General features: G+C 36.9%; 1 protein-coding gene across 1 annotated transcript; it reads left to right on the plus strand.

The window, feature by feature from the left end:
* Positions 1-2956: 2956 nt before the first annotated feature.
* PLPPR4 (phospholipid phosphatase related 4) lies at positions 2957-45099 on the plus strand. The gene is made up of 7 exons (XM_053592332.1): positions 2957-3417; positions 26353-26538; positions 32619-32748; positions 35108-35303; positions 36921-36978; positions 37733-37906; positions 41179-45099. Exons 1-7 carry the CDS (start codon positions 3004-3006, stop codon positions 42499-42501), a joined length of 2481 nt encoding a protein of 826 aa, XP_053448307.1. The 5' UTR covers positions 2957-3003; the 3' UTR covers positions 42502-45099.
* Positions 45100-72089: the final 26990 nt, after the last annotated feature.

Raw genomic sequence — 72089 nt, forward strand, 5'->3', positions numbered from 1 at the left:
TCTCTGAGACCTCTCTATTTTTATTTATTTATTTTTGAGATAGAGTCTTTCTCTGTCACCCAGGTTAGAGTGCCAGGGCATCAGCCTAGCTCACAACAATCTCAAACCCCTGAGGTCAAGTCATCCTCCTGCCTCAGCCTTCCGAGTAGCAGAGACTGCAGGCACCTGCCACAATGTCAGGCTAATTTTTTTTATTTTTTTTACTTTTAGAGACAAGGTCTTGCTGTTGCTCAGGCTGGTCTCAAACTCCTGAGCTCATGTGATCCTCCAGCTTTGGCCTCCCAGAGTGCTAGGATTACAGGAGTGAGCCAACACACCTGGCCTTTATTTGATTTTTTTAATAAAATAGGGAAATCATTTGCCCTGTTCACTTCATTGTGTTTTTGAGTATCTACAGTTAAAGTGGGTAATGTATATTAAACTGTTGCCTCAATGCAAGGCAATATTTACTGTGCTTAGTTTAGTATTTATGGGCTTCTATAAGGTAGCTTACTTATTTTGTGAAATTATACAAATTGGAAAAATAGTATCTTAAAAGAAAGGTAAGAGAAGGAAGGAGAACCTGGACTAAGAAGAGATAAAGGAACTCCAATAGGAATTGGCTTTGAATTCTGAAGCATTTCCTGGTCCCTGACAATATGGGTAGGTCAGCCTGGGCAGACCCACTGGGGAGAGAAGGAGAGTGTCTTTCTGATATTTCAACCATTTCCTAGATTGTTAAAGTATAATTAGCCCACATCACTGATATTCTATAGCATACTTACAGTTTTTTGCTATTGAAATTAGGGAGTATAATTTTAGTTTTATATTTCACATCTTCTTATGTAGAAACTCTGAGCTTCCAGGATGAGAAATTCTAACGTGTTTCAAATGTTCTTACTTATTTTTTACTTCTACCAAAAATTATTCCATTGAGGTACCAAGAAGGTTGAAGAAAGAAGACCATTCTGCTAAAAACCACACACACAAAGTAACTTTGGTGGTGATGAGAAGTATAGTTACTGATTAGTAGTGAATAGTCAACCAATATTTATTGAACATATACTATGTGGAAGTAACTATGCTATAATGTTATATATGCATTATTTAATTTAATGGATCCATTTACTTCTTCAATATTTACTAACTACCTACCCTTTGTCAGGCACACTTTCAGTTATATGAATAATGAAAAGGTGTTTGATCTTATGGGTTTATGTTATAGGGGGTAAGGAAAGCAATGAAAAAAGTCACAAATTAATACTTAATAAACTATCAAATAGTGATGTTTTCTATGAGAAAAAATAAAATAGAAGAACAAAGGGTAATGGAGGCCTGAGATTATAATGCTACTTGGTATGTCAAAGACAGTTTTCTTGGGGATTAAAATTTCAGCAGAGAAGTGAATTAAGTCAGGTAAGCCATGCAATGTTGGCAGAACAGAATTCTTAGACAAAGGAACAGCTTGGGTCAAGTTCTTGACACAGTGAAAAGTGACATTGAAGTGTCAGACCATTGAAGCCCAAAGTGATAGGAATTAGGCCCAAGAACCTGCAGAGCCATAAAGTAGGATTTCAAGGAAGAGATGGGAAGTTTGGATTTTCTGCTGAATATAGAGGAAAGCTCTTGGCAGGCTTGGGCAGGGGAATGACATAACTGGATTTACTTTTCAAAAGGTCATTCCAGCTGCTGTGTGGGGAATGGTTTGGCAAGGGCAAAAGCTGGTAGAAGTGTAGGAGGCTATAATGCCGGTTCAGGCAAGAGACGGAGGTGGTCTTGGAGGTAGGGCAAGTAGTCAGCTTTGGAAGATGACACAGTTCTCTTTGGATTATTTCTATTCTGGGTGAAATAACAGTTGAAATCATTATCTGAGAATAAGGACATTTGAGAAGTGGGTAAGCAGGAATGGAAAAGTGGCCAGACTATGAGAAAATACTGGGATTACGGAACATACTGTAATTTGTGGGCAGGAGTCTACCGTGAGGCCAGTTCATCTGGCTGTGTGATTTTTCACCAGCCACTTTCAATTGTTCTGCTAAGGGCAAAGAATTTGTTTTAAATGGGACTGGGGTTTCACCCTGTGAGTGAATTGGTAGGGGGAGAGAAGTGATTAGACTGCTGGCCTCTGGAACCCAAGCCTAGCAGAGGACAGTGAGGGCAGGAGCGGCAGAGGCAGGGACAGGTGTGAGATAGTGGACTGGACGTCCCCTCGCTGCCAATGTCCTACTGGAGTGGCAGGTGTGGAACCCAGCGGGGAAGTGAGTTGGGGAACTGCGACCACATGCTTGGATTGGAGACTTCAGAGCTTTTGGAAATGGCGTGGGACGTGTGATCTTGTTAGGGGGTCATCTTTATTAATATAGTACAGTGTTTCTTGCTTGCTCGGCGTTTCCCTCCTCTGTTATCACTTAATAACGCCTGGTTGCCGGAGCAATTACAGAGTTGAGACCAGCCAGGTCCAGTGCCAACAGGTGAAGGACTTTTAGACGTTGAATGGCTGAAGACATACTTCCTTGGAGTTATGACTGTCATGCCGACGTGTGGCGGTGTGAGGGTGAGATTAGAACACGCCCCAACCTTGGGGTTCAGGGCAGATGCCCACTACCTGCGCGTGCACTGTCTGCCTGGATGCGGGGAACTCTCGCCATCCCCAGAGAGCCGACGGTCTTTACCGTGGGCGCTCCAGGGTCGCAGGACGCCAAGGGGTTAGAGCCCTAGGGAAGGGCTGTCGTGCCGGGGCGGCCACCGGCTCTCCCTGGGTTCCTACCATGGCCTTCTTTTTCAGATGGGATCCAAGTTTTCATGTCGCTGGAGGAGAGGTTAATTTCCTTGCTCTAGGTCAGCGCTGCAGCTCGGCTGCCGATCTCCAGCAGTCCGGAAGTTAGTGTTCCTGGAGTGACTCGGGAGCGTTCTCGGGAGGAGTAGTTGCCTTAGCCGCTCAGCTTCGGTACTGCAAAAACCAGGGGTGCGTCCCTCTTTTGCGATTCTTGACGTCAAGCTCCTCCGACAGCCCCGAAGCTTCGCATGGGCGGTAGAGGGCTGGGGGAGGGTGGCAACCAGGGGAAGCCATTGCAGCAACAGCTTGGAGGAGGGAGCTGGACCTCTTCTCCAGCAGAACAGGCAGCGGGAGCCAGAGCAGGGGAGGAAGGGGACCTGCGGGCGGTGGGAGTCGCTGGGTTGCAGCATAGAGGAGCGGGGAGGAGGCGGGGGCGCTGCATGCAGCGCGCTGGCTCCAGCGGTGCCCGCGGGGAATGTGACATCAGCGGCGCCCGGCGCTTGCGGCTGAAGGAGGCAGCTCGGCTGGGCTGCGCTGTGGACACCTCGCCCGGGGGAGCGCGCAGACCCGGGCAGACGGCAGGGATGTCGGCGAAGGAGAGGCCAAAGGGCAAAGTGATCAAGGACAGCGTCACCCTCCTGCCCTGCTTTTATTTCGTCGAGGTGAGTTGGCCCAGCGCCTTGGCGTAATGCAGATCCTCCGGGCAGCTCCGGGAGGATTCGGGAGCAAATCGGTCCTGGGCAGTGTTGGAAGCGTGGAGACCGAGACCGTGCCAGGGTGGCTTCTGTCCCCAAATGCCCGACCGTCCTTCTCCCCCAAGATTTCACAGGGGGTCCCCCCAGAGTGCCTGTTAAGACCTGTCAGCCCGGGGTGACTCCACCTGAGGCGCCACTGTGCTGGGGGCTTGCGGGGAAGGGATACCTGTGTGAGTGAGTGCGGGTCTAGTTCCTCGGCCCTCCTGTTGTGCCTGGGTGCACAACATCCCCCAGTGCCTCAGAGGGGCCATGATGCTCCTATTTTCGGATCTGTGTGTTCAATCTGCCAAGTATTTATCTGAAACTCTGTGAGCTTTGGGTGATAATTCAGGTACACACTGCTGTGCCCGGGGAATATAAGGGCTGGAGGTGTTTACATAGTGTAAGGATTATTGATTGCTTTTATTACCCTTGTCAAAAAAAATTCTTCTATTATATTTACTATGGTGCTTACATCAAATTGAGTCTGCATCCCTAGGCATCAATCATCAATCTCCTGGCCCTTTTCCATGGTGAATATTATAGCTGGATACAGCTATGTGCACATACATATCTATATATAATATTGTTAAATACATGACATCATCTGATGTTACAGGGTATCTGGGCATGTACTCTGTGCTGAACAGCATCACAGATAAGCAATTAACATGCAGATGTAGTCGTAATAAGCCTCTAACTTACCAAAATGCAGTATTGGAGGGGGGAACAATTCATGGGAGAGTTATCAAGATTGACAGACACGGTGATTCCATGCACAGTGATCCAATGCATGAGGAAGACATTTGTAAGCAGGAGGGTTATTAAATCATAGGTAGAAAAAGCATGAATTGTAGAGGTTTAGAGACATTGAATGGTTTTGGGCATAAAACTCTGTTCTGTGGAATTAGAGACTGTATTGCATAGAGAATTATAAGACTGTTGCTGAATTATAAATATCCTTCCTTGGCTGTCTTTTCAGACAAATATGGAGGTTTAGCACTTCCAAGTACAGAGAGTAGATTCTGTATTTGAAGATTGTGAGGCTTATCTGTGTTGAGGAATAGTCACTGCCTGCACCTTGAGGGAGGGGATATTGTCAGACTGTTTTTATAGGTAACAGTATAGTTGGAAGTTTCTTATAGGCGTTGTAAATTGTTTAAATGATTTAATTTTTAAGAAAGATGTATGTGAGTTGAATAATTCTCAGAGAAATGGTGGGTGACCCCTTCAACCATGACCCATAAAAAAGGAGAGGAAAATGATTTTACTTCTATAAAAATAATTAATTGATTCGTTTATTGTCCTTTCTCTTTTCATAAGGTAATTTTAGACCATGGTTCAGGTAGTTTTTGTTGAAAGATAAAATAGAGATTTCTGAAGAAAAAATGTGGGCAACAGAAGATTTAATGATGAAAAAAGTGAAGGAATAGAGAGATAAGATACCTGCCTTTCAGTTCAATCCATCAAGCCACTTGTCAAATTGCTAATCCATGCGATTTTGTACTAAAGCCCTTTTATTTGTGTGTGGATCCAGTGCATCTGTCTGCTGGGTTCTGTCTCTAGGAAGGAACATACCTGAGGTCAGCTAGAAGCTGACTCCATGTCCAATGCAAATGTATGGCTTCAAGGAAAATACTTCCATGGAAGAGGATGCAAACCAGAGAATTAAGGGTGTAGTATTTACAGAATGTATGTGAGCAGTTTTGAGATACTTTTAACAGGAGTGCATATCCCTTAACCTAGAATTTTTAAAGTGTAAGTGGCTCATCCTTCATTTGAATTGTGTCTTTAGGAACAGACATCTCACAATTATTATTACTTTCCATGAGTGGAAATATCCACATTTATTACTTTCATTTTGAGCCATTAAGATACTCTCTATGAATTACTTAGCAGGGCAAGCTATAGAACTTGAAGACAATTCATGGAGGTTGATGAACATTGATGACACTGTATCTTGAAGGAACAGACTTCAAAGACAGAGCTACAAAATTGAATTCCAAAAATCTCTCTGACAGTTAAATGCCTAATGGACAACCAAAGATCTTTCAGAAAATGGGATAAGGCCATTTTCACCACATATTTGAGAGTTTGACCATAAGCACTACCTAGCACCTATGCAATGACTCATTTTGAAGCCTACAACAATGAGCTCTACATCTCCTTTGGAGGATGAGTAAGCATAGCTGAATTAACACGTTAGTAAAACGCTATAGGGGAATGACCCTTCACTTCACAGCATAGTTTCCCAAGACTGTAGAAATTAAGATGGAAAAGCAGAGCCTGAGTGAATCTCCTTCCATCACATATCAATTCAAAGCACATCTTTTAAGCCTTCTCTTTTACTTAGGACCATAATTAAGTTAACAAAAAAATGGCTAAAATATCAGATCTTAGGAGAAAACTAAGTCTCCAGGTCTCAAGTCAGTGATACTATGGCAAATTTAGACCTTGTCTTTCTTCAAGGAGTTCAGTTTTAAATTGCTATTCATGACACATATGAAATATGGAAAAACTTTAACTGGGAAAAATGAGGGTGAAGATACTTTCACTTGAACCAGAGGGGGCTGAAATCAAGTCAGGCTGACTTATAGCAGAAAAGGCATCATGGCTTAGGCAAAACCTGGGCCTTGGAGACAGATTAACTTGGTTCACACACCAACTTTGCCGCATACTACATGAATAATTCTGGCAAAGCTATTTCTCTTGTTCTTAGTTTCTTCATATATAATAGAAATTATCATATCTATCTCTTAGAATATATACACATATTATAAGGTTAAACCATCATGCCTGAGATATGGCCAGCACTCATGATGTTTTTTCCTTCTTCGCTTATAATTGCCTTTGACCTGAAATGGATTATTTTATATCTAGTCTGGACTTTAGGGATCAAGTCCAGACAACATGTAGGTTAGGAATTCCCATCTCCTCCCCAGTTTGTAGGAGTGATTCAGGTTCCAGAGCGTTCCTGAAATTGACCCGTATTAACAGATGTAAAAGGTGGGAATGTGATGCTATATGCTGTTTACGTAATAATAATGTCAATCATTACTAAAGCACTTACAATATACTAGGAATAAGGCTAAATGCTTTATGTGACTATCTTGTTCAATCTTCAAAGTTTCTCTTTACAAAAGAGGCCATTATTATCCACTTTTTGAAGAAGAGATTGAAACTCATCTAATTAAACAACTTGCCCAAGTTTACAAAGCAAAATCAGAGGAAGAGCTGGGCATTAACTCAGAGTTCATGTTCTTCACAACTGCAATAACTGTCTCTTTCAACTTGGTGAAAGAATGCTTATATGGACAAAGTTATGTCCTGTGTTTTCTCACTGGTAAAAAATGGAAAATGTAATAAGACCAAATATGTAAAAGCACATTGACAAAAGTGATAGTTTTATCTGGCAGCAGACCACCTCAGTTCCTCCTTACAGGGAGCATCTAAGCATAGAGGGTTGGTGGACAGTGTATCTGCCCTCCACTGGCTCACTAGGTCTTTGGTCACTCGGGCATCTTCAACAGGTGCCCATGGCAAGGCCCAAGGAGATAGTGAAGACATTGGCAACCCATTTGCAGTGGGTCAGGGTAGCTCTAATTATATCCCTAAAGACAGTGGGCTGAGGTGTTCACCCACTAAAATCAAGTAATCTTGTCGTATTTCACCACCAAACTTAATGTAAGCACACATTAAGTTAATGAATGTAATTATTTTTTCTTGTTCTCTATGCTACTGTTTGCTGATAAAGGAGTTTATGGCTGATAGTAACATTAGAAGGTGATTTGAAAAACACACAATGATTTCCAGCACAGCACATCACTTTATAAACAAGTCTGAGAATTGACTTTTGCATTGTTCAACATGGGAAGACAAAGGTTAAGTTATGAAAGGAACTCTCAGACAAGGATATGTAGGTCTTATTAGATTGGACAGAAAAACAGGCAGAAAAGAATGTTCCACCGAAGAAAAAGTTTCTTTAAAGTTCCAAAGCATTCTCCAAGTGGTAGCTATGTCCCTTACAGTGGTAATTACAGCCAGAAGCACACCTAGAATTAGTAGAAGGTCTTTCAAGATTAATAGCTCAATACTACACATGACAAAGCTGTTCGTCTGGGTGCCAAGTGCATTTCCCTCATGCAAAGGATTACAAGGTCCCTCCTGTGTTCAGACTCCAATTTTGTCGTCATTAGTCAACCTATTCAAGGATCAATTCAGTATGTAATGTAAACAAATCATAAATTACTTTTTATGCCAAAAGGATATAAATTTTTAACATAAAGTAAATGAGAAAAAGATTCTTTTCGTTTAAACATTCTAGTTTATGACATAACATTTTTATTACATTCCTTACATTAACTTTATGAAGGGAGGGAGTTATGTTTGACTATATGCCAAGATATTTTCACAGGGCTATAGATACAGATAGGAGTTTAAAATATCTTGTTTTACATATAATAGAACACACCAATACTTATGTAGACATGCATACCCCTCTGCATATAAGCAAGTACAAATACAGATAGACTGAGATTACCTCTCTCCACTCTGCACAAAATTACACTATCAGAAGCATTAAAGATTCAGAATATTATAAACTCAAAAGAATTAAAATTACATGGAAAGCTTTCCTTCCTTTGAGCTATACTTAATAGTAGGTATGTTGCAGGACTTAAATACAGTTTAATTGCTACACGAGAGGTAACTTGATGGTGTGCTCAGGAGTAGAAGCCATTGCATGTTTTCATCCTACTGGATAAGTTCCCAACACCTTTGAATAAAGTCACCTGGTTCATTCAGTCTGAATGCATGTCTTGACATTGTGTTGCCTTAGCCAAACTTTAATGCAATTTTTGTTTTCTTCCCATTGGTGAGCGTTCACAGATTCTTAGTTGTAGTAAACATTAATTCACAAGATTTGTGTTCTATCTCATGTTCCGTGTGAAAATTATATAACTCATTTGATCTTTCCGCCGGGAAATATAGCTGGCTTATTTTCTCTTACCTAAACCTTAGCATACGTAGGAAATGCAAAATCACAACATTTATACATTGCATATATCAAAATAGTAGCTGTAATTTTTTTTTCCTTTTCTAGATGATTTGGAAGAATAGTGTGCTCAAAGAAGCACTCCAAACCCTGCCAAATGAGATGAGTTGGCAACTCTTTCCTCCTCTTTTAGAGTCACAAAGTCTGATGCAAAAGCAAAAGTAAATAGAGAAAATAACAGATTCCCAAGTTTCGGAGATAGAGTTAAATAAGGACATTTCTACAAATACAAAGTATTGAACATAGAACCTGCTATTAGGGAATCCTCTTTAATTCCTAGGCACGCATCCTCATGGTCTTACTTTGCCTCCATGGCCAAGTCACTAAGAATATTCTTTGTCCAATTTTTCCCTAACAGGAAAGAAAACAGTTAGCTTCTGCCAGCTTCAAAGGGCTTTTAATTAGTAAGAAGATAAAGTAATAATAATAATAATAAAACCAATTCCAAGTCTCCTCTATATGATAGATCTTGTGGATGCATTAACTTTAGCCCTGAAAACTACCCTCGAGAAGATAGTATTATCCTTAATTTTTAAACCAACAAATTGTAGCTCATAGAATGATCTTTGCCAGGGACACACAGCAACGAAGTGAGGAGCCAGGATCTGAGTGCCTGTCCATCCCTTGCATTATGATTATCTGATGCTGTTTCACACACGCTTCCAATGACAGTGCTAAGCCTAGTGAGGAAGGACAGTGGAGTGAATTACCTCTGCCGTGACGGGGCTGGAGTCCAGGTGTCTGGGTGCCTGTAGCTCTGTTGAAGGTGTAGAATAGAGTTTTTCCCCACATTCAGCTACATTCCCTAATAATCTTGGCTTGGATAGTGCTATTTCCTACTCAAAGGTAACTGATTTAATTTTTGACATGGACATTTTGAAGGCATAAGGACTTTCCAACTAAAAAGAAGCTTCCTTTGGACAAGCATAAATGGTCCCTGAGCCTCCCAGGGAGATTAATGAAGAACTGTGAGGGGGGTCAGAGCAAAGACATAACAACAAATGAAGTTAGAGAAGTGGGATCTACAGGTCTATGGGAGGGTAAAACATGGCATAGAGAATCACAACACGCTCACAGAAAGAGAGAGAGGCCAGGCCAAGCAGATTAGGAGAAAAACCATGAGAAAACTGAAGGCTGGGGTGAAGTGCATGTGAGGGTAACAGAGCTCTAACCTGTAAGCCAACCAGGGAAACCCCTTTAGACGTTTGGTTGTTTAAGCTGACTTATTAAATAGAAAGCATTTAAGACGTGATTATTGCTGTTTATGTTGGAAATGTATTAACAGTATTACTCTTGGCAAGCAGACACCCTCTCAACACATGTAATGTAGGATGGGCTATTTCTCAAGCAACCTCTCTTTTTAAAAACGTGAGGACATGTCTTGTTACAGAATTTAAAAGTTTTGTTACAGGAAATTAAGTCCGATAAAATTATGTAATCCAAGAGCATCCGGTCTGTTTCTTCCATCACGTGTAAGAAACTTGTGGCTTGAAAAGGTCAAAGCACGTAAAGACACACTATGGCTGTTACAGGCCCGGGAACAGACATTAGGTCTCCTGATTCCTGTTCCAGTGTTCTATCCTAATTACTGCTATTTCTAGACCTCCTTATATTAGAAAGCTTCCCTCTGGATTGAAACATTTAAAATACAGGTCACTCTAATTCTGTATGTGAACAAATCGTGCTAGCTGTTTGTCATGGCACCACATGGTATTAGACATATTAGAGCAATTACAGACGACTCTTCTACTTTTTCAAATTTTTAGATCCTTTGAAAAGGATGGTTACAGCTAAAAGTCAGAATATTGAAAATTACATCTATTTTTCTTCATTACCTAATTGCTCACCTATAATTTCACGATAATTCCCTTGACATCAGATCTTTAATGGTAAAGAAACAGGAAACATTAGAAGAAGTAAGAACGTAATTTACATCATCAGATACCAGAAAAACAACTTTGAATTTTTGTTATAGTTTAGTGTAAAATTTGCACATACATTATCTCATCTGATCCTTTAAATGCAATCACCAGCAAGTAGATATTAACTCTGTTTTACAAACTGAGCAACTGAGACTTGGAACTCTAAGTCCAAGAACTTGCCTAAAACCCAAGTAATACTCTTCTCCCATCTTGGTGATAAGAAAAAAAACAAACAAACAAACAGATTTTGTACTTCAACTGTGAAATGTCTAATTAGGAGCATTATGAATATTCATCATTTTATGATTTCTTCTAGAATGAATTATCTGTGAAATGTACTTCTAGATAAATACTGAATGGAGTAATTTCCTCATGGTCAATGAAATGTGAATGCCAAGGATAGAAATAATAATTTTGACATAATTAATGTTGAGGTGTTTTTCCTGTCAAAGTAATTAGACTCTGAACCAGTTGCCACTTAGGTCCATTACTATTGGCTTGGTTTTTAATCACAAAACAAAATCAGTCAACATGGTAATTACTGATAATTGCTTTTTATTCACTGCAACAAGATGGTTTCTGTCTGTTTTTTCTAAAACTGACATTAGACCACTTACATTTAAAGAGAAGGAGAAAAGTTGGAGGTTGCTGTGAGCTGTGTGAGGCCACGGCACTTTACCGAGGGCCATAAAGTGAGACTCTGTCTCTACAAAAAAAAAAAAAAGAGAGAAGGAGAAATATGGGTAAAGTCCACATATTTTGTGGAAAAGGTAATCAAGGAATAAATACATTTAATGGAAGAGCGATGTTTGGAAGTTGGAGCAATAGAAATAGATGTGACTATATTGTCTACAATCTAATACTCTCATCAAAAGCCTGAGTGCTATGGGATTTCTTGGGATTGCTTAGAGGTAAATTGCCATTTTATAAGGTTCTAGGTGCTTCAGAAACTGAGTGCTCATGGACAGAGTCCAAAAGAGACCACTCTTATATTAAGTGTTCTCCAATAAAGGACACTAAAATGGAATTCCAGGATATAATCTGTTTTATGTTTTCATAATTATTTATTTATTCATTCAATATATATGTATTATTGCATGTAATGCGTGTTTTGGTTAAATTGCTAGAAACAATATGGAACCATTGCTGGCATACTTTCTAGTTTATATTTGAATTTCAACAAATTTTACTGCATGAATAGAATAAAACTGAACTATTCTCATCAAACTGTTCAACGTAGCCTTTATGGAGAATATTTCAGATTGTATATGAAACCAGCATACTGTACCCCTTGATTGCACTAATGTACACAGCTATGATTTAACAATAAATAAATAAATAAAAGAATAAAACTGAACTAACAGTATACATAAATTTTTCTTTAACTGTCTTTTTTATCAACTGGTAGAGGCATTTTTTATCTGTAAAGTAAATGATGATGAATGCTCATCACATTGCTCTTTTTCAGGGATTATTAAACAATTGAAAAGTAAATCAATCTCCAAATTGTGTGTGGGCCCTAATCTCTTAATTATAGTTATGCTTAATTTCTGATCTGGAGCATAGGTATGGATTGTTTGGGATTTGAGACATCAAAGAATGGCACAATTGAAGCAAAAATCTTATAGTTTTCATTTTCATAGAAAGCTGTTTTAATTACATAAAGCACAAATGTCAGTAGACAATTTTTTGTACCTGTGCTAGAACAAGCTATTAGATACATATTTTTTACTTTTACAAAGGAATAGGTTTTTTTGCTGTTTATTTAGTTTACTTATTAGCTTTGTAATCTTAAACAAGTGACTTACTTCCTCCAAGCCTCATTTTCTTATTTTAAAATATTATGGTCAGATTAGAGTTTTTAATGACTTTTTAACTATTTAAAGATTATATAATATGGCCAAGAATTTCCAAAGCAAAGTCAGTGCCTAGAAAATGAGTTTTCTCTTTCCCATTTACTGACACTCCATCCCTTCATCTTGTCTAAAGTAAACTTTTTCTGTGGCTTCCAATATTAACAGATTTCACTGAAACGGATTTGTTGTTTGATTTTCTTTTGTCAGTATCACACATTTGTATATGTTTTATATAATGAGAATACAGTTACAGAGTGATGTGTTATAATGTAAAATACATTAACAACAAATCCATATTGAAATTCCTGCTCATATTTATTTCTTTTTTTAATTTTTTTATTGTTGGGGATTCATTGAGGGTACAAGAAACCAGGTTACACTGATTGCATTTTTTTGTTTTGTTTCTTATTGTTGGGGATTCATTGAGGGTACAATAAGCCAGGTTACACTGATTGCATTTGTTAGGTAAAATTCCTCTTGCAATCATGTCTTGCCCCCAGAAGGTGTGGCGCACACCAAGGCCCCACCCCTCTCCCTCCTTCCCTCTCTCTGTAAGTAAAGATCCTCTCACAATCATGTCTTGCCCTCAAAAGGTGTGGCACACACCTAGAGACCCACACACACAGAGTTGGAAAATGGAGACCCCCTGCCTTAAGTACTCTTATCTTCACCTGGTTAGTGGGCAATAATTTTAATTGGCTGAGCACCTTCCCTATTCAGTACTTGTTGGATACTCTACTGAAAGTAATCCCTCCGGGGTTATTGGTAGGGCCATACTCTGTGAGATATTTCTATTCCCATCTTTCTAGAGTTCTATGGCACCATCTACAAATTGATCAGCATCAGGGTCTGTGTAGCACAAATTAAATATCTTCCCATGCTTCAATTTAGCCATCTGTGATATAAATAATATTATCCTTTTCAAAAATTTATAGAATAATCAAATGATAATCCAATCTTTGGGAATACATGATATCATTTAAGATATTAGCTCAAGATTCATTGAACTGTTTTTTTCTAAGGCAATTGAATACACCCAAAGGGATCCATCGGTTTTTTACCACTTGGGTGGTAATCTGGAAATGTTTGTATTATAGCAACTGAGATTCCTGTCAGTAAAACGTGAATAACATTCAACTGTGAAGACTGGACATAAATAATAAGTCCTCTTCACAGGAAAACCTTATTAAAAAGATGATCGGCAATGTCTTGTCAACTATATATTACAGAGAGATGATCTTTTGAAAACTCTTTTGCTGTAAGACTTCATTTGGTTTCTAGTGCCTAATTGAATTTGATGTGTAAGAAGAAAAGTTATTCGATGACAGTGTATTTTTTTATATTTAAGTATCAGACTATAAGGTTGTTTCGCAGACAATATTGGTTCTTGTGAGATTTTAGATGGCTGGACCAAGAGATAATAAAGGAAGAATTCTTCTTAGTATTTATTTGTTAACTCCATCCTCTAGAGCAGTATGCATAACAGAGAGCAGATCCATAATATCTCAATAAATTTGTCATGCATTGATTGTGTTTGAGAAGAAAGTTAACAACTTAATGAAAACAGGGATGTGGCACTTGTACTGAACCTCAGCTTTATAATTGACCTTGTCCTCCTTGTCCTCTGGCTGACCCTGAAGCCTAGTGTTCCTTTCAGGTTTGTTTAGAAACTGGTAAGATTTCAATGCCCAAAAGTATGTTCCAACATGATTAGGACAGCACCCCTGAGAAGATGCTCCCTCTGTGGAGCTATAAAAAGCATCAATAACCTCTAGGTTCAGAGGGCCCAGCCCACCAGATTCAAAGGGCTCTTCTCCTTCCTCCACCACTACCCCTTCACCTTCCTAAGATTTCTGAAAGGTTCTGGACTCAAAGATAAAAATCATTCCGAGGTGCGAGGCGAAAGGAAGGCAGAGATCCAATTCGTGCAAAGTGGCTTTTATTCCACCTGAAGTGCAGGTGGAGTGAGATTCCTGACTAGGGAGAAATCCACATGTGGCCTGTGGTGGACAGGGATTTAAATGGTTAGGGCAGCCAGGATTGGTCTGTCCATAGCTTTCCCTGGGCAGGTTGGTGGGACAAGGATAGGAAGGCCTGGATTAATCCCTTCACTATTTCCTGGGAGGGACATGCTTTCCAGGAAAGGGTTCCTTCCCAGGTGGGTCGGTGACTTGATTCTATCCATTTCAAAGGTCAGAGTAGGGAAAGAGGAGCAGTAGATGTCACACAGGACATAACCCAAGAAACACAAGGACCTTGGTGAGCTGTGCCTCTGTTCCACATTCTTTCCTATGGTGTGTCTTCATTTCACAGGCCATGTTAAAAAATCATAGAGATGACAGTAATGTCCAATCTAAGCTGAAGCTGCTAGTATAACAGAGGGGCAGAGGCTGCACTTGGGCAGCGAGGCAGGAACTTCCCTTCTGTCAGAACTATATGGGGCTGGGTTTCCAAAATCAGAGGCTGCTTAAAGCTTAACATAAAAGCAGGGGTTGAATGAATCTCTAATAGATAGCTATTCCTTGAAGTGGGGGTGGAGGTTGGTTAGAAAACTTCATTGTTCACAACCCTGCTTAAACGTTCTTCCAGCTTAGGGACCTTTCCATGCTATTAGGCTACCAGCGATAATCTGTGCTTCATACCAGGTAAAGCTCTCAATTTCCCAAAGGGTTTCAAATATATGTACATACATACACAGATACGCACACTTGTGGTATACGTAATATAATATAAAGGTGTCCATAAAGTTTGTATATTGGCTATTTTAAATTGCATATGAACTTTATGGCCACCCTGTATAAAATTATATGCGTATATTTAATCTCAATTTATATACATTCTATATAGGTATGTGTGTATGTGTGTGTGTATAAAATCGCAATTTACTCTTGTTTCAAACCACTCACCTTTTCAAGTTATTGTGCTGGTCAAGCAATCCAACTGTACCTAGATTTATACATTTAAGTCTTAAATAATAAAAGGTGTTTCTTTGCCAGATGTACAAGTATCTTATATTATACTGCATTTTGTTTATGTATATAGTGTTCATCTGACTTTTTGATGCATCTCACAGTGATATACGTAACACAATCCTAATTAATTAATTTAATCACACCATTAAGATGTTAAAAAATAAAATAGAAGTTATTAGTGTCCCACATTTATATCTCAACTTCATTATCTCTTTCATGTGCTTTGATTCCTTTCAAAGATAGCATTTTAAAAAATAAGGCCTTTGGGGCGGCACCTGTGGCTCAGTCGGTAAGGGGCCAGCCCCATATACCGAGGGTGACGGGTTCAAACCCGGCCCTGGCCAAACTGCAACCAAAAAATAGCTGGGCATTGTGGCGGGCGCCTGTAGTCCCAGCTACTCGGGAGGCTGAGGCAGGAGAATCGCTTAAGCCCAGGAGTTGGAGGCTGCTGTGAGCTGTGTGAGGCCACGGCACTCTATCGAGGGCCATAAAGTGAGACTCTGTCTCTACAAAAAAAATAAAATAAAAAAATAAGGCCTTTGACAGCATTGGAAAAGTTTAATTTAGGACTCATGACGAGCAACTAAGTGTGAATCAAACTAGGTGGGAGATAAGCTTAGAGGGAAAGAGAGGTTCATCATAGCTGTTAGGTTCTCATCTCTGAAATTGGATTAGAAATCCCTTCTCCGAGTAATTAAGAGATCAAATAAAATATATCAACCACATCATAAATACCCCCCGAATATTTATTAAATAAATTGAATGATTATTATATTATGGAAATATACTCTTTCATTGTGTTTAAGTAAAATGACTTAATGATAAATTTGATACTTTATTTTAGCAAATAATATAAAAATATAATTTCAAAACACTAACATAACGGTCTTACATTCATTCTTCTGCGTATGACACTTCAGATCTCAAAATCAGAAATTTGCTGCTTTTATACCGCATCTCAAATACAGAATTTTTAGTTACCTTTCATTTACCTGATATTATTGCAACAGCAACTTTTTCCCCTGAACTTCCATTTTGTTTGACACTAAGAAATATGTGTTGAACCTCAAAGGTACTGTGTAATTTGTCAAATTGTCTACATGAATACCTACATACTTTCCGTACGAATAAAACTATCTCACTAATAGTGTAAACCCTATTTGAGTACATTAACATCTTCCTTTTAAAAAAGACATCAAAAAACACATGCATAATACAACTCACTGCAGAAATTGTGGGGTAGTATTCACAATTGTATAAAGAGAAAACATTCTCTCTCTTTCTCTTCTTCTTCTTCTTCTTTTTTTTTTTTTGCTATTGCTTAATGTCTTTGATAAGGCTTAGTGGAAATTTAGAGGAAGAAAGTATATACAATAATCACAAACATGGGCCCAGGAGCCAGATTTCTTGAGTTGTAATCCAGCTAACACGTGGTATGACTTTGCACAAATCATGTAATCTCAAGCAACCTCAGTTCCTTCATCTGAAAGGTAGCAATAATAGTAGTACCATCATCAAAAAATTATGTGAAGATTACGTGACTTCGGACATGAAAAGTATTTTAAATGGTTCCTGGCAAATATAAGTAGCATTAAATTACTATCAGTACCCACTTTTTTTTTTAAGTCAGTGCTGTGTCATAAAGGAAAAGAAATTATAGCTGGAAGAAGGAATGTAAAAGAAATTACTTTTAACAATTGAAATACAAGTCCTCGGCCTCGGGTCTTAGTCTCTGATTTGGTATAAAGGACAAAATGCTTTCCAATGCAATGCACAACTTCAGTGTCTGTGTAAGAGGAACGAATCTTCAGAACCTGAGGTTAAGGCTGCTGCTTATAAAGCATACTACCCCAAGCCTAACGCTAGATCAATATTCAGGTAATAAAACAGTCACTTACTATTTTAGACTTTACAGTTAGACCACTGAGTGATTGTTATTAGTGCTTTTATAACTGTAATGACGTATTTCATTTTCAAGTACAAAAGCTTAATAGAACCTATCTTCCCCATTATACCTAATATATATATATACACACACATAATAATAATGTGCATACATACACATTAGTATCTATTAGTAGCTATTATATTATTATACTATAGTACTATTATTATAATATGGTAGCTATGTAGGACTTATTATAGATCTAGTAGCTATTCTCTATTAATTACCATTGCTATTTGGAATACTAAATTTAAGTTCTGCATATTTTTTTGATGCCAACAAAATCATTAGAATTCCAGAAATTTAAATTCAGAAACATTTTCTTGTAGAAGTAAATGAGAATCTTTTAACCAGGGACTTTTTAAACTACACTACAGGACAATACTTCTAACTGAGGGAATTTTTCAACTCTGCTGCAGGAACTATCTAAACCTTTGGCATCTCTCCACATCATCCATGTATGTATTACTATATTCTATACAGAGCACTGAGGACATTTAGGATGTCAGGGATAAAGAGGGGAGTAAGAAAGTTTCTCGGCTCTCAGAGGTCTTGTGGCCAAAAGGAGAGAATGTGAAGAAACAACTGTCATCTCACATGACAAGTGCTATAACCAGGACATTCACCAGGGTCTTCCTAGCGGTCAGAGAAAGCAATCAAAGGCCTAAGAGCAGGAGAACATCCGGAGCTTTAAGTATACCTATTTTCTTATATTATGTATTGGAAATCATTTATCAGAGAAGACAGAAAAGAAAAGCAGATCGTATTCAAAATACAATTAAAGGCTCTTAAGATATGATCAAAAACAAAATAATAAAAATGACATTAGAAAAACTGCCCAAGAACCTTGCAGACCTTAGAACACCATTAACTGTTCGTACAAAGAGTATGATTTGAGTACCTGCCACCCTTTCACTCTTAGAGCCACTTAAACCCTCACACACACATGGCCATCTCTCTCCTTCTGTCCTTTAAGCCGGCAATTTTCATCAGAGCCTGGGGCTATCCTTTCCTGAAAAGCACTAGACTAGTGCCAGATGGTGACATGTGGCAGAATGGCAGCAAGGCACGTGGGTACACATGCTTCCAGGAATTTAACAGGCCTAGTTTCAGCTGCAGGCTTAGAAGTCAGGCATGCTGTGTCACTAATCTGGGGCATGGTCTTTATCTTAAAATTCATCTGTAAATTCTCTGTAAAAGGTTGTTTAAATTAGATAATCAAAGTCTAATTAAAAATTCAATAAATATCCTTTTCTTAATAGATCTGAATAAAGGCCTGATACATTTTACTGAAAGTGAAATGAGCTCTAGAAAGGATAGATCTTAGATTTGAACAACAAACAGAAAAGCAATTTTTGTGCTTGAGTGAGAAGGAAGAATTGAGTGGACAAAAGTTAAAGGATACTACTGTATTTAATAATTAGGAGCAACAGACCGGCCTTTTACAAAATGCACCTTTCCCCTGCACCACTTGAAAATTGCAACTTGTGTAGCAGTGTTGAAAGACACAACAGGTTAAGACCCATGAACAAAGCAGGTTAGCACACTTTTTCTCCCCTTAGGCACCTGCATAGGAATCTGGATGCTCCTGCCTACCGGCTTGGGATGACTGTGCAATTTATGTAACCTGTCTTTGCTTCAGTTTTCTCCTGTGTAACTTGGGGACAGATACTAGCTTCTTTATATTGTATAGATTGCATGTTGCAATCTATTAAATTTAGCACAGTACCTGGCACCTATCCTCAAAATGTGTGATGTATTGTTAAGAAATTGCCCCTGGTTTTTGTTCCTTTAACAGTAATTTCCTGATTTCTTTGACTTAAATTGAGCAAATATTAACTGGACACCTAAAACATTGAATACACTATGTCAATTTCACAGGTCTCACTTTTAAGTACTTAGCCTTAGGACAAGAGCAGTCATGTGTCACTAACTACAATTAAAAGTAGATGAGCAGGTATTTCAATAAAGTTATATATGAAGTGCCTGATTGGAGCACATGGAGAAGGTTTTAGGGAGAAAAAAATTATGATTTTGACCTGAAAGAATAAGTATAATATTTACGAAAAATAATAGAACATGTCTTTTTGAGATATAACGGGAACATAGACCATGTTTCTGAGTCAGGAGAATGGAGAGTAGGTAGAAAAATAATTAGCCAAGAAAGGCTGATTGAGGCCATATTATAAAAAGTCATAAAGGTCATTCTAAAAAAGTTGCACTTTATTGTTTTGTTAGAGGGGCATTACTAAATACATGACCAGATGTGAATTCTGGGAGAATTAGTCTGGACGTATGATGGAGGATGAAACAAATTGTGGAGAGAATAAAGATTTTATAAAATGCAGTGCCTTATGTAGGTCAGTGACAGTATGAAAGAAATGAAAGGATGATGCTTAAATCATGACAGTACAGGGCTGGGTGCAGAGGCTCACACCTGTAATCCTAGCACTCTGGGAGGCCAAGGCAGGTGGATTGTGGGAACTCATGGGTTCGAGACCAACCCTGAGCAAAGAGTGAGACCCCGTCTCTAAAAATAGCCAGGCATTGTGGCAGGCACCTGTAGTCCCAGTTACAAGGGAGGCTAAGGCAAGGGGATCACTTGAGCCCAGGAGTTTATTAAGACTTTGAGGTTGCCGTGAGCTATGACACCATGGCACTCTACCAAGGGCAACAAAGTAACACTCTGTCTCAAAAAAAAAAAAAAAAACAACTCATGATAGTACATGGAACATTCTAGAATTAGATGACAATCTAAGAAACTTCTCATTTGACTGAGGCCCAAAAAGGTTGCCCAAATCTGGCAGAATAAATGAGGTGAGAAACTGGTTTCTCTTGATTCCAAAGCCACCATTGGTTTCCCTTAATCACACTGCCCTGTTTCAATTTGAATGTACACATGTCATAGAAGCGACATCCATTTTATGTTTGAAAACTAGTTTAGATTTCTAGACCTGGAATAATGTTACAGGCTCATTCTGACCAGTTCTTTCCCCCTAATGACACAGTGTATTTTTATAGTCCGTATTTTTGAAAGTTTTTGTAGCTAGTCTGGATATGCTACAATTAGGGGGAGAATAGTTTTATAAATCATAAAGCTTTATACTATATCATTAGTTGTTATTATTCTCAATATTTGAAGGAAATATTAATCTGTATCAGCTACAAGGAAAAAAATACTACAGAGAGTTATTGAAGATTGTACTATAGGATGGAGAAAATCCCCTCATTGTCCTGTGACACCTGTGGCGGTCTTCTTCAAGCTACAGGCTTTAAGAAAAGTATTTTGATCTGCTAATATTTTTTCCAGTTTAAATTTCCTTTCAATATACTGTATCAATATTTTAAATTTCACATTTTATATAATCTGAGGATATTTGTAGATTGGTTCCCAGCCTCCCATGTTAAATTGTTATTCATATAAAAAGTGTTCCTTTTTCTCTTAGATTATCTGTTGTATACAAGTGGTGTGGATATAAACAATTCTTTTCTTTGACTTCTTGTAACATTTCTTCTATCAAACCCAAAGTAACTTAACTTCGAAATTTCTTGCGCAAATGTTCTTCAGAAGTGAAGATGTTACTGCTTAAATCATCTTGCGCCATTGACTTCCAGCTTCATTACCTCCAGCCTTGAACTTGCCCTTTATCCCGAGACTGGCATCTTACTCGCTCCTTGACAGTTACACTTTAATAACTAAAAGACATTTTAGTCAATTTTAATAGAAATTTAGATTTATCTTATCCAAGTTTCTTTCCACAGCAGGAAATGACACCTCAGGCCCAATTGCACAAATTCCAAATCCTCAAAATCAACCTTTATTGTTTTTTCTTCTTCATTGATCAACCCATAAACAAACCCTGTCATTTCTGTCTCCAAATCCCTAGCAGGAATTTGCCAGTGTCTGTATATTTCTAGTACTACATGCTAGTACAAACTGGCTTCATCTCTTGCCTAGATTTCTGCAATTGCCATGCATCCACTAAAATGTAAGCTCCTGAGTGCAGGGAGTTTTCTTTCATTTTCTGCTATATTCTTCACACAGAGAAGTAATTCACACCTACAGGTTACTCAATAAATATTTGTTGAGTTTTAAAGAGCTTTCTGAATTACCAACCTGTTTCTACATTTGACCCACTCAGATCATTCTCAATCCAATAATCAGAGTGATCTTTGTAAAATACATTTCAAATCATGTCACACATCCGCTTAACCCTCCAAATTATCTTGAACATACTCTGAAAAAAATCCAAACTCCAACCGTCGACTTCCATTGTCTGCAAACTCTGGTCCCAAATCTACCTCTCTGTCTTCATCTTGTATCACTTCCTCCACATGATTATGTTTTTTTCCTGTTGTTTTTTTTTATATGTTTAGTTCTTTCTTGCCCATTCAAGTGTCTGCTTAAATGACATCTAATACGATAGGTCTCCCTTGATCTAAAACAAAAATAAGACACTTAACTCAGCACAGCCCACCATGTCTTCTTTCTGATATTACTTTTTACTTTGTATTTGTCTTCCTCAGGTAGCATGAGATATTCATAAAAACAAGGACTTTCCTTTATCTCAGCTCTATTTCCAGGACTAGTAGGCTCTCGACAGACATTTATTGAGTGAATAAGTCAATGAATGAGCCAAAATATTTTCGACAGTAATTCCCAGAGTTACAAATATCTGACTTAACAATTCGCACTTACAAAGGCTATTACAGTAAGAGCCCAAATTACAAAATCCAACTAATGTCAATTTGGACTTAGGAACAGAGGCTACTACAGGTGATAAGTAAATGTACCGGTTCCAAGTTACATACAAATTGAACTTAAGAATAAATCTACAAAATCTATCCCCTTCATAACCTGGTGACTGCCTGTATATGAACTGGCCCTTTGTGACTATGTTCCCCACTAGCTCAAGAGGATTTTTCAGGATTCTGAATTTACTTTGGCCACGAAAGAGGCAAATAATGGAATTGCTCTGTATCTTTATAGGCTGAGAGCAAAATGAACTCTCCCAAATAAAAAGAAAAATTTGTCCTTATTATCACCATGCTAAAAGCAAATAAGCTATGTGACCTAGAGAAAGTGTCATGATAGATTCCATAAAATGTTTCACTAAATGAAGGTGAATGCTACAGATTTGTCTTCCTAAAATTAGGATCAGAAAAATCAATATTATTAATATCTAGCCAAAGTGATAGATCATTTGCTCTATTCTCTAGAATAGTTATAATTTTCTTTCTAAAATTGCTGAACTGTTTTCACTCACAAGTTTCTGAACAGATGGTAATTATAAGAATCAATCTTTTGTTTTTAAAAACCGCTTTCCTAATCTTCAGGTAATTTCCAGCCTCTGTATTGCTATATAAAAATAGCTTGATTTATACTTTTGTCTTGGCTACATCATAACTAGAGAATAAAATTCGTAATGCCTGCCTACATAGAGCTTTTAAAAATATCTTTTTAAATCTTATTTGCTAAATCTCACTTTAAATACAATAAAGCCTATGTAATTTTATTACATGTAGATTGATTCTATATGTATGCCAGAATTGGTACATGACATCTGTGAAATTTCCTACACTCCAAAGAAATTTCTGTTGTTAAGCACTTCAAAAAATAAAAGATACCTTGGGGAAAAATATGTTAGAAATAAATATTTATGCATAGGTAGTAAGATGCAGAATAGAATATGAACACAAGATATAAAATTACTTAATTTCTAAATATTACAAATATTTTGTTCAAATAACTTTCTTAAATAAAAAATTGATATAGAAAAAGAGTAAAAGATACTTCTTACAAAATCAGAGAAATAAATACAGAAAGGGAAGAAAATTATTCCTATTTTAACAAATGAAGGTTTTGAAATGCACTTCTCCAGAAATATAGAAGATATTAACAGATCAATAAAAAATGTTACACCAGAAACATTGTCAGTTTGAAGACAGCTACCTTCTGAAAGGACTAAGATGTATAATATTAGTGATAGAAATTGTTTTCACTCATATTTCAATTTATTACATATAAACATACATATGTAATATAACATATATTCTTGGACACAATATAAAAATGAGTTACGATTAGACTCCTGTCTTAAGGAGATTTTAGTTTGGATGACATAGAAAAAGGCTAGACCTGATTTTTGGGAGACAATAAAAAGTAGTTTATAAAAATTTCCTGAAAAGAAATACTAGGAAATTAAATTCCTAGTATTCTACAAAACTATCATTGAGAAAGGTCTTACGTGGTCTCTCTTTTGAGAAAGGTCTTACGTGGTAAGTGTACTGATGAGCATACTATTTGATGAGTATATTGTTGCTAATAGTTAATAACAATACTTTCTAACATTTATAAACTACTCTTTTTTCCATATATTGTTCAATTTTATTTGGAATACCTCATTTTCTACTTTCAACTGTCCTGTAACAATGGGTATTATCAAATGTCCCTACTTCATACATAAGAAAACAGGTTTAAGAAAAACATCTCCGTGGTCACACTGGTATTAACAAGTGAAAGAACTGGTAAGTAGTTTTAGAAACCTGAACTTGCCTTTAAAAAATATGACACATTGGGTGTGCTACATTTGAAAAGTTCTGTGTCATGCCCTATTTGTACACACGCATACATGGACACACACACGTGCACAAAGAGCACAGTTGGCTGACTCCTAGGCGGCATCGTTAAGCAGATTATAAAGTCATCATGCACAAAATTCAGCAATTAAAATTTTACTCACTTTCTGCATAATACATCAAATTCACTTTACCGGGGCATCAGCATTTAAAAATAAAATGATCAGGTGTTAGTTGAGTGGATATTAAAAATCACAAATCAGGTTCCATTTGCAAAATCCATGCAGAAGACTCAAAAAGGCATCCAAGAAACAGGAAAGAAAGTGAGTCATAAAATTGATCTAAAAATAAAATGTTTTATATTAACAGTAATAGAGGAGACCCTTCTGAGTTACAGAAACCATGCATTTAAGACACTATCTACTTATATGAAGTGATATGATTTTTTTTGCATTTTATTTATTTTTTTATTTCAATTTAATACGAGGGTACAAATGTTTAGTTTACATTGCTTTCATTTCTAAGGTAAATTCAAGTAGCAGTTGAGTCCCTCCTCCAGGGCCTATGCAGTATACTCTTACGGTGTGCACTTTAGGGGAGAACTTGCCAATCCTCCTGCCCCTTCCCCTCAAAGTGATCAAATGATTGTGAACAAGAAAAATATGTTTTTGATGTACTTTTTGTTCTCTGAAAAGCATCCATCTGAAAAACAGAAAGGCGATGCCAGATTAATTACCATATGTTACCAATTTTCCCAATAAACCTAACTCTTACCTCATTACAAAAAAGACCTCTTGGGAGTAGAAGGCATAATGCTGTACTGTAAAATTAGTTTTTTTAAACCAAACAACCAGAAATCATTGGTGGTTAATAACATCTTTATAAAAGCCTTTCCCATTTGCTTAAATAAATATTGTGTCTTTCGTAAGTAACAAAGATTTACATTGAACAATACTTTCAGTGTTATATAAGTTTAAATTTTCAGGCTTTGAAAGGTCTGGCATTGGGCAAATGTCAGCAATATTTTCTCTTTAGCTAAGGCTGAGTCTTTCATTAAGCTTTATTTATTTATTTATTTATTTATTTATTTTGAGACAGAGTCTTACTCTGTTGCCCATGCTAGAGTGCCATGTCATCATAGCACACAGTAACCTCTAACTCTTAGGCTCAAGTGATGGTCTTGTCTCAGCCTCCCCAGTAGCTGGAACTACAGGCATCTGCCACAACACCTGGCTAGTTTTTCTACTTTACTTAGTAGAGATGGGTCTTGCTCTTGCTTAGGCTGGTCTCAAACTCCTGAGCTAAAGCAATCCACCCACCTCAGGCTCCCAGAATGCTAGGATTACAGATGTGAGCCACTACGCCCAGCTAGTTTTTATATTTTTAGTAGAGACAAGATCTCACTGTTGCTCAGGCTGGTCTTGAACACCTGAATTCAGGCAATCATCCAGCATAGGATTACAGAGTGCTAGGATTACAGGCATGAACCACTGCGCCCAGTCTCAAGCTTATGTTCCTTGATGGCCAAGCCTATGTCATGCTTACTGTATTTTAGCTAGCACCTACATCATGCCTTGGCATATTATAGGTTGAATGAATGAATACTTGAATCCACAAAGTCACTAAATCTAGTCTACACTAAATATTTCTACATTTTCTAATGTAGAAAGTACATTGTGCTCAGTGTAGAGTGACCAAACAAATAACACCCAGTGAAGTAAGAATTTTGGACAATGAACAATTTTTACTATAAATATCTTCCAAACGTTGCATGGAAGATACACTAAAAATATTCATTACTGTCTCGAATTTTCATTTCACTGAGTGAGCTGTATTTTTATTGACTAAATTTGGATAATTCTAGTCTAGTTATTATAATAAATTAAGGATTATTCAACAAGTATTCATTGCTTCATTAAATTATGAAATGACATAGTGCATGCCTACCACATGCCAGGAACAATTCTATGCAGTGAGGACTTTCACTTGGGGAGCATATATTTCAGTGGGAGATTAGCACAGAGATTAAAAATAAATAAATAAAGTAGTAAATTGGCAAAGTAACTTCAGTTCATGATAAACAACATTAAAAAGTCAAGGAAGATGATGAAGTAGAGAACAAAGGATGGATCAAGGGCTACCTTCGATATTGGGTGCAAGAAGGTATCGATAAAAGACAAAAAGAAGGCAGTCGTGTAAATAACCAGGGAAAGAACATAAAAGGAAGAAAGAACAGCAAATACAGAGGATCCTAGGCAAAGATGAACTGTATCATTAGTAGAAAAGAGTGAAGACCAAGTGGAAAGTTAAGGAGTGCTAAGAATGTGGTTCAAGAAGAAAAAGCAACCAAAGCAGAAACAGCCAAAGCATACAGAAGGCTGCACCGATGGCGTGGCATTTAGATTTTATTCTAATACAATAGGAAGCACTAGCGTGGTCGAGGTAGGTGGTGGTATGATCCGAAATACTTTTATAAAGCCCCTGATCCAGGACTGTGTATAAGAATGACTTGACCTTCTGTGTTCTTCATTCTCAGTTGCCTATATTGGCATCGTCAGTAGTTAGCCTCTATTTCCTTGAACTCACCGATGTCTTCAAACCTGTACACTCTGGATTCAGCTGCTATGACCGGAGTCTTAGCATGCCGTACATCGAGCCGACCCAGGAGGCCATTCCATTCCTCATGCTGCTCAGCTTGGCTTTTGCTGGACCGGCAATCACGGTAAGAATTGCCCCTCAAATTGCACTAGCTAGTCTCAGGAAATGACAAGTCGCCACACTTTTATAATAAATGGGTTAAAAGCAAAAACAGTAGTCAACTCTTAAGTCTTGAATCAGGAAGATGATGTCTTTGAGATATTTTGACAGCATAGGTGAAAAGAGTTAATAGCTTAAAATCACAGACATTAAAACTTAAAGATTATATGATTTCAAAATTGATCCCTCGTATTTACTTTCGTAAATTATTATGAAAAGTTGTATAACTGTATAATTTTCCTTGAATGGCTTTTATGATGTTTCTTATGCACTTCTTAATTAACATATTTCTCATATATGTGTTTGGTATCTGAAGCCTGGAGAACGGGGGTGGGCGGGGGGAATATATATTGTTAGAATGATGTAGCTAATAAACTGCTCAAAAAATCCATTTAAATATCACTCAGTTTCATTTTTTACTTGATTCTCACTTTCTATTAGTTGTAAGTAGTGACTATCAAGTGTAAAAAGTTAAAACTCACATTGTAGCCATGTGTGCGTGTACAAACACACACACTCAAAGAATAAAGTGATTTAGTTTTAATACTTAAATACTAACATTAAATATTTAAGGTACTAGATACCCCAGTTATTCTGATTTGCATTAGATAGGATTATCAAATTATAATGTTTATCCCCGAATTATGTATGTCTGTTATGTATCAATTTAAAAATCTAAAATAAATAAATTAAATGTGTACATAAGAAAATGTCTTAGTCTACTGGAACAGACTTAAAACCATCATTGTGTTCTGTATTAATACACATAGTGAATAATACACTTTTAAATAAATCTGTTGATAGATAAGACCAGCCAACCCTTTCCCCCATCTCATCTGCCCCTGGACCACTTCCCAAAGAACAAGAAACATGTTTCAAGGTTAATAATGTTTATTTTGCCAGCAAGAACTCTTGTTTTGCTTTTATTATGCTCATGAATGTCAAAGAAAATGGTTACTAAATTAAACATATATTTCAATGGCGTTTTTATAAGATATTGTGATGAACTGGCCTATTTTGGTTCAGTTTCAAAAAAGCCTCTGAGTAGATCTTCTAAACTCCGTACTTTTATATAGCTCTAGACTTTAAAAAAACATTTCCCCTCCCTTATATTAAATAAGCATAGTGTGCTATTTACACCATAAATAAATTATATAAAATATTCTCAGAAGATAAAATTGGAATTTAATTTCCCATAGAACTTTATTATATTTAAAAGGTCTCAGAACACTTTGTAAATTAATGAGTTATTCTGCAGTGAATCCCAGATGATTAGAACTATTAATGATGTACTCGGAAGTAGATGAGGCCCTGAGACGAATAAAACATTTTAAAGCACAATATCGCTCAGAAGAACAGCATTTTCCTGTCATTTTTTCTAAAGATTTTTGACAAGAATCCATACCATCCCGTTACTTGACCAGAGCAGAAAGAACATAGGCTTTAAATCTATCGCACCAGAAAGTATTTATCGTAATTGGGGGACGTGCCCAAAATTATTGTAATTGCTATATTCAAAATAAAATCCATAAAAACTATGATACAAATATTCATGATTGCCGAAAAGACTGTGTTGATATTTAATCATGTATTTAAATAATTTGCTCTTTATATATCAAGAAGTTTTCCTTCCCGAGGATATTTTATGAAGTTACCAGGAAAGCAAGTTGAACTGTGGCACTCCCCACCAGCACTACGTTATTGCAGGGTGCTTGCTTCCTTTGCTGGCACTGTTACACGTCCTGGGGACAATGACCTTTGCCTCATCACTGTATTACTGCTTCTGTTGACTCCCCCACTTACCATAATACATTCTCAATGTGCAGTGTAGGGATGCTTTCTAGAGGATTTGGAATTGAAGCTTTTTTTTTTCTCCAGCCCTGAAAAATGAAAAAGAGAAATCCTCCTGGGCTCCCTTCTACAGAGTTGACCTGGGAAGCTCCATGGCAGCTCCTACAGTAGAGCCCTGCTCCATGCGCAGGTCGCCACAGGGCTTCCACAGCTGCTCCATACATCTTCATCACAGGACAGGCAAACTAGGGAACTATTTATACCTTAGAGTCCTTAGTTTCCCCATATCACACCAGGATATTCTGGATGTTAGCAATTTTTTTCTGCCACACTAGTTCCATAGGTCTTGGGCAAATAATTCAATGGTCAGACAAATCTAGTCTTTGCTGACATTAAATAATGTCTTTTTATACCTTTTTTTTTCTCTAAAAATATACTCCACTTCTTCTAGTTTTGGGTCTAATTTTATTTTTCCCTATTTTTTAATGGCTTCTCCCAATATATACATTTTCTCAACAGTGATCCTATGTCTGTTGTCATGTTGTTCTGGAACTATAATTCTGTGTCTGATCTTACCACACATATTACCCATCTAACTTCTTTTCCACCTCTTCCTAAAGGTGAAAATAACAGACTTAATCTCTAACTTTCAACGATGTCATTTTCTTTTTTTATCTTTATGGTGGAACAAATCCATTCCAAAAATAGAGTGGTAAAGGGAGATAGGGAAGCAAAAAGAATCAGCATCTTTTTTTTTTTTTTTTGGCCGGGGCTGGGCTTGAGCCCACCACCTCTGTCATATGCGGCCGGTGCCCTACTCCTTTGAGCCACAGGCGCCACAAAACAGCATTTTTTTCATATATATTGGGGGGGAGAGAGAGTCTAATTGTGTCACCCTGAGTAGAGTGCCTTGGCATCAAGCTTACAGCAGCCTCAAACTCCTGGGTTCCAGTAATCCTCTTGCCTCATCCTCCTGAGTAGCTGAGACACAGGGGCCTGCCACAATGCCCAGTGGACTTGTTAATAGGGGCTTCCTGTTTGTTACAGATAAAGCAAAACAAAAGATCTCACAATCAGTAATATTCTCCAAAAGGGCCTGCACGTGAATAAAAGGAAGAACCACTTATTTTTTATGTAGGCCTTTAAACGTGAATCATTTAATGTTTGCTTCTCAGATATTTTTCTGCTCTGAGAGATGTTTAAAAATAGCTTGTCTTCATGATGCTGTACATGAAACTGGAAAAATGCCTTTCAATATGTGCAAGGAATATTCTTATTTCTCTGAAATTGCCCTTAAATTCTAATATTTCTTCCTTAATATTCAGTTGTCATTTACTTTAGTGTGGTAATACAAGCATTTTGCTTCGGTCCTTTGGCGATCACTTCTCAGAGAAAAAGCACACAATACATATGTTTATCATAAATCTTCATAATGTCTATGTGAACAGAAAAAAATATGTTTTTTCTTCTCTGGAAATAAAATGTTATTGTATATTTGTATTAAAGGATGAATACACCAAATCGTATAGGAGAATTCTATCAGAATTTAATTATAGTTCCTAGCGAGTAGCCTTAGCTTTAGGAGACTACACCATCAACATTAAGAACATTAAATGTTAGGGCTTCCAAAATTCATTGGAAATTTAAAGGTTGAGGATGCTGTGATGAATGTTATAATGTTTTTGTTTTGTTTTATTTTATAAGAAGGGCGTTTTGAATTGTAAATTCTGCCTGTGTTGACTATTCTAAAAGCAAGCTATTTCCTCTCAACAGTTGCCCTGAAACAAAGTCATTAAATTATCTCTTCCCCAAACCCACCCCTTATTTTAGACACACACATACACACACACACACTGTCAAAAAGATATTGTGTCTTTTCAAGGTTGGATACAACAGCAAACAGAGACTCGTCCTAAACTATTTTCTATTTACAAATGACAACAGCAACAAATAATTTTATTGTTAAAACCTAAACCTTGGCAGCATATTGCAATACAGCACTGTGCCTTTCAGAAGAGGAAATAAGTGGGAACATTTAGAAATACATCAGGAAGCATCACCCCCTTACCCCAAGGAGAATTCTATCTGTAAGACAAAGTCAATCATTTTGAAAATTCATGCAATGACATATAAATTGAGGTTAAGTGAAAAGAAGTATAAGGAGAAAAATGAATGGGCTCCTTAGTGGGAGGGAGAGTTGAGTGATGTCAAAATAATGGCAAAAAATTTATATCCGTGCTACGTAATCAAGCCAAATAGTGTTGATACACACATTTGAATTTTAAGCATATTAAAATAACCAAAATGAAATTCCTGAAATGTCAAGGTCATTTGAGATAATGAGTGTGGTGTTGTATGACACATTTCTCTAATAAATAAGTTGTACAAATAAATTGTTATATAATTTAACACTCATGGGCAAGATGTAGATTTTAACCATATAATTGAAAAGATAAAAACAAAATTATTCACAGAATTATGCAGAAGTGAAGATGAATTCACTCTCTTTTGGCTCTACAACAATGCATTTCAGGAATAAGTGGTTAACTTTCTAGAAATAATTAATCTGAAATAGCCGTTATATTGTTCTGGGGGGAGTGTTGTATTGTCACATTGATCTACACATGGTATAGCATCTTTTATATTTCCAAATCTAACTTGAAGTGCTAAGTGTGGGATGATATTTTTCAAATACAAAAGGTTAACTCAATGTTCAGTGATTTGAAATAAATTTCTTTTGATTATTTCTATAATGATCAATCTTACAAGAGTTTATCATGCCACACACTTTTCACATGAACAGGTAGAGTCCATTAGGATAATTATTTTTTAAATTTCTATACAGATTAATATTCTTTATCATGGTACATACACCATATTATCTACTGAACTAAATATAGCAAGTTCAATATTCAAAGCAGAAGACCACATGCTTAGTGTCATTCGTTTTTTAGAAACATCACGCTATAATTTGAACCCTTCATAAGATACATGTTAAGATAGTAATGAGAGCTGGAAGGTTTCCCTTAGAAAATCTCTTTTAGTCCTTGCCATGCTTATAATCTTTACAGTCACATAATCCCCTACATCTGAGGGGCTGTTAGGATCTCATGGAGCCCTACTTTTCTCAGCCCCATAAATTTATACAAACAAATACCAATTTTACAATAGTCTTGTAGGTACAACAATCTGATATATTTGCAAGATATTTGCATAAATAAAATGTATAATTTTAAATCTTACTTTTACACATATTGCAGAGCCAAACAGACAACCCGAATGCCTAATTAGTTAGCAAATTTGAATTCCCGCAGTAAAGGTCAAAAACACAAACCCCATCATGCCCAGAATGGTGCTACATGGTAAGGATAAAAGGTAAATACATGATAGTTCTTCTTTCAGAGGGTCCTGGTCTAGTGATAGACAATCAAGTAAACAATTGAATAAAGCTATGCTGGAGGGAAGGACAGGAAGCCCCATGGAAGGAGACATGATTCAAGTCAGGGTACAGTAAGAAGGCTCAATGAGAATTGACTGAGAAAATGATGCCTAATAAATACTGAGTTCCTTCACTGATCTCATGTGTCCTAAAATCCTTCAGCAAAGTGCACTGTTCCTTAAAATGGTCCTTCTGATGGTACAGTACGGTTGTTTGTGGTGAACACATTGGCTCCCTGTCTATACCTAGGAAATACTGCACTGCTGACCTAAATTCTCTTGTAATCTGCCTTCTCCAATAAGACAGCCACTAATCACATGGGCCTACTTCATTTTAAATTTAATTTTATTTAATTTTTAAATAATTAGGACAATGAAATAAGATTAAAAACTCAGCTCCTCATTTGTAGTAGCTTCATTTCAAGTGCTCGGTAGTGGCTGCCACACTGGACAGTGCAAAACATAGTCCCATTATCACAGAAAGGTTTATGGGGAGGCTGTGCTCTAGATAGCACCTTCTTAAACTCAAACCTGCTTTCCATGGATCGATCCTTCTATTCAATCCACAATTGGTTTATGGACCTAATTAACCAATACATAGTAGTCCAGAAGATCCAGCTAAATCAATGCCTTGATCAATCACTTCTCACACCTTGCTCCAAGATTCAAGAGAAATGGCTTACCCCCTAAACCATTTTAAAATAATTCGTCTTCCTTGATTGATGATCTGTTACGAGATGACATATGATTCTTTTGTACCTGTTGATAGAGTGGATATACAAAGAGTTTTGCCTGAACACCCTTTTGTCTTTGCAGATTATGGTAGGAGAAGGAATTCTCTACTGTTGTCTGTCCAAAAGAAGAAATGGAGTTGGACTGGAGCCAAACATTAATGCGGGAGGCTGCAACTTCAACTCTTTCCTTCGGAGAGCTGTCAGATTTGTTGGTAGGTGTGGGAAACCGCAAAGAAAGGAAATGTTGCTTCAAATAGAACTGTTATATTAATTACAGATATTAGGTCTCTAAAGCTGCAATTTAGATGTATAATTTCAGTACATGAGTTTCACATTACACAAGAAAATGGTTAAAAGACCAAATCTGAGCTTTGTATGTGAAATGTGCTATTTACAGATATGGTCCTTGTTTTGAGGGTTAACATGCCATGAGTTTCAGTGTACACACACACACATATATATATAAATATATATCTGGTTGAGATATGAATTTACTTTGAAATGGTTTCACTGGATCTGTGTTCAGCTTTTTAAAATGGAGAATAAATATTAAAAGGTAAATATGAATATATAACTTTTAAAAAATTACTTTAGGCACATTAATAATTCCATTGTCCTAGAGCAGTGGTTCTCAACCTTCCTAATGCCGTGACCCTTTAATACAGTTCCTGTGGGTCGCTACCCACAGGTTTAGAATTGCTGTCCTGGAGTATTCTCGTCCAAAAGTTATGCACATAGAAATGTCACCATTTTGCCAGTGGCTATTTTCCCTTGATTATGGCCTCTAACTTTACCTCCTATTTTTTGTGAGCTCTAAAGAAAACCCATAGGCCTGGCTAAACAGCATCGGAATCAGATCAGTTTCTGAAAATTCACCTCTTCTGATTAACATGTAACTATCTTTATGTTGTTTGAGTCACAAGCCTTTTCTTTTCACTGAGTTGAATAGTCACCCACAATACATCACACCAACCTGAATGTTTTATATTTATCCCCAAGAAGTCACTATAAAATTATTTTTACCTAAAACATGTCACCTTAGAAAAATAGGCAGCTTCATTAAATACCTAGTAGATAATTATATATTACCTAATTATATAAACATATATAGTGAGCAGACAGCTAGACCCCAAGGATAAGGCCAACTTTCTCTCTAACGAGAGGAAAAATTAAATCAAAATCATGCCCCAGACTCTGCTTCACCAGCATTTTTTTATCATCATAATAGGCCACTTAGTTGGATCACAAACTGAAGCAAGGAAATAAAACTCCAGAATATAAAAAAAATGAAAAATAAAAAAGCTCCAGAATATGTAGCTAATCTCAGAGAAAGTTTCCCCTCATGTAATAAAATGCTGTTGACAAAGGGGAATATACCCTCTCTGAAATACCTCATGCCTGGAAGAATTATCTATCCTACTCTAGAGAACAACGTTCCAGAGTCAGCTGTCTATAACCCCATCTTCTGTAGGGCCAGAGATTCTCATTTTCCAGGGGTAAAAGTAGGTGGCTTTCCCTTTTTATTCAAAGTCTTCTCCAAGACCTCACATGCTTCTAGGGATAAGGATATACAAATAAAGTTTTTATGCCATGAATCACGGGTGTGATGGAGAAAGAATTGGGGGAGTGGTGTTTAGGTGACAGCAGACAGAGGAGAAAAATGCAGAACAGTAACGCACGCCAACCCCAACTCTGGGTCTTCAGGCGTCTATTACAGAACTACCCAGGTGCCTCTCATAATTATTTCTATGTGCAAAACATGACTCAGAATCCAGGCCATCTAGTCAGAATGAATCCAGGGTGTCAAGAGGAGTGGGCAGGCAAGTTCCAGACGACGTGAGCCAAGACCTAGACTGTCAATGGTAAGGCCAACCTAGCAACTTCTAGCAGACCTGGAGTTCATGTGCACAAATGTATATCCAGAGTTGTGACTTTATAGATGCAAAAGAAAAAAAGAATTTGAATCAAGGGTAATAAGAACATCTCCCAATTCCAAGCTCATAGGCAGGCTCCCAGGATATGACTGCTGTTTCCATAACAGGCTCTGCCTACCCTCCTGTCTGTCTTAATTAGCATTCCTAATATGACTGACTTCAGTTTGTGGGGAATTAAAATAGATTCTGTAGACTTTGGCAATTGTGGCTAAAGTTAGAGATCATCGAGGAGAGAGAGCCCTGACAACTTAAACATGTTAAGCAATTTAAAGTCACTTTAAATTCAGCCTCATTCCCCATATTTAATCCCTCTCAAATCACATAGTTGGTCACTGAAAATACTCCCAGTGTCCAACAAGTGACCTGTACTTATAACGTTAAGAATTGGCCTTATTTAACCAAACTGACAAAAGAGCCTCCAAATTACTACCATAGAGATACTCATTAACCTTATTTTGGCTCTAAGTACCTGTTTAGAAGTTTAGTAATTTTCTATACTATCTTCCCAAAATGAACTTAGAAAACATGATCACAATAAATTTTAAGATTGTTATGTTAACATGTAATAAACACATTTGCTGTTGACATCAGCATTAACCATCCACGTGGTAACAAATTTCATCCATTCTGTTTGTAGGTGTTCACGTATTTGGACTCTGCTCTACAGCTCTCATTACAGACATCATACAACTGTCCACAGGATATCAGGCACCATACTTTCTGACTGTGTGCAAACCAAACTACACCTCTCTGAATGTATCGTGCAAAGAAAATTCCTACATTGTGGAAGATATTTGCTCAGGATCTGACCTTACTGTTATCAACAGCGGCAGGTTAGAAACTGAGATCTAAAAACATTCCAGCTCAGTGTTTTCCTTATTCAGTAATTGCTTGGGGTACCCTCTGATGTATGCCTTTTCAGTCATAATTTTGGTTTTATTTTTCCTTTCAATTCAGAAATCTCTTCCGTGACTGTACCATAGAAGCCTATCGGTGGCTCATTCCAAAATCTTCTTTCTGTCTCTAAATTTCAGCCTCACAATCTTGCTACTCATCCTCATATCACCAGAATCCACTCATATTTTGCAATCTACTCTATACTAATGGTGATTTTAGGTTACTATACTTGATTTATTTTAGTATATTCATAACCGGTCATGACTGACAGTCAATATACAAGTATATTTTGTACTGGCTTAAGTGGGAGACTAAGCATCTATGATAGTTTTATCTCTACTACTTATATTTTATCAAAAGAACCATGTGAATTTTCCTTCTGGTAGAATTCGAGAAGGGGTAACATCTAGGACTACATATGTTTTCTTTGAATGAACATGAAAGATCTATAGAGCTTCTGACCTTACATTTCAGCAAATAAAATAAATTCAAGAAACTATCAATGTCATAAATGTTTTGAATCAATCAAGTAAAAATAAATTTGCATGAAAAAGATTGCATTTTAAAATCTCAAAAGGAATAAATTACAGATGGATAAGGGCCCACAAGTCATTATTATAAAAATTGGATATGCCATTCAATAGGTTCCCAAATATTGATTAAAGAGCAAAAAATAAGAGCTACACCTGAAAAACCAGAGCCTGATATTATGTGATTAGGCACAGACAAGTTCTCGCAAACCATTCATTCATTTTGGAACTACATTCCAGAAGCGTGTCCTCTATTCTTTCTCAATCCTGTTATCTTTGCTGAATGGCGATCTTCTTTATTGGGTACCAGAAAATTGGGAGATCACTAATATAAGTGAATTTTACTTTTCCTATTTTTTTAATCGAGAGAAGGAAATCACTGTTCTTCTTCTGACCGTCCCTCCACCATCCTGCATTCCACCTCTTCTTCCTGCATCTTAAATTGTTTAAACAAAATTGTCTGTGATTCTTAAGATGACAATTATTGTAAAGTAGAATATACAAAGAAACATTTTGATTAAAATTGGGCTTTTCTTATGCTTTCTAGAATATTAAAAAAAAAACACATTTAGAGCCACTACTGTGAGAAAATAATTCACCTTTTAAATTTTTCATGCAAAAAAAAATATGTTTAGCAGCATAGAAAAAGTTTAAAGCCTCTAAATCCTAGGTATTATAAACTTTTGCTTTGAGCTGACAATACATGACTCAATGGAAGAACAAGGGAAATGGTTTCTACTTTCACCCCTCATTCCAAAAGTGTATAGTGGCGGTCCCTTGCCAAGCTGGCAGTTATTTCTACTGGAACACACATCACTATTATGTATTTGTTAATATTAATGGTGACTAGCAGTGTTTATTTCACCACTTGGGCCTTCCCCAGAAAACTAAACAGAAATTAAAGTTATTGCTTATTACTTCGTGGCTTCTGTGTTGAATGTTTTAACCAGCCAGTGTTCTTGAGATGATTGCTAGAGGTGTATCTGAACTTAAAGGCATAATTTCACTGTCTTCTTTTGGCAGAAAGTCATTCCCTTCTCAACATGCAACTCTCGCTGCCTTTGCAGCTGTGTATGTTTCGGTAAGTAACCCATTCTTCTTCATTGAGCTATGTCCTACAGAATAGCAGAGGAGTCAGTGTTGTCTCTAAGTGACTAATCTAGATCTGTGTAATAACAGAATGGTAAACTTCAGCACTGCAGCCCTTTAACACAGTGGGATTCAAAACAGAAATCATATACTACCATGAAAGTAGTACGGTGAAAGGATTTTTTTATTCATCATATTCAATCGTAAGAATATTTATTTAGCCAGCTAGCCCTTGAAAGTAACATTATACTTTCCGGGAAGGTATTGTGAACGGTGAGAATGCTACTAAAACCGAAAGAATGGTATTATGCCCACACTCTCACACACACACTCTCAGTATTTATGTAACAATGATAAACTCCAGGTCAGTGTAAATTTGATAAATGTTACAGAATGAATAGTCATTGTGTCTAATTATACAGTGGTCCATGAAGTCTTTAGAGAGAAAGACGTACTGAAATTATGTGACGAGTTAAATGGAGATTAAAGAGTTAACTGACTAATTCTACTGCTTCATTTTTTAAAATTTGCATGTAATTAAATGAGAGATACGTTATTTATCTGATGATTTTTTAATGCATTTCCTTCTATGGCAGATAGAGAATACAGCCATAGCAGGGAAATGGAGCAGGAAAATTGATGTCAAGTGTGCCAGTTAGAACTTTGAGCTTAAGGTTTTATTTGATTATAATTTACTAATAAAATGGCCTTTCTAACGTACTTAACCCACTTCTTTCATTTTTAAGATGTACTTCAATTCCACATTAACGGATTCCTCTAAGCTTCTGAAACCTCTCTTGGTCTTCACATTCATCATCTGTGGAATCATCTGTGGGCTAACACGGATAACTCAGTATAAGAACCACCCCGTTGATGTCTATTGTGGCTTTTTAATAGGAGGAGGAATTGCACTGTACTTGGTAAATAATTTATTATTATTATTTGATGAACCCCAGTTTAAAATGGCAAATATGTGTAGACTATTTTGCACTATAATAACTTACTTGAAATTTTATATTCATGCAACAATCTCTGGCTGCAGCTCCATTCTAAGACAAAACACATATCCCACTTTCAATAAAATAGTTTACTGAACTTTTACTATGGGCCAGAAATTGTGATTTCAGAAGGACTGTTGCTTTTTATCTTATACCACCAAATGAAACAGAGCGGGTATTACTAATTATAATCATACAAAAGAAGCTGAATATTAGTGAAAATAAGGTTAGTGAAAGCAAAGCTTTAATGAAAGGTTATATAACTCTCTCAGCAACACACATTCAGCACATTAATGTAACTATGATCCAACTAATACTGAATTCTTTAACAGTCCTCTATTCTCAAATCTGATCTTCCTCTGAGGGAAATAATCCCCAACATAAGGAAACTGAGATTGTCTATTTAATTCAATTATACATTCATTCATTCATTCATTTTACATTTACTCAATCTCTAATCTGTGACAGGCACTACACTGAACATTAAAACTGTGAGAAAAAAATATATTCGTTAGAAGTTTAAAATGTAAACATGACACAAATATAAATGGTTTCAGTGTGTTACATGATCTCACAGGGTAGGAACAAAGTGCATTAAGAACAGCAAACCACCTAAGGAAGTTAGAAAAGCCTTCACGAAGTGATGTGTTTTTTAAAAAACTGAGAGTTTCTTAAGGCAAGGAAAAGAGCAAGGGCCTTCAAGATAAAGAAACTGCAAAGAGATGGACATGTAAGAGAGCAAATATTAGTGGCAGATGAGAGAGCAGGAAGAGTGAGAGACAGTGGGCAGCTTTCTAGCTTGGCAGAATGGACAGATGTTGACTTCAGTAGCAGACCAGGTCAAGGTCAAAAGCAGCAAGTTGGTGCAGAGGGAAGGGAGTTGAGGAACTCAACTGAACAGATAAGCAGTAAAATGTGTGTGTCTGGATTTCAAAAGAGCAATCAGTACTGGAGAAATAAGTTTGGAGGTCATGGGCATTATGGCGGAAGTATCATTGTAGTTCTGTAGGGTCTAGAAAATTGTCAGATCACAAGAATAAAAAGGAGCCACAAAATACTAACATACAAGTGACATGCAGAGGAAAAGGTAATAATGAGGAAAACTGAGAGGAGCAGACAGAGAAATCAAAATTGATTAGCTATAACCATTTTCTTGTAATACCTTTCCCAAATGCCCCACGTTCTCAATTGTCATTGTGGGGCATTTGGGAAAGGTATTACAAGAAAATGATAACAAAAATTTAGTGAAAGTACTTACGGGTGCCACGATTTTATAAATTTTTTCATTTTCGTGAACTAGCATAGTCAGAATTGTCGCTTTAAATCTCATTCTTAATTGCCTGCTTTTGTTAGTGGAAGAGAAAGGGATCAAATTAAAATGAGTGTGCCAGGAATCGTCCATAAGCCCATGTTGCTCATGGGTGTGACAATCGACAACACGTGTTACAGAAGTAAAGACTGAGAACTGCCTGTCTCTCATCCAGGCACTGTCTTTGCACATGTGTCATATAGTATCTTAGAGTTCACATAAGCTTTATAGTTCAAAGGATTGGGGATTGAAACTGAAATTTCCTGCCATTTGGTCCAGTTACATAGGCTCCCTAAAGCACATTTCTTCACCTATAAGATAAGGACAACTGCATGCCTCAGATCATATAAGCATTAAACAACTACAGTCACACATGGCATAATGACGTTTCAGTCGATGAGGGGTCACACATATGATGATGGTCTCATAAGGTCATACTGTAAGTTTTCTGTGTTTAGACATACAAACATCATTGTGTTACAATTGCCTACATATTCAGTACAGTAACCTGCTGTACAGGTTTGTAGCCCAGGAGCAATAGGCTATTCCACATAGCCGAGGTGTGTAGTAGGCTTCCCCATCTAGGTTTGTGTAACTACACTCTAATGCTTGCATGACAAATCACCTATTTACACATTTCTCAGAATGTGGCTTTGTCATTAAGCAACACGTGACTATACCTTTATATCCCAGAGCTTACAGTCAATATGCAATCAGAGCTTACAGTATAGTGGAAGATTTTCCCAAACTTACAAATTTAAGTACAATCGTTAGCAGAACATTAGGTAAGGCCGTTCATTCTGGTGAATTCTACTGATCAGAATATAGATAAATAAAAGAACAATTTAACCAGGAATAGCTGGGCAGGTAAGAGCTCGATTTTGTTCCATTCCTGTTTGTACTCTATGCCCTGAAACTGGAAATTTATCAATTCTAAGCCAATTTTGTTGTTTATTGTTAACCATTCTATAAAATATTGAATCACTAAAATTTCTTCGTTCTGACTTGAAAAGTAGACAGTAGGTACCTTCTTTTGAAATTAGCACCAATATAGGCATGCTATAAGTATCTGTTTGAGCGATCTTATTATTAAACCAATGTCTAAAAAACGGAAAATCCAACAGGGATTAGATCTCTTCTTTGTGTGAAAATGGTAATAATATTGAGTCTAACTGAACTTTGGCCCTTTCCAAATGTTTGCCTCTCATGCCTGAGTATGAAGAAAAAATAAATAAAATTTGGCTCAAATGCAGTACAATGATACCAAATTAATCACATAGTATTTCCCAATTCAAGACCAAGTTTAAATGAGAAAAGAATAGGGATGCTCCCGTGTGGCGATGGTTTCTGCTGTGCCTTCCGAGAGCGCCCTATACAAAGCGGAACACACAGGCTGTACTCAGTGTGACTTGAAACCATGCATGTTTCCCATCTCATTTCAACGTGAGATCATGATTTATGAGTCATCTACTGTTCTATATTTTTTGCACCTCTTCTGCTTTCCATCATAAAGTACGATTGAAAAATGGAAGGTAAAATAAATCATTTAAGCCATTTGAGATGCCAGTCACAGGAAGTTTTTAAATCCAGAAAAGTGACTAGCTTTGAAAAAGCAGAAAAATGTCCTGGTTTCTTGCATGGTCTGCCTTTTCTACTCAAAACATACGGTGCATTTCTGAGCATTTTAGGCTAGCGATTTATGATATAACTTACAGATTTCCCCAAATAATTGTAGCTTTGTTGTTGTTGTTGTTTGAATTAGTCTCTGTTGTATAGGGACCGTGTACTGATCTATCAACATGTACTTCAGAGCATACTCTCAGGGAAATTCTTAGCGCCTGTGTCTTCTGGTGCATGGTATTTATGGTTTTCTCTTGAACACCAGGGCCTGTACGCTGTGGGGAATTTCCTACCTAGTGAAGAGAGCATGTTCCAGCACAGAGAAGCCCTCCGATCCCTAACCGACCTCAACCAAGACCCCAGCCGAGTGCTGTCTGCGAAGAACGGCTGCAGCAGCGACGGGATCGCCCACACCGAGGGCATCCTCAGCCGCAACCCCCGGGACGCCAGCTCGCTGAGCAACCTCAAAAGAGCGAACGCCGACGTGGAGATCATCACCCCGCGGAGCCCGATGGGCAAGGAGAACATGGTGACCTTCAGCAACACCCTGCCGAGGGCCAACACCCCCTCGGTGGAGGACCCGGTGCGCAGGAACGCCAGCATCCACGCTTCCATGGACTCGGCTCGCTCCAAGCAACTCCTCACCCAGTGGAAGAACAAGAACGAAAGTCGCAAGCTGTCCCTGCAGGTCATAGAGACGGAGCCGGGACAGTCGCCGCCCAGATCCATAGAAATGCGGTCCAGCTCGGAGCCCAGGGTGGGGGTGAACGGAGAGCACCACGGGCCCGGCAACCAGTACCTGAAGATCCAGCCCGGCTCGGTCCCGGGGTGCAACAACAGCGTGCCCGGGGGGCCCCGCGTGTCCATCCAGTCCCGGCCGGGCTCTTCGCAGCTGGTGCACATCCCCGAGGAGACCCAGGAGAACATCAGCGCCTCCCCCAAGAGCAGCTCCGCCCGGGCCAAGTGGCTGAAAGCGGCCGAGAAGACGGTGGCCTGCAACAGGAGCAACAGCCAGCCCCGGATCATGCAGGTCATTGCCATGTCCAAGCAGCAGGGCGTCCTGCAGAGCAGCCCCAAGAACACGGACGGCAGCACGGTCTCCTGCACCGGCTCCATCCGCTACAAGACGCTCACGGACCACGAGCCCGGCGGCATCGTGCGGGTCGAGGCGCACCCCGAGAACAACAGGCCCGTCATCCAGATCCCGTCCACCGAGGGCGAGGGCAGCGGCTCCTGGAAGTGGAAGGCCCCGGAAAAGAGCAGCCTGCGCCAGACGTACGAGCTCAACGACCTCAACAGGGACTCGGAGAGCTGCGAGTCCCTGAAAGACAGCTTCGGGTCTGGAGATCGCAAGAGAAGCAACATCAACGGTAACGAGCACCACCACCACGGCATCACCACCATCCGCGTCACCCCGGTGGAGGGCAGCGAGATGGGCTCCGAGACGCTGTCCGTCTCCTCCTCGCGCGACTCCACCCTGCGGAGAAAGGGCAACATCATCTTAATCCCCGAAAGAAGCAACAGCCCCGAAAACACTAGAAATATCTTCTACAAAGGAACCTCCCCCACACGGGCCTATAAGGATTAAGTGACCGCCGTCCCATCAATTGGGCTCCTCCCAAAACACAGCGTGTCCATTCTGCGGGCGCTCTGTCCAGCGGCTGGGACGTCCCACCCACCTGGACGGTCCAGCCCAGCGCAGACTCTGTGACTCTGAGGAGCTCCTGCTCTTTAACTTGTAGATTTCACATCAAGGGGAGGGAAAAGCACAAGGCGAGAACCTAACTCACGTGATCACGTGAAGAGTTTGTATCACACCTGTCGTCAAACTCAAAGGGGTTTGCAGAAGACAGCAACAAAAGAAAGCGGTTTCCTTCGATGGTGTACCGTGTTACTTCCTGAATGTGCCAACCATGGGGACTTTTCTTTATAATTAGCTGTGAGAACCCAGAACACACACAGGTTTTCCCTACAGCAGAGGCCATGCAGAATTATATATTCATTTTGCAGAATCTGCACCTAAAGCTCAATACGGGTGGTGCTGATTACTATAGTACGTATACCATGTAAACTCTCAAACTTTATTTAGCTGTGAAATAGTGATGTGCAATTCCTTGTCAAAGAAATACTACTTTATTAAGAAGATGCTGGCTGCTTTGTGTTAGAATAGGACACCCCCCAGCTTCTCCATAGTGGCTGTCAACAGTCAAAATATACAAAGGTTTATGTGCATTTCTTCAAAATTCTGCTTTTTTCAACAGGAAAAAAAATTGTGTAGGAGTATTTTCAGTGAAAGGGAATAACTAGTACTTCTCTGCATAGTTTTTCCGCTGCTTACTTTTAATTTAAATACAGGTACTGCTAATGAATTTTTAGTGCACACATTTGCCTAATTTTAAAAATATGTTGTTTTAGAGAAACTTTTGAAATTGTTGTGATCATGTTTTGTTTTTTTATGGCTTCTTCTTTCTTTACTGGTTTTAAATTTCTTTCGATGTTATAGGTATGTTCTTCTGTTTTAAAAGAGAAAATAACAATTGGCATTCCTTGAGGAAAATACACTGCTGTGAATTTACGAATGAGAAATCTGAGCCAAAACTTGACATTGTGGGTTACATCACCAGAAATGTTGGTCAAGTGTACCCTTAGGTATCTCCAACCAGTTGGCTTAGGTTGCAACCTTTAAAAGTAATCTAAAAGTTGTATTTGATTCCAGATCATTAAATTTTTCGATAACCTGATGACCCTTAAATTAGAGCCACAATAATTGGATTTGACCCTCTCCCCCAGAATATTTTTGTTCACTGCATACTAACAGGAAAAATCCGGAAAAAATACAAACTCATAGGTAAAAGTATCTCATGCTATAAATTAGAATGTACTGCTTCAAAATATCTGACTAGGGGTGCTTCATGTGCAAACAACAGTTTTTGCTACCTATCTTAAATCAAGCCTTGAGTCTAAATGATAGGAAGCCGGTATCATTGGTAAAAATATTAAAAAAAAAAAAAAACCAAAACATTTTTAAGTGTTTTCCACCTTAAACATTTACAGTATGAGAAATAACAGTTCTTGAAATTTAGTATTACATCTTTTCTACGCCATTTCTAATATACACTTGATGATTGCCAAGGGAATTAAAGGAAACGACAGAACAGGTTGATCTGATTTTAATTCACTTTGCAATGAAAATAAAAATAACAGGAGTTGTTTAGGGACAAAAAAGGACCATATCATTATCAGTGTCTACATGGAAAGGGCAAAGCTTTCTAGAGAAACCAACTTCCTAAGGCTCTAGGAATTTAGCTGAAACCAGCAGAATTGAAAACTCTGGCAATAAAATACAGACTCAACCATATCCCTTCTGGCAATTTCTTTCTCAGAGAGGGGAGTGGGAGTAAAACGTTGCCTTCCCCACTTCTCACCACCACCACCACCATCATGACGCTCCTGCTGGCTGTTGCCAGTTCACAGAGGGAAAGGTGGGCTGGTTTTAGTACTCTGAAGAACAAAAACAACAACAACAACAACAAAAAAAAAACGCTGCAGCATTTCAGGTGCAGTATGGTATTTCCTAATCTTTCCTATTTCTTAAGACAAGATTTTAAAGTACTTCTCAAGTCATTGAAGTGTTTTCTTTTGTTTACATAAATATTGATATATTCTTTTTCTACTCAAAGTGCCAAAGGCTACGGTTTTTAATAACTTAACAAATTGTACCACATTGTTAAGGAAATATAATGATAGACACTAGAACTCAGACCTCTGCATGTATATTTGATAACACGTCTTTTGTAAAAAAAAAAATTACAACAAAAAATTTGTTTACATTCCACTGGTACCTTAATTTAAAATAAATCAGACTAACAGGTGGTATCTCTTCTTAGTGTTCTATTTATCTTACTCACTAATGGGAGCACTTCTTCTTCCTTTGTTAGGCTGTGCTTTATTGATAAAATCAAGTATTGAATAAAGAGAGTTAATTATCTTTTTAAAGTAAATAAAATTATGAAAATATATATACTATATATATAAAGTATTGTGTTTAATAAAATGTTAAGCAATTTTTTCCAAACTGATAAAGTTTGTAAAGTGCTATAAATGTATTTTGTTAAGTACAGATCAAAGCTATTGTGTCAGTATATTGTGCTAACATCATAGAAATAAAGATTAGATTTCTTCATCACAATGGGCATATTTTGGTTTTTATGTCAGAGTATCATGGATAATAACTTCACTTACAGAAAACTAGCTGAGGAAATAAGAATAAAATTGATTAAGTTTATAATTGTCTAGAAGAACGTTGCATTAGGAAAGAAAAATTTGTCAAACTATGACGTTTCCTTCTTGTTTAGAATTTTAATTTTATACGTATACTTATTTAGACGTATTTTTCATATATCAATGTTATCACATATAAACAAGAAAATTCGGAGGAGTCAGAGTCAATTGATGTAAATCAATTTTTGACTAAGAGTAGTTGATGTGTCTATTTTCCCAGACAGTATCGCTCTCTGTGCCATCATGGGCACTGGTGTTATAGCTTTTCTTGAAAAAAATCTTTCACTACTAATTTCAAGATTTTCTTCTGAGTCATTAACACTGACTGGTTATTTTTCTGCTGTCTCAGAAGTTTTGAGACCATACCCCGGACTTACGCAATTTTGGAACTACTTCTCTGGAATGGCCTGAGAGCTATCATTGTACAAGTTCTGACAAGTAAGCTTGAGAACACATTCTAGAAAAAGTGCTTTGAAGGGTGAACTATGTGCTGGCAGAGGTGCCTAGCTTCCTAAGGGGAGTATTTCAAAGGCAACTTCAGTGCTACTCAGCAATGAGGTACGTAGCACTTTTTCTAGGATGAGTTTGTGAACTTAGCTGTACGACATTGTACCCATAAGAAGCTATCACTAGGGACCATGTTTTTTCCGTCTTTTACAGGTGGAGTCTTCACTTGGTATCTATGAATCATTTCATAGCAAAGTCAAAGGGAATATGGAAATGTATCTGATTCAGAGAGAAATTGAATCTAAGTAATATGATTGAAAAAAATTAAGATGATTTAATCTAAAAGCAAAACAAGGCTTGAAAAAAGAAGAATGGCCTGTTTGTGACTGGATACTCCATTTTCTCTGCCTTTATTATAATTTCAATAATAAATAGTACAGGGATTATGGGTGAAATCTAGTCATAGAAATTCCCCGGTGACCATGCTCTCTAGTAGACAAAGACTATCTAGATGAGCCATTTGATATGGAAATGACTTGTATTGCACCATCCACACAATTGTTGGGCACTGAAAGTCTCTAATGGTGTGTATTTCTGTACCACGGTAAATGAGGAGTAAAGACGTGTGTGAAACTGGTTCTGCCCCCAGTTCTACTTCACAAACTCATTGAGTGCCCATTTTATACCCTTACTCCTCCTATCTTATGATTCTCATTTTTTGCCAGTGAGAAATGTTTACCTAAATTCTAAAGTGACCTTTGAAAAGTGGTACAAAAGGAAAAATAAGAGAATTGCATTTATGTAAGATCGCCCATTCCCTGAGTCACATCAGAATATTTTATACCTGGCTACTTCCTTAGGGGGGTGGGAGGGAGAAAGTCAAAAATAAGTTGCTTCCTTTGTCCTTAAGAAAACAGAAAAATATGAGTAGTAAAAACATTAAAAATGAACAGAAATATGTACTTATATTTCCCCAAGGAGGGTATACAGATGGAAAATAAGCACATAAACAGATACTTTACATCATTAGTTATTTTGGAAATGCAATTCAAAACTGCAGTGAAAGATTTCTAGATAGCTAATAGAATGACTAAAATTAAAAGTAGCGGCAATGTTAAAATGCTAGCAATAATATGGAGAAACTGAATCACTTATACTTCTCTGTGGGACTGTAAAATGATACAAACACTCTGGAAAATAGTTTGACCATTTCTTTAAAAACTAAACATCTACTTAGCATATAACTCACTAGTTGCACTCTTGGGCATTTATCTCACAGAAATGAAAATTTATCTCTTCAATCATTAAAATTGAGTTCCTAATTGCATACTTGTATACATTCATAGCTGCTTTGTTAGTAACAGCTAAAAAGTGGGAACAACCCAGATGTCCTTTGATGGGTGAATGATCAAACAAACTGCTTAATCATACCATGGAATACTATTCAGCCATAATGAGAAATGAAGTGTGATACACACAACTGGAATGAATCTCCAGGGAATTATATTAAATGAAAAAGGCAACATCAAACAGATACACACTAAGTGAATTCATGTCATGCAAAAAATTGTACAGATATGAGCAACTTATATTTGGAGATATGAGTGAGTCTTGGGGCTATCTTTAATATACAGCTTCCAAGATTGCTCTAATTGTCACAATCTTTCATCAGAAATATAAGTGAAAAGGAAAAAAGGATAAGCAGCTTTGTCTTTAAGAAGATGTGGCTAGCGTCATTTGTAATCTATCCAGTTGGTCCAAAATAGACCATCTTGCTTTTAAGAGAGGCTGAGGGATATAGTCTGTCACTGGAAGGTCCCAGGACCAGCTAAACTTGTGTGTCATTAATTAGGTGGAAGAGGATAAGAATGACTGCTGTAGACTAAGGATCAGTAGCTGTCATATCAACTTCAAGACCCTTTACAATATGACCTACAAACCCTTATACTTACTACCTCTCCCAAAATCCTATTCCTGCAACAACCTTAGCTATAGGTGGGTAAAGAGATAGATGATTTATAGATAGATAGGTAGATAGATAGATAGATAGATAGATAGATAGATAGATAGATAGAAATGATAGAGATATGGGTAGATATAGCTAGATGCAGATGTATGCAAATATAGATATAGACAAAGATACAGATATAGGTAGATTTATAGCAGGCTTGGCTTCATTTACATATATAAAGACAAGCCCGTTTGTGTAAACACACACGCACATACATACACACAGAGCTTGTCTTTAACTCCCATTCTGAAATGTCTTTACTCTCTTTTTGTTAAATCCCCTCTGTCCTCTAAGCTATTTACTCAGTCACACAACTGATAGATGTTAGGGGAGCACCGACAGAAGGGGACAAATATCTTCTGTTCACTTTTTAATCTGTCATGATTAACACATAACCCCACCACATGGGTTGAGCACTCAATAAGCATTTTTAAGTGAATGAATCTTCTGACACCAGAGTCAGTATATTTTTCAAAAGGACTAACCTGGTCTGTCCCTTTTTAGACTACTTATGACTCTTTGTTCTGTATAACCAATATATTCACATAATCATAAAATTTGCATTATTAATCAACTTGATTATTGAGGCATTGAATATTTAGTATATGCTAAATTGTAATCTCTTTTTAAGTAATTCCTAAGTATAATAGGTCTTCAAAGGATATAAGAAGAATTAAATGAGTACAGTGTGTTCTATCTGCTGTGGATGACAAAGATATTAACATAAGTAAATAACAGAATTTATGACATAAAGGAAAATATGAGGGGATTTGCAAGAGAAGGAAGTGTTTGCCCATTTGATTGTGCCTTGAACTTTCACAGTTCTCAAAAATCCATTGTAAGATGAAAACTTATCCTATTCATGCTTTCCTCCTTTTTCTTATTTGAAACATCTTTAAAAAGTGTTGACATAGTAAAAGCCAGATTTCTTGGAACAAGCAGTCTTTTCATAATGCATATGATTTAACAACAGTTGTTTGTTCAAATGTTCCCACCTCCACAGTAATCTTTGTAGAGGCAAGTGCCAAAAAAGTGTACCTACTTACTCTATCATTTGAAAAAAAAAAAAAAAAAAACCAGAAAACTCTCATTATAGTCAAACTTTTAAGGTTATTTTTTAAATTCAAAATCAGATATTAGAGTCCAGGACCTATAGCGGTTTCTTCGTAACTGCCATATGTACGGCTGTCTTATTTCCACCTAATCTGCCGCTAAAATATCACGATATTTTTTCAGAGTTCTGAAGTAGTGAGTGTTTGGGGCCAAGCTAAGTATTCAAATTCCAGCTCCGCCTACTGTGTGTCACAGTTTTCTTGCCTGTACAATAGGTATAATAATTTAGGGTTGTTACAGAAATTAAATAAATAAATATAAGTAAAGTATTTTAAACATTGTGCGATGATTGGTAAGCAGAGTTAGTTCTTATTTGTGTCATTTGCCAGAGGTATGTGGCTTCCTTATCTCTAGCTCTTACCTCTCTCTCGGATTCTAGAATGAAATGCATAAGTGCCTACTGGATTGATATCTCTACTAACATATCTATAATTACCACAAATTTAACATTTTCAAAATCCATTTCCTGATTCCTATTCCCAAACTTGTTTGTTCCTCTTATTAAAAGCAGACTACCTTCCCACCACAGCTTCCAAAGGATAATTCTGAACTATATCCTTAATCCATTCCTTTACCTTACCATTCACTGTCAAACCAAGTCCTACCACAGCTTCCTTCAAAATGTAACCCAACTCTAATCCTGTAATCACGCCTTTACCTTTACCTAGTCCATCATCAACTTTTGACACTTTAATCTAGGCTTGGAGCTTCTGTTTTGGGCAACTTTGATGAGTATACTTATTAGCTTGATTTTATCTGATACACACAAATGTATTGAGACATCACTATTTACCCAATAAATATGTAAAACCTTTATATGTCAACTAAACCAATAAAGTAAAATAAATAAAACACAAATCAGATCAGATCTTCTCCAAAAATTCTCCAAATGGCTCAAGGAAATTCAGCCTCTAAAAACATTAAAACTTCAGAAATGGTTTTCCATCTCCCTTCACTGGCAATTAGAAGTTTCTTAATGAATAAACCTCAATATCCATTGATGTCACTTGTGAAACAGAGATTGTAGAGTGAGCTCAATCTAAGCAGAAGATTCACTGAGAAAAGATGGTAGCTGTCATCTTTACTTCAACAACATTACCCATGAGATTGAGAATAGCTGGTGACCTCCATTAATCTACAGTCATCTCTATTATTGATTCCCAAAACAATTATTTTAGTTATACAGTTGGGAAATATTTATTATTCACATTCAAAATGTCTATGTTTGACATTCTGCTGAATTTAAATCTTTCAATGTCTCCTGGTAGTGATAGGAAACAGGTTTTCAATGATCCCAAAAGTTCTTCGGTTGTTTTATTTGGAAGAGCAAATAATTCAGTGTGCTTTTTATAATCACAGTCTTCCAGAGCATAATTCTATTAACTACTATCTACTTTCTTAAAAATTAAACATGTTTTAAGATAAAACCAAGTTAGAGGATTGTTAACATCAAACTCTTCAGCATACATATAACAAGGTCAAAATTTACATCCTACATACAATTTACAAAACAAGACAGAATACTTTTTTTTTTTTTTTTTTTTTACCATTACTTTTTTCAGCATACTTTGAAGCAGTCTTGGGTAGTATCAAAATTTCAACAAAAAATATATCAGCCATTTTTCCTACAAAATAGATAAAAGTTTTCTGGAGCAGGGGGAAGAAAAGTAAATGTGTCCAGATGAAAGTAAGGTTAGTCATAACCAGCCCTTCTGCTAACCCTTGAATTTTGTTTTGAGCCCTCACTAGCTTCCACAGCAATGTTTATTTGTGCTGCTGGCACCTGCAGCAGCCATGGGCAGCTGGAAAAAGTGGACGCTACTCTTTCAATGTGTTGGTCCCTGTGATTATTCTCCACTGTGCTCCTACCCCTCCACTTGTTGAAATTCTAGATTCTTGAGTCCCAGCCCTATCTTCTCTCTCACTCCAGGTGAAGGGGATGCTGCAGTGGACATCTCACTCACCTCCTTCACAGAAACCCATGGCAGAACCAGCAGTCCTCATCTTAGCTCTTCTCTGTTGTTCTACTAGGCATATTCAGGAACTTCTGTTGCCTGCACACCATAGGGGAGTCAACAATAATGAGTCACTTTCTCTCATTTTTATCCTCTCTATTTTTTATCCCTGTATCAGAAATTTCCAGCCCAACACTACACCTCAAACTTATAAAATATGAACAAGATACCCTTTCTTCATTTGAGGAGCTCATAGACTGGGAAGGAAGAAAAAGGTGAACAAAGAAGGGCTTTTGATGTGGTAGGTCTCAAGGTACAACTGGGACACAAAGATGGGAGTGACTATACACATTAAGTCTATTTATCCATTAGAAGCCATAAAATAGGAATTCAGGCCTGAAATGAGGTCATTTGTTAGTAATTTATAATCAAGGCAGTGTCACTATAATTGTTCGACTATGACTCTCTCTGCCACTTTCATGGTTTTTCTGGTCTTAGAGAAAGACTGTATAATAATTCTTCCTTATTCCAAGGACTACAGTCAACTAATTAAGGCAGACTCTCTACTGCTTTTGTACATACACAGAATTAAGGCAAATACTAAAAAAAAAAAAAAAAAAGAAAAAGTAGAAATTTCTAACCACACTGCCAGAAAACTGGTCACTGCAAATGAAAAGCCAAGTTAGTAGAATATTCTCAATATCCCTGAACAAGTAATCCCCAAAGCTGAATTACTAAATTCAATACCAACTCCACCTTGGCTCAAATAAGTGAATTGTGAAACAATAGCTATAGGAGTATCCTTAAGTTCTCCCATAACCTACAGGAAATCAAGCAAAACATATTTCAGCTATAGTAGGGTAATATATTTCAGTGAGAGTATCAGCAGGAAATAAGTAATATTCTTAAAGGGTATAACTAAAGAGATTCGGGGTTCAGGAACTATTTTCAATTATGTGACCAGACTCAAACAACCAGTAAGAGACAGTAAGCACAGAGAAACTAGTTACAGTGGCAAATCTTCACTACCTCTCTTTATACTAAAGTGAAAATGAATTTTATTATTTCCATATAATGGTCCTAGGATCTAGGTTGCAGAAATTAAGCATCTCTACAGAGTCTCCACCCCTTTGGAGGTTAGCATGCCTTCTGCTCTGTGCCTGACTATAAGAAGTGCTGTTTACTTTCTTGACAGTAGTTATTATGGCTTTAATTTTGTCTCTAAAATTAATTTATTGAAGTCCTAATCTCCTGTACTTCAGAATGTGACAATATTTGGGATCTTTAAAAGTGTAATCAGATTAAGCCTAAAAGAGTTTTCAAGATGGCTGACCAGACACATAAGTTGCCAGACTGTCTCAGAAAGAAGAAAAAGTTTTAAATGAAAAAGAAAAAAACAAAACAAAGATCCTGTGTAATTCTGAGGGAAAAGTGCCAGAAGCTACCAGAGATCACACAGGAAGAAGTTGTGGAGCAGAACAAGAAACAGTGTGGTATCAGCAGAGATGAACTCCTGATGAGGCTTGGAACCCAATGAAAAGGGTAGATGGGTGATTTTTTTTGTCCCTCCTTCACATCTCTAAAGAGATGTGAAGAGATGTGAAGTCAACAGGCTCCCAAGTTAAGAGGGGGGCCTTTTATTCCCTCATGAGCTAAAAATCTGGGAGCTTCTTGAAGACAAAGCACGAGGCTGCCAGCCTGCTTGAGGTTACTTACCATCACCACTGACCCAAGCCGAGATGGCAGAAGCCATATTACTTCTCCACCCACAATGCACTTGGGTTCTCCCCAGGGAGCTTCAGCCCCTCAGTTTTCATTTTACTCATTCCCACACAAATGATTCCCAACTTTTGCTCAGACTGCAGGAGCCAGAGGAGCTAGTGTGTCCAGTGCGATCTGCGTGACCCCAGAGCCTGAACATTTTGTGAAGACTGCTTTCCTGAGAGGGGGACAGAGGTGACTGGAGAGCCAACTAGATTTCCTCTTTCACATTCTTTTCCTTCCCTTACCCTCCCCAACCCATGGCTGCTGAGAGAGACAATTAAGCTGAGGCTCTCTGGAGCAGCTGCTTTACTTCTGTTGGTGCATCCATCACACTGAGGCTGCCACTGAAAGTGGGGCTCAAACCTTTCCTCTTAAAGACCTGCATGGACTAAGAGGTGCTTGAACTCCCTATTCCCTGGCCCTCCCTTGTGCTACTTGCCTGGCTGCTCCATCAGAGCAGGGCACACCACAAAGCAGAGGGACATCTAACCCGCTTGAGCACCACTTAGGCAACTCAGGACCAATAGCACACTTCTCCCTGGAACAGTCAGGAACTGACCTTTGAGGACACAGGACTGAACAGCAGGCCAGACACCATATTCCCCAGGGCTTGATTGTGTTGCTTGAGAACACAGAAGGGAGATTTGTGAACTAATCTTGGGAGGCAAGAGAGTCCACATGGGCAGAACTGAAAAGAGAGTTCAATGGGGGATCCCAGCCACAGTGCACTCATGGAGCACCCTTCTCCCCACAGGAAAGCTGGGCTCTCAGCCCAGGTTGGAATCCTAGACCACAAAACTCCCAACCTATAGTTCCATTTCTGGGGATCTCAGCTGTTTTGTCAGAAGATGCTGAGAGGAGACCATGGAACAGGGGAACGGGGAGAGAAGTGTCACCCACTCTTGACAACAGATGAATCACAGATGATTCTTTCCCACAAGAAGACTTTCTGGATTATTAGAATCCATTCCCTCCCTGGTGGCATTCCCAAGCAGCCTGGTAAAAGACCCTCAACCTCTGCTGGGACACCTACCTTTCTGAAGACTCAGCCAACACAGCCTCCACAGCCTTAGTCCTCTCTATTGGCCTCTGCTGTAGTGGAGAGTAAGGACCCACCTGGAAGTTCCAAGGCCCTGCCAACTGTCTGGACATTTGAATACTTCTACTGAAGGGCTAAAACCAAACACAGATACCAAAAACTGCAGCTGGTTCTTTCTAACAAGCACCACCTTCTGCAAGGAGATCAATTTGTACAAGCCTCTACAGCATTTACTGACTCAACCACACAGGCTTGGGTTGATTCGAACCCATGAACACCACTTGCTGTTTCAGAGATTAAACTGGGCATCCCAATACAATTCACACTGTTAAGAGCACCTCCAGGCTAGAGAAAGAGAAAGGTTATCAAAGACCTCCTTGCTCTCTCATCAAAAAGAGAAAGGAAATCAGCCCACACACATAGCTTACCACTGCTATGTCTACAAAAAGTAGTAATGGAGAAAACCACCACAAAAATGATATCTATAATCAAGGCATCTATCCAGAACATAGATTGCTATCACACTATCTACAAGCAAAGCTAAAAGTTCTTGCCCAAAATATGTAACTGATATACACTTATGAGTGTGGGGAAGCTGCATCTAAACAAAAGAAAATCCAAAATCAAAATGTGACAGCTCCTCCAAATGAGAAGGAATCAGCACAAGACTACAAAAGTATGAAAAATAAGAGAGAAAGGACAGTCCCAAAAGGTAATGCCAGCTCTCTAGCAATGCATACCAACCAAAAAGAAAATGTTGGAAGACAGATAAAGAATTCTAAATACTGATTATAAGGAAGCTCAATGAATTCCAAGAGGAAAAAAAAAAAAAAAACTCTAAGAAACTAGGAAAACAATTCAAAACACCAAATAGATCTCTGAAAGTGAACATTTCAAACTACCACTTTTCTCCTGGACCTATGTAATATTGTCCCTACTCACTAGTCTAACATTTTCACCAAAACTATTTAATGGATTAATGTCCATTTTTTTTCCTTAGAATAACTATCTATTATAAAATCTCTAATGTCACTTTCCATTCTACTAATGAACTTAAAAATGTGTCAAGAACAAGGTAAGAGAAATGAAGTTTCTTTTGTTCTCTTTGGCATTTGATCACTTCTCCCCTCTCCCAACCCCTCACTGCTTTATGAATCACAGAAAAGATTTCTGCATGCTCTCTTAGGAAAAAAAAATCTGGAAGAACAGGATAACGATGTTTTACCTAAGTGCCAAGTAATTGGAAGAGCTATTCTCATCTCCAAAGATCATGCCTTGTGGTGGCTAGCAGTCCTTCCCACAGAAACAGCCATCTGGCTATAGTTATACCTGTGACTCACACATACATAGTCATTATAACAAATTCCTGATTCTAGAACGCATTTTAACCCGTTCCATATACAACTGGTGTTCCACACATATAAATCAATTCTTATTTCTCCTATTTCATTCCAAAAGGAAAGTGTCAAGTTAAACATGGACATTTGATCACACATACTTAACTCCTCTCTCTTTTAAACTCTAGAAAAGCAAATGCAGAAAAGTAAAAAGATATATTTACCCACAAAGACATGGAAAATGGAAGAGAAAGTAACATCAGATAGATATTTTCAAGTATTCTTGAAATATTTCTTTTATAAGTAAGAGAGCAGATATTAGAAGAGTAACTATATTAGTTTTTTTTTTAAGGAATATAAGAAAGGAAGTAAAGAAGAGAATGAATTTGCAATTAAGTACCTATAGAGGTATAAACCTAAAAAGAATAAAACCTCTAAGAGGCTCAGCTCTTTAAGTCTATACATACTTCAGTAGGTAGGAGTAAGTTACACAATAAAAATAAGTGCTCTTGTACAAAGTATGAACATAGGTCATTTGTACCCCCAGGTACCCTCTCTGTATGTGCAGGTACTGCTCAACTCTTGCCCCAGAAAATAAAAGTTTACATTTTAGAGGAATTTAGCATGAATGTTAGCCACAATGGGAGGCAAGTTTAACGTGTCAGACTCAAAACAGGTGAATTTGAAAATTTGACCTATAAGACCATCAGCCTCCTTATTCTACTTATTTTGCAAAATACTAAAATTAGCTGATATAACCCTTCTCTTTTCCAAACCAAGTATGAAATTGGATGATTTTTCTCTGACATAAGGAATAGTTCCATAGAAAATACTCCCACATGCTGACTTTTGGAGATCCTACTTAGAGGGCTGACTTACCCACTGATCTTTCTAGAATATACTACTAATCAAAAGCATTGTTCACCCTCTCAGTTTCCAATTAATGCTCTGGTGCTCCCTAATAAATATTAATGGACAACCAGCTATCACTATACATTTGTTGAAAGCTTCCATGTGAAAGACAGAGTTCAAAATAAAACAAACAATAAAATATTATTCAGAAAATAAAATTCAGAGAAGAAAAAATATTTGAAAAAAAACTAAATTAAACTTCCCAGAGATAAGATATTGCATCTATAAAACAGGAATAGGATGCATGAAAAAAGACTAAACTTAGAATAAGGAAGAATTCCTAAAAATTAAAAATGTGGCAAAGGTAAATAAACATCTCTATCAAAAATTTAGAAGGCAAGAGTTAGAAAATCTTCTGGAAATTATAAAAAAAATCAAAATAAATGAGCAATAGAGAAATAAGGTAAGAAAGAGGAAAAGAGAAAGAAGAGGAAAACAATGAGACTAAAAATGCAAGAGACCTAATACAAAGGAAAAAATTAATAATATAAGAATATGTCTCAGAACTGAAAGATCTAAGACTATTAACTTGAAAAAGCCCATTGAATGTCCTAAATAAATAAAAAAGTAAATACACTAAGAAATCATGAAATCTTAAAAACAAGAAAAATTATCTGTATGTTTTCTGAGAGAACAAAGAAGAAAAAGGAATCAAATTACATCAGTCTTCTCCATCATTAATACCAGATGCCAGAGACAGTTGAACAAAATTCAAAAGTTCAACCTAGGATTGCATATGTCACCAATCATGTAAAAGCAATAGCAAATTAAGAAATTCTAGGAATGTATGATTTCAGAAAATTTAATTCTTACACACTCTTTAACATACTCAACTATTAATTTACTCATTTAAAATATTTAATGAACTATGTGTGGTTTTTGCTATTACCATGCTGCTTTGATTACTATAGCTTTGTAACATATTTTGAAATCAGGTAGTGTGATATCTCCAGCCTTATTCTTTTTGCTCAAGATTGTGTTGGCTATTTGGATTTGTGGTTGTTCCATACAAATCTTAGGATTGATTTTTTTTTCTATTTTTATGAAAAGAGACATTGAAATTTTGACAAACAAAATTGCATTGATTTCATAGATCACTTTGGGTAGTCTATATATTTTAACTAAATTTTTCCAGTTCATGAACATGAGATACTTTCCATGTATTTGCATGATTTTCAATTTCTTTCATGTGTATTTTATAGTTTTCGTAATACAGATCTTTTGCTTCCTTAATGAAATTTACTCTTAAGTGATTTTTATGCTCAGGTAACTGAGATTGTTTTCTTTATTTCTGTTTTCAATAGTTTGTTATTAGTACATAGAAATCCTACTGATTTGTGTGTGTTGATCTGTACTCTCCAACTTTGCTGAATTATTTTTATGAGTTCTAACAAGTTTTTAAGTCAAGTCTTTAGGGTTTTCTCTATATAGAAAAATTAACCAATGGAATAGGAAGTAGCAGAAAAATAATCCTACACATTTATGATGAGTTCATTCTCCACAAAATTGCCATAAATGCACAACAAAGGATAATCTTTTTAAAAAATATTATTTGGAATATTGGGCATTCACATACATAAAAATGAAATTAGGTCCTCATTTCATAAAATATACAAAACCAACTTGAAATAGATTAAAAATTTTAACATTTAATACCAAAAATTATAAAACTACCATTAAAAATTTAAACATTTAAGACCTAAAATTATAAAACTAAACAAGGAGAAAACATGGTGAAAATTTTTCTTTGATGTCAATCTGGGCAATGATTCCTTAGATATGATTCCAAAAGCAAAGGTAATAAAAGTAAAAATAGACAACTGAAATTTCATTAAAAAAGAAAAAAATAGAAAAGCCTCTACACAACAAACAAAATAATCAGCAGAGTGAAGAAACAATTCAAAAAATGGAATAAAATATTTGCAAACTGAATACTGTGTATATGATAAGGGGAAAATATCCAAAATATATAAGAAAAGCAAATAACTCAATAGCAAGAAAACAAATAATCTAATTTTTAAAAATGGGCAAAGGATCTAAACAGACATTTCTGAAAAGTAGACATGTGAATGGCCAACATATGAAAAACTGCTCAGTGTCTCTAATCAGGGAAATGCAAATTAAAACCACAATGAGATGTTATCATACAACAGTTAAACAGTTTTTATCAAAAAGTCAAAAGATAACAAGTATTGTTAAAGATATGGAAACAACGGAATCTCTGGCACACTGTTGGGGAGAATGTAAATTGGTACAGCCACAGTGGAAAACAGTATGGAAGTTCCTTAAAAAACTAAAAATACACCTGCGGTGCATCTTACAAGGGAGTATGTGAATCCTAGTAAATGTGGAATGTAAAGGTCTTAGCAAAATAACTAAGAAAATACCATGAAAGCTATGTTAACTAGTGTGATGAAAATGTGTCAAACGGTCTATGAACCAAGTGTATGGTGCCCCATGATCATACTAATGTACACAGCTATGATTTAATAAAAAATAAATAAATAAATAAAAATACAATGACCGTAGAATTCAGCAATCCACTTCAGAGTGCATACCACATCCAAAGAAATTAAAATCCATGTGGAGGAAAGATTTCTGCCCCCCTCATGTACATTGTAGCATTATTCCTAATAGTCAAGATATGAAAGCAGCCTTCATGTCTGCCAGATACAAAAATACAATAAAACACTATCTAGACTCAAAAGCAAAGGAAACTCTGCCATTTGAAACCATATAGATAAACACAGAGGACACCTGTGTGTGGAATCTTAAAAAGCCAAAGTGTAGAAGCAAAAAGTAGAATGATGGGGCAGTGCCTGTGGCTCAAAGGACTAGGGCACCCCATATATGGGAGATGGTGGGTTCAAACCCAGCCCCAGCCAAAAACTGCAAAAAAAAAAGTAGAATGATGGTTACCAAAGGCTGGGGGTGGGAGGATAAGAGAAAGGAGAGACATCGGTCAAAAGACAAAAAGTTTCAGTTAGGGAAGAAAAATTAGTTTCAGTGATCTACTGCACAGCATGGTGACCATCATTAATAACAGTGTATGAGGTCGCCAGATAGCCAAGGGAAGTTATTCAAAGGTGATATTCAGCAAAGAGGTATGTAGAACTTTTTCTGGGATGAGTTCATGAATTTGTTTTTGTTTCCCCCCCCGCCCAAGGGGGGAGATATGGTGAGGTTTTTTTGAGAATTGAACTTTTATTTCCTTTTTTAAAATTTCAAATGAATATGAGGGTATAAATTATTCGGTTATATTGTCTACATTTGTTAGGTAAAGTTCAAGTTGAGTCCTTCACGCAAGGGGCTGCTGTACACCCTTACATTGTACACTTTAGGTCAGAATTTACCAATCCCCCTCCATTCTCCTCTCTCCCCTTTCCCTTTCCTCCCCTCCTCTCCACTTGAATTTAATTGTTTTTTTTTCTCATGTGGGGGTTTATCTATTGGTTTCATGTTAGTAATTGTTTATCTATTGGTTTCGTGTTAGTATTGTGAACATTGGATACTTGCTTTTCCATTCTTGTGATACTTTACTAAGAAGAATGTTCTTCAAATCTATCTAGGTAAATGCAAAAGATGTAAAGTCTCCATCTTTTTATGGGTGAATAGCATTCCATGGTATACAGATACCACAGTTTATTAATCACTTCATGAGTTGATGGGCCCTTGGGTTGATTCCACATCTTGGTGATTGTGACTTGGGCTGTGATGAACATTCCAGGGCAAATGTCCTTATGGTAAAATGATTTTTTTTTTTCCTTCTGGGTAGATACCTAGTAATGAGATTGCAAAATCAAATGAAAAGTTTACTTTTAGCTCTTTGAGGATTCTCCATAGTTCTTTCTAAAGAGGCTGTGTAGTTTGCAGTCCCACCAGAAATGCAAAACTGTTCCCTTCTCTCCACATCCACACCAGCATCTGCAGCTTTGGGACTTTGTGATGTGGACTATTCTCACTGGAGTTAGGTGATATCTCAGGGTGGTCTTGATTTGCATTTCTTTGATGATTACAAATGAGGAGGATTTTTCACGTGTCTTGTCCATTCGCCTGCCTTCTTCAGAGAAGGTTCTATTCGTGTCTCTTGCCTTTATAAATAGAAATGTTTGCTCTTTTCTTATCGATTAGTTTGATATCTCTATAGATTCTAGTTATCAGCCCTTTGTCAGATTTGAAGCAAGCAAAAATCTTCTCCCACACTGAAGGTTGTCTGTATGTCTTAGTTGTTGTACCATAGCTATGCAGAAGCTAGCTATGATCTTGTCCCATTCATTTATTTTTGGTGTTGCTGCAATTACCAAGGGGGGTCTTTTTCCTAAAATCTTTCCCAAGTCAATGGTGTTTAGAGTTTTTCTTACACTTTCTTCTAGAATTTTTGTCATTTCATGTCCTAAATTTAAATCTTTTATCTAGCAAGAGTCAATTTTTGTAAGAAGTGAAAGGTGTGGGTCCAGCATGGTATTGGCACAAGAAACGGAGATACAGATCTATGGAATAGAATAGAGAACCTGGAGACACATAGAAACACTGAAGCGAGGTGTCAGGAGTCTAGTTGCAAGCAAACCCAGAAATTTATAGTCCAGATTAGAGCAGTAGACTGGAGGGTAGTAAGAGAAATACCATTAGAAACAGACTTGAGCTAAGTGCATCTGAAATGTTCAGGCATCTGGAAGAACTGTTGCTAGTAATTTGACAGATCTCAGAGAATTTCGGAGAGAAAATGACCCATTCAAACTTTAAAGGAAAACTAAGCAAATCAAAAATGCAACTATTAAAACTTTCAGACAAAATAATAAATGAAAAGTAGCTGTGTACATCCCTGACTCCATACAGATTTATATCCTAATTAACCATTGGTTAATTTCAATCTGTGAAACAAGAGGGTCATTGGTGACTTTCATGGGGAAAGTATAGGGGACCAAGTGGGGAGAGGGGTTCTGACTGGAGTGGATCTGGGACCCAATAGGAGAGGTATTAGAGATAGCACATAATATCATGAGCAAGGCCTTCCAGGAATTTGGAAACATTTCCAAACATTTCTCTGCATTAAGAGGTTAGCTGTTGTGCAAGTTAGAATTAATGCCTTAAAAAAATGTTGAATATATAAATTTATATGGAAAGCATATATAAATTTATGCTTATATGTTCTTTAAAAGTGGATCCAGGTAATAAAGTCTCATTATATACCCCTCCTCCATCACTAAATTTTGAGTATCTTAATTTTAAGAGTTAAGGTGGAGGATATATAAAACTAAATGGAAAGAAAGTCTTACTCTATGCTTACTTATTAATAGAAATTATTCACAAAATCAGCTTTTCTTGTCCAGGTGAAAATATTCTGGCCAATTTTCTTCATTCCATTGAGTCTAAATACTAAATAATGTCTATGACAGAAAATGAGGCGCTCCACTTGTAATTTTTCAGCTAAGCAAATCAAAATGGTATTGTAGATGACAGGTTGTATTCTCACTTCAGATTACTGCTGAGTGCACATAATAATGCACAATCGTGGGGAATCCTTCATTATTCAGATTGATCATTGCATCAGCATTTTTGAAAGCTCTTTTTCTTTAAATATTCTTCATGCAAATTAGTCCTTGTGACAGTACTAGTCTCTATTCCAGAGGCTTCTAAAAGACACCTAGCAATCAGCTGTCAATCTTGTTACTCCCTGAATTAATGAGAAGAGAATCACACAACTTGATATATCAAGAGCTCTTACCACATAGTATCAATGGCATGAGGAATGGTATTCTGATCAGATGAACCCAAGGGCTAGCACAAGATATACCCACAATTCTCTATGTTCTCAGAATCTCTTCTCCCTCTACTGCCCCCAAGAAAATACCCTTATCTGAAGTTCTGGTGTTTCTCCTTCTTGGACCTTTTGGGTAATGTTCCCTCAAATTTATGTAGCTGGGAAAGAGTCTTATTTTCACAAACTCCATTACATAGGTCCTGTATGCTACAGTTGTTTAAATGGGCTCATATTTTCCTTATCTTCACATAATATATGACTTATTTCTGAACCTTCTACTTCTTCCTACAGACTATTTCCCCAATTAGATCGTCCAGTGCCAAGTTCCAGTTTCTGAATTAGAGTTGGGTGAGATCTCTAGGGTCTCTCCATGGCCTTCTTGGTAATCTTATCCTTCAACTTTATCCTCTTGGGGCCACAGAACTGGCTGTGCTTTCCATTCATTCTTATCTACATGCAATCTTTCCTCTCCACTAAATGAAGTTCTAGTGTTGCTGCTAACATAATGAATGGCAAAATGATATATTCTAATCCTGCCAGAAGGAAATGCAGATTTTTAAACTTAGTTTTCAATGTGTTTCTTTTTTGCAGTCATTCTGCAGTTCAGATTTGATCAAGAGTTGAAACTTCAAAACAAAAACTATGGCATCTCAAATCCATCAGATCTGGTGGTCATTGGTATCATTAAATCTACTAAGTGTAGAATATAAATGTCTTAACATAATAACTAAGAGAATGTGGTGAAGGCTATGTTAACCAGTTTCATAAAAGTATTTCAAATTATATATAAAACCAGAACATTGTACCCCAGAATTGCATTAATGTACATAGCCATGATTTAACCAAAAAAAAAAAAAAAAAAAAGAGTAGTGATTAGTAGAGAAAATGTGAGTTTCATAGCTTTCTACTTACGTAAGAAGTGCCTCAATTTTCTAATTTTTAAAGTAGGCTATAAAGTACATGTGTTTAAATAGTTGCCAGGATAAATGAAAAAGTGTCAGAGAAGAGCCCTGATCTCATAAAAGATCGTGAAGAGAAGAAAGACTCCAAAGGGGAAGACTAAGCAAACAAACTGACTTGCTATGACTCCATACATCACAAAAGTAGACAATATGACACAATGGAGAACCGAGTATGGTATGGATCTGTAGTCTCAGTTGCTTGGGAGTCTGAAGCAGAGGATCACTGGAGCCTAGAAGTTTGAAGCTGCAGTGAGCTATGATCATGCACTGCACTGTCCTCCAGCCTGAGCAACAGAGTGAGACCCCATCTCTAAAATTAATTAAGAATAAAATGACACAATAGATCAGAGGGATCAAAGGACAGCATATTACTCATATCACAGCAAAAGCAGGAGCATAAAACAATGGCACCAGTTCCCCTGCCTCCAAGTCCCATGAGGTAAAACAATGGGTCTAGAAGGTGGTTACATCTGGAGAACACAGGACTAAGAGCTCAGTACATTTTATAGCAATAAGTAAGCAAGCAAGTCATTTCTCCCATACCAAGGAGCAAGCATAACCTGGGCATTATGCTCTAGTCACCTTGGACTACTTGAGACCCTACATGACAAGTTAATACTTTCACTATATAATAAATGATCAAAGTAAGGGTTTGACCTTTTAGGAAATTAATTTTTCCAACTATATATTTAAAATTAATTGGATTTGTCAAACTTACAGCCTGAAATTTGTGCAAGATGTTGTAAACGTCTTTGTAGTTATATTTTAAAATAAAAGCATAATGCTAGTTTAGAATCAATCTAGGGCAGTAAATAGCCTTGTGATGCAGTCAGAAAGTTTGGATTCAAGTCCCAGATCTGACATTTACCTGTAGTGTAATTGTAGGCAATTACCTCTTTGATCTCTCTAAACTCCCATATCTGTCTCTGTAAAATAAAAAAACAGTCCTAAAAAATTAGATCACAAAAATTCTCAGAATCAGATGGATGATTCAGGTACAGTTTTGTAACTGTAAAAGTTTAATAAATAGCAAATAAAGGTTTGCTTAAACTTACATTTTAACTTCTTCATTATACATATATGAATGTTTAAATCTAAAGAAATGTAATGTATTCAAGTAAATGGTTTGTATGAATGCCTCACATACATCTAGGTATTGGCAATGCTCAAGTATTTTCAAGGCTTAAGTATTTTCACTTGTAATTCAGATGGCTGCCACCAGGAGGTGGTAGTGCTGTTTTCTATAATTAGAATGTAAGGTTTAGATCTAATATTGCAGGATAGCAATTCAAGTTATAATGAATAATTTACCTGACATGTATTAAAATAATAAATCCGCTGCTCAAATATTGAATACATTTATATGATAGCATAAAGGAAATAGCATTTAGAAAAGGATTTTAAGAAACATAAGACTTAGCTATAAAGAATTTTGGTTTATTTAAACTACTTTTAGTCACTAGACAACTCAATACTCAGGGAAGAACATAGTGCAGACTCCATTCTGCACCTGGGAGGAGTTGCTTTCCTAGTTCCCCAAAGCTGCTGTTACCACCACTGTCTGAAACTAGATGGTTCTCTTTCTCTCCTTCCTTCAAACCGATAATGCCTTCCTGGCACAGCTGTTTAAAGAGCACTGCCTGTGTCATTGCTATCGTTGCTGTTGGAAACTGTGCTTGGTGCTGTGACAAGAACTATATATTTACATTCTTTGTGCTTGTGCTCAGCATGTACTTGCTAACTGCAGTAACCAGGTACATAACTCTTCAAAATAACCTTAGAAAGTAAATACTATTGTCCCCACTTTACAGATGAGCAAACTGATAAGCAGAAAGATTGGGATTCTGTGCCCCATGTCATAAATAAAGACTCCAACCTGAACTGTTTAGATCCAAATCCTGTCCCACAGATATCTGTCTATAATTCAATCTTTATTAGTTTCATTATCATTGGTTTATTATTAATTTCAAAAATGTACTTTTAAAAATGATAAAACAGATAGTACTATAAAAAAAAAACAAAAAACTCAGCACCTGGTTCAAGTCCTGAAAGCTGTACTGTGATTGGTTTATTCGGGATCCTGAAAATATTGTGACTTAGAGTTATTCCTTTATCCACTTTGTTTTGCAAATTAAAAAAAGTTATCTGGGGTATATTCTAAAGTAGGCTCTAGATTTTAAAAAATATAAATAAGGACTCTCTTGTTTTTCTAATGTGTATGAGGATGTTTTGTTAAATGGCCTCTTTTGCCTATTTCTAAATTAGTAATTTAGTCTATTTGATATGGAGATAGGCTTTTACCTCCTGACTAGATTTTCAACCTCTCTTTTTCAATTGATCATTCATCGTCTATATCAAGGCAAAAAAATATATTGACAAAAAAATACACTGCTCATCTCTCTCCTTAAGACTTTAGTGTAGCCTTCCAATTCACTTTCCAATCCAAACTTGGTTAGTGATACAAAACATATTTTTGGAGAACACCCATATTTTCTTGTATCCCTACATAATCCTCCCTTCCTAATGTCTTTCTTGAATGCTGACATTAGGTCAATATGTATTGAACAAATACCTTAAATCTTCCAGTCCTAAAACTTAAGCCTATGCCCAAAGCAAATACTATTGAAATTTTGAAAAGCTAAACTTTTTGTCATTAAATTTTTAAAAATATGTGTGTTTGTGTGCAAGTGCTTTAAGAAATTTCATTCAAAATAATGATTGCTTCATAAAGGAAAACATAATCTGATCTACAACTCTACTTTGCTAAAAGTAATGATATGATTTACCTTGGCATTTGTAAACCATCACAGTAGACTGTATTCACCATGAGGACAGAAACAACGTTTTGCTCAGCTTTGTATTTCTAGAGCTTTATGCTAGGCAAGAGCACTGATGAAGATCAAAATCATTTATGTTAATGTACTAAATCCTCCCAACAACTTAATAGTTATTCCTTTTTCAATTTGAAAACCAAGAGACAAAAAGTCCAAGAAGTTAAACCATATTGCTCACTAGCTATTGACAGAGCAGATTTTTATAGCCAGGGTTCTGTAATCACAGCTGTGTCTATAATGGTGACCCATAGAATGTGGCTTTTCCTCCTTCTTGGTTAGTGTCAAGAATGTGGCTTTTCCTCCTTCTTGGTTAGTGTCAGCCTCAAAAATGCATACTCATTCAGCCTCCAGGACCCATTGAGATTTGTAAGGATGTGAAGCAATGAATAAATTTGCCAAAAACCCATCAAGGAAATTTAGCCTAGAAAAGTTCTAATTAACAGCAAAAAAGGAAAAAAAAAGTATTGATTCTTTTGATAGCATAATCTTGAGCAGATGCCTTATTCCTATATGATTTCAGTTTATCCTTTAAAATAAAGATTGTGTTACTAATTTATTTATTTCTTTTTTATTAAATCATAAACACATAGATCATGTATACATTAATGCATTTATGGGGTACAATGTGCTGATTTCATATAGAAGGGAATGCTTACATAACACTGGTTAATATATACCTCATCTTGTTTACTTAATTATTGTGTTAAGACACTTACACTCTATACTAATAGATCCGACATGTACCCTTGCATTATGCACCATAGGTGTGATCCCACCATTCACCCTCCCTTGATCTGACCTCTCCCCTCTCCTTCCTTCTTCATCTTGGGCCATAGTTGTGATCTATTCTTCATATGAAAGTATGAGTGATTGTAAATTGGTTTCATAATAGTACTGAGTACACTGGATATTTTTTCTTCCATTCTTGAGATACTTTACTAAGTAGGATATGTTCTAGCTCCATCCATGTAAACGTAAAAGAGGTAAAGTATCTTTTTTAAGGCTGCATAATATTCTGTGGTATACATATACCACAATTTATTAATCCATTCATGGGTCGATGGGCACTTGGGTTTCTTCCATGAATTGGCTTTTGTGAATCGAACTGCAATGAACAATCTGGTGCAAATATCTTTGTTATAAAGTAATTTTTGGTCTTTTGGATATACACCTAGTAGAGGAATTGCAGGATCAAACAGCAGGTGTACTTTTATATCCCTGAGTATTCTCCATACTTCTTTCCCAAAGGGACATTGTTAGCTTGCACTCCCACCAGCAGTGCAGAAGTGTTCCCTTTTCCCCACATCCACACCAACCACTACAGTTTATTTGGAATCCTTTACATATAGTCTTAGGGGGAGAAAGTAAGTGTCTTTTGCAAAATCCATAAGCAGCCAGATTGTGACTATCTCTAAAGTAAGTTTTAATCTGTTTCCATCTTTATTAATTAATAGACACCAGGAGCATGACTGGAACCTACATATTCATCCTGTCCCAGAACTGCAAAGCTCCTAGTGAGTAACCATCATCTCTCAGTTCTGTTTTCACTATTCTGGTCCACTTCCACACATGTCCTCACAGATCTTACTTAACTAGCATCATCACTAAGCTGCTTTGTTATCAAATTGGAGAGAATTCTTCCAGGTCTTGTGATCTAAATTGTTAGAAATACAGATGGTGCCCAAAACATGCATATACATTTTAAGAAAGGAAAAAAACTACTGTATTAAAATTGTAATACTTAATATATACCAATAACAAAAGATGAGTACAAGTCATTTTGTACAAGTCATGCTTGAGCACCTCTTGTAATTGCAGAAGTCAAACATGCCTTAAATATTACAATTTTAATGAAGTAGTTTTTTCCTTTATTAAAATTTTTATAAATGTTTTGGCCACTCTCTATATAAGTGCATGCCATGAGAGTTTGTGAATGTGTAACCTTTAAGGGAAAACATACACCTGTAAGTATGTTAGCTGAAGCTCCTATGCACTGGTTGTATGAATATTTTATGTTTCCTCCTGGCCACTGCTTCTGTAACCTGTTTCTAAAGTGATAAAAAAAAAAGAGAAAGAATGCCAGAAAGGCCAGTTTCCATGGGAACAAAGGAACAATGGAAAAACCTGTTAGGCCAGAGTACTATCTCCTGGTAAGCTGAAGGCATAACACCAGTGTTAGGAGCAACACATTTATCCAACTTAATTCCATTTTCAAAAGTCATCTGTAAAAAGCTTCCATAGGTAGTGTATGCATTTTTTTAAGTACATAAATATGGACTATCTGGGCTCTGAAAATAAAAATATTTTAAATCAGAAAAGTAATTATAATTTTCATTTAGATTGCTGCTATTTGAATATGGAAAAGAGGCCAACATAAAACATAAATACTCTAGGAGAAAATTAAGATGATACCAGGTAATTACTTTTTAAAAAATTAACTCTGTCATATCTCTAACTATAAAACATGCTAGCTATTTAAAAGAGAACCTGAAGAATCAAAATAATAAAGCAATAAGTAATATAAAAATTTTCTAAATTTACAAGATAAATTCAATTCAGAAAAAAATTGGTAACTTACAAATAACTTCTCAAAACCACATAAGAAAACAAGATTAATCTACACTATATCTTAAGAGCCCAGTGGAAAAATATCCATTTTAGAAAATATCTGTAAGTCTCCTATAAACTCCAAAACTTCTACTTACAGTTTTTGAAGAGGACTTTAAATATTAAAATATTAACAACAGATACATTCTAGAAACCTCAGTGTTATCTTTGAACACTTTCTCCTCATGTCCAAATTGTCATAAAACCCTGTCCTCTTCTTCAAAATATGATGTTGGCATTTTAATGGGGATTGCATCAAATCTGCAGATTGCTTTGGGTGGGGTGGATATTTTAGCAATATTGATTCTTCCCAACCAAAAGCATGGTATGTTCTTCCATTTGTTAATATCTTCTGCTTTTTTCCCTAGGGTTTCATAATTCTCTTTGTAGAGGCCCTTCAACTCTTTTTTAAAGTATATTCCTTGGTATTTCATTTTATTTGTAGCTGCTGTGAAGGGAATTGTGTCTTCAATAAGCTTCTCATCTTGGCTGTTATTGGCATATACAAAGGCTATTGATTTGTGGACAAAGATTTTATGCCTTGAGACATTACTGTATTTCATGATCACTTCCAGGATTCAAGTGCTTGACTATCTGGGGTTCTCTAAGTATAAGATCATATCATTAGCTAGGTCAAAGAGCTAGAGTTTGACTTCCTCTGTTCCCAGGCCTTTTATATCTTTTTCTTGTCTGATTGTACTGGCTAGAACTTCCAAAACTATGTTGAGTAGTACTAGTGATAGAGGAAACCTTTGTCTGATTCTAGTTCTAAGAGGAAAAGCTTCCAGTTTTACTGTATTCAGTATGATATTAGCTGTGGGTTTGTTGTAGATGGCTTCAATCAGATTAAGTTTTTAGTAATAAAACCAAAGCTGGAGGCATAAGTCTACCATACTTTAGGCTGTATTACAACTCCACAGTGTTCAAAGCAGCATGATATTGGCACAAAAATAGAAACATAGAGATATGGAAGCAAATAGAAAACCAAGAGTTACAACCAGTCTCTCGATAGCCATCTTATCTTTGATAAACCAAACAAGAACATACTCTAGGGAAAAGAAGCCCTAGTTAATAAATGGTGCTGGAAGAACGAGACAAGCACATGTAAAAGAATGAAACTGCACCCACACCTTTCACTACTTACAAACATTGACTCAAGATAGATAAAAGATTTAAATCTAATACATAAAATTATAAAAATCCCAGAAGAAAATATGGGAAAAACTCGTGATGATTTCAGCCTCAGGTAAGATTTTCGGAAGAAGACTTCAGTGGCAATTGCAACAACAACAAATATAAACAAATGGGACTTAATTAAACTGAAAAAATTCTGTAAAGTTAAGGATACAACAAGTACAGCAAAAAGACAACCTTCAGGATGGGAAAAGATGTCTCCAGAGTATCGATCTGACAAATGGTTGATAACTAGAATCTACAGAGAATTCAAATTAATTAACAAAAAAAAAAAAGCAAATAATCCAATCTATCACTGGACAAGAGATAGAAACAGAACCTTCTCTGATGAAGACAGACAAATAGCTAACAAATATATGAAGAAATGCTCATTGTCCCTAATCATCAAAGAAATGCAAATCACAACCATCCTGAAATATCACCTAACCCCAGAGAGAAGAGCCCCCATCACAGAATCTCCAAGTTGCAGATGATGGAATAGATGTGGACAAAGGGTAACACTTTTACACTGTTGGTGGGACTGCAAACTAATACATCCTCTTTAGAAAGAAGTATGAAGAATCCTCAAAGAACTCAAATTAGACCTCCCATTTGATCCTGTTATCCCATTACTAGGCATCCAGTTAGAAGAAAAAAAAATCATTTTATCATAAGGACATTTACACTAGATTGTTTATCGCAACTCAATTTACAATCACCAACATGTGGAAACAACCTAAATGCCCATCAACCCAGGAATGGGTTAACAAACTGTGGTATATGTATACCATGGAAAACTATTCAGTCATAAAAAATATGGAGACTTCACATCTTTTGTATTAACCTGGATGGAGTTGAAACACATTCTTCTTAGTAAAGCATCTAATGTACTCAACAGTAATAAGAAACAGCAGATGGTCTAATACAAGTCCACATGAGAGAAAAACTCCATTCAATTCAAGTTAGCGGAGAGGGAACAAGAGAAAGGGGGGAGGGGATTAGGGTACTCCCACTTAATAGGCACAATGCAAGGAGATATGCCACACCTTTTGGGTGTGGGGCACAACTACAATAAAGCCCTACCTAACAAATGCAAATATTGTAACCCATTTGGTTTGTACCCTCGCATTAATCTGAAATTTTAAAAAAAATTATAGCTAAGAAATGGAAACAGTCCAAGTGCCCATCAACCCATGAATGGATTAACAAATTGTGGTATATGTACACCATGGAATACTATGCAGCCATAAAAAGATGGAGACTTCACATCTTTTATGTTTACCTGGATGGAGCTGGAACATATTCTTCTTAGTAAAGTATCTCAAGAATGGAAAAAACGTATCCAATGTACTCAATACTACTATGAAATCAATTTATAATCACCTACACATTCATATGAATGGCAAAACATAACGGTATTCCAGAAAGTAGACGGGAAGAGGAGAGAGATGGGAGGGGAGGGGGAATATGGGAGAAAGGAATTCGGGGGGACCTCATCTAATGTGCATGATGCAATGGTACATTTCAAAACTATTAAGAGATGAGGGGAAGAGGAGAGCAGAGAGAGAAAGAAAGAGGGAGGTGTGGGGAAAGAAAGAGCAGAGAGAGGGAAAAAGGGAGGGGGTGGGGGCTTGGTGTGTGCCACACCTTTCAGGGGCAAGACACGATTGTAAGAGGGACTTTACCTAACAAATGCAATCAGTGTAACCTGGTTTCTTGTACCCTCAATGAATCCCCAACAATAAGTTACAAAAAAAAAAAAAAAGAAATGAGTAAAATTGTGATGGATGTATTACTTATTTCAATGTAAGCATTTCACATTACATATCAAAGTAGTCCATCGAACTCCATAAATGCATCAGTGTACAAAGTTAGGATTTAACAAAAAAAACTATAAAAAGTTCTACATCCCATTAATTGTCTTTTTTCCACATGACCTCGTTGCTCTTTCACCCAGATGCCCTAGGTTTCCATTCTGTGGGCTTACAATGCTCCAAAGCAGATTCATCCTACCCTTTTTCTATTATTTGCCCACAACCCCAGTCCTAAGCAGCAGGTTTCTCATAGGTTTATTAAATTATTATTTTGCATTATAATTTATATGACTCATGGGGATATCGATGTGTTGCCCTTCCCAGGGTGATTTGCATTTAAAAGAGAAGTATAATTTTTTTTTTCAAATTACCTCGCTGGCTTGAAGCCTTTAGAGCTAAGGGAAAGAACTTTTTAATTAAATAAGTAAACAGATGAACAGGCAAAAGAATGAATCTATGATATTAGAATTCTAACACACAACTGTTGATTCTAAAGTTCTCTTTATTTGCATAATTTCGGCAAGTAGCTCCTTCACACACAACCATCAACTCTGCAGCAAAATTTAGGACACTTAGGAGCAACCTGATTTGTTCTTCATCGCCTCTCCCACAATGCTGAATGTGCAGTACTGGGTATCTTTAAAAGTAAAAATACAGGGAAGGTTTAAAACAAGAGGCTATTTAAGAATCAGCGAGAGCTACCAGATAACCTTCTCACTGTCCCTTCACCACCTCTGCAGAAGACTGTAGGATGTTCCTGAGATGGTAAGACAGGCTTATTTGAAAGGGTAAGAAATCTGAGAAGCACTGCCCATGGATCTGTCCCTGGGAAGCACTACCCATGGACAGGAATAGAAATCCATTAAAATCTCAAAGTTAAGTGAAAATCCATTAGCATTAACTGAATTTTGAAGACTCAACTTCTTGCCAAATTGGGATCCCAGAATGTCATGTAGGCTAATAATTTATAGATCAGAGATTAAAACACTGACTCATACAAGAGAAAAGAACTAAAGGTGCTGATATCAGCCCAGCCACATTAACCAGACTAGGCTCAGTGAATCAAGAAGACATAATCATCCTATGTATAATGTACCTATTAACAGCTCTTTGACACATAAAGCAAAAATTAACAAATCCACACTCTCAGGTGGAGATGCAAACAC

This window comes from Nycticebus coucang, chromosome 5, assembly GCF_027406575.1.
Source record: "Nycticebus coucang isolate mNycCou1 chromosome 5, mNycCou1.pri, whole genome shotgun sequence".
NCBI classification, from domain to species: Eukaryota; Metazoa; Chordata; class Mammalia; order Primates; family Lorisidae; genus Nycticebus; species Nycticebus coucang.

What these genes read in the sequence shown, in the direction of transcription:
- PLPPR4 (XM_053592332.1), top strand. Translation starts at nt 3,004, where the DNA reads ATGGGCGGTAGAGGGCTGGGGGAGGGTGGCAACCAGGGGAAGCCATTG. An exon ending in GAGAGCTGTCAGATTTGTTG is followed by an intron (nt 32,749 to 35,107) that starts GTAGGTGTGGGA and finishes TTCTGTTTGTAG; the next exon opens with GTGTTCACGTATTTGGACTC. An exon ending in ACTGTTATCAACAGCGGCAG is followed by an intron (nt 35,304 to 36,920) that starts GTTAGAAACTGA and finishes TTCTTTTGGCAG; the next exon opens with AAAGTCATTCCCTTCTCAAC.